At 37.9% G+C, this 55,974-nt stretch overlaps 1 protein-coding gene across 1 annotated transcript; it reads left to right on the top strand.

The window, feature by feature from the left end:
- The first annotated feature begins 29,696 nt into the window (after window positions 1-29,696).
- Window positions 29,697-35,599, top strand: LOC137189872 (C-type lectin domain family 4 member M-like). Its single transcript, XM_067599979.1, has 7 exons — window positions 29,697-30,108; window positions 30,520-30,617; window positions 31,013-31,114; window positions 31,323-32,273; window positions 32,400-32,542; window positions 33,363-33,472; window positions 33,830-35,599. Exons 2-7 carry the CDS (start codon window positions 30,545-30,547, stop codon window positions 33,960-33,962), a joined length of 1,512 nt encoding a protein of 503 aa, XP_067456080.1. The 5' UTR covers window positions 29,697-30,108; window positions 30,520-30,544; the 3' UTR covers window positions 33,963-35,599.
- Window positions 35,600-55,974: the final 20,375 nt, after the last annotated feature.

Below are 55,974 nucleotides of genomic sequence, written 5' to 3'. Positions count from 1 at the left end.
TCCTATTGGGAAGGTTTTACAGTATTATAGTGACACCATAAGATATTTAAAATATACTAAAAATATTGTCTTGATAAAGTCTAGATACTATTTTTATGGATATAACTTAGATATAACCTATTATCATATAGATATAACTTATAATTAATGCTACAAGTTGCTGTTGAAACAACCGTCTAATTAAATATAATGGTCATTTTTTTTGTTGGATAATTGAATGCACATGTACTGTAGTAGAAAAGAAAGAAAATATTCTACGAGAAATTAATCTTAACAATCAATTAGTTACTTCCCAAAGCAGATGAGTCAGTCATTTGCTTCCATTTCCTCCAAATTCAGGCCCATTTTCTTTTTTTTCTGTCATGTGTTCTATTCACTTTTATACCAAATGCTGTAAAATGAATGTTTCACAATTATAAGTTGTCTAATAAAGCTCCATGTTTGTATCATTTCCAAAATTCATTACAGTAAGTGACATGGATGAACATAATGGAGGTTGAGGAAGCTTCATATATGTGGGTAAGTAGCGCCATCTAGTGGCCGAATGGTGGTATCGTTCCACCAAAACACTTTTCACCAAAGTTTTCTGCAGAGTAGGAGGAAGACTTTTAAACATTTAACTTCACCAGAAAGCACTAAATTCACTAAAATATAATAGCTTTGTAAAATCTGACGTTTTTCTCATGTTTATATGTTTAACGTATGTATGACATGTAAACATGTAAAAGAATGAAAGCACACAATTATCAGAAAAGCATGCAATCCATGTACTGAATTGAGAGTATCTTTTTTTCTGGTATGTTTTTTTATTTTAAACTCTACTCATACAAAAAAGATCAATTCATCCATAATACAAATCTGTCTGAGTATAATTTTGTAAGAAAAGAAAAAAGCATCAACATACAAAAGATTCTGTTTGTACAGATGCTAAACTACAACTGCATCTGGTATGCACAACATAGCATTTAACTCTGCACAAACGATCTCCTCCTTTATGTTCAGGAGAATAATTGTTTTCTCTGCAGATACATCATATCCTAAACTTATTAAACTTTGCAGATTAACATTAAATGACAGCTGTTTTTAGTTTTAAGTAGTGAAATGTACTTTCTGTAAAGACCAGTGATTAAGTGTTCTAAAAACCCAAGAATATTAAAGCCAATTCTCCCAACTTCATTGGCACCAGGTTAAATTAAATTTAAATACACAACACAATTAGGCTTTACACAGAAAATACATTCAGTGCTGGGATGATATAAATACAAAATAATATAGTATTTAGATAAATGAAGGGTCATGAAAAAGTAAATTATACACAGTCCAGAGAACTGTGATTTTTATATTTATGAACTATAACTTTAAAACTAGTAATTACTAACAAAAGTATAACTAGAAACAGCTTGCTGCTGTTGGTGTAGAGACACATTTAGTTTTTGTTTTTTGGGGGGGGGTTTTTCGCCATTTTTGAGCTGACTAAATGGGCTTTTCTGCTTTCTGTTTTAATAGTCTGGTGCCTATAAGATGTTTTGCCCGCTCTAATCATTCCTCCTGTTCATACGGACCATTAAAAGATCCCTTCCTGTTGCATTTTAAATATATGTTCTGGGGAATAAAATCTATGGACCTCATTATGTGCAAAAATGTGTTCTAAAGTTTATCTGAGGCTAACATGAGGCTTCAGCCAACCAAATGAGTCAAATCAAGTCAATATATTTCAAAGTTAATGTGTTTTTAGTACAAATTTCTCTCTTTTTGTTCCTGTTCTTCCACTGCAGCTTAAGAGGGAAACTGTCTAGACCAACACAGAGAGGGAATTTTGAACTAAAAAGACTTAAACTTGGAAGATATCCACTTGATCTGACTAATTTTGGTGGCCAAACTGTCAGTTGACTGTGGATTTTGTCCCCCATCACTTACATTCAAAGCACATTAGGAAAGGCTTCTAATGGTCAGTATAAACAGGAGGAATGATTAAAGCAAGCAAAACCTCTTTCATTGTTTAAATGGGCACCTAACGATTGTTGATTAATGACAGACTTTGTGAACTTATCCTTTAATGTTAGTCAACTCACGTAGTATTTTATTATTATTATTATTTTATATTGTATTTAGTGAAGTAAGTAATAAAAAAAAATACATAATTTTTATTTCTGCTGGATGAACATAACATTTTTGGAGTGATGTATTCTTATTTTTATTGGCATAAAAAAGCCATAGCAAATAATGTGATTTTTTAAAATTCTTAGTCAGTCTTTGTCTTCTACTGCAGGATTGACATTGTAGTTTCACTTTTAATAAAGCAAATTATCACACTAGTTTCAAGAACATAGTTAATCCAACACGATCAGTGTAACAAGTAAAACAAATACTTTAATTACTTTCTCACAAACAACTCAAAACAAATTAAGTGCCTGTATGAATGAAGTAATAGGAGAAATAGTATTAACTTTATTGATTGCACTGTGGGAAAAGACATGTTAACAAAGAACAGAAGGGAAGGGATGGATAATTTCCAGAAGCACACTTATAAATGTCTATAGGCTCTGAGATGAGGTTGGGTCCAGGTCAAATGAGTTCATTAAAACTCTTAACTGCAGTAAGAAGGACTGTTTAAATTTCTGTGTAGATGATCAGGGAAGTGAAGCCTGTTACTGAACTCCTGCACTGCACCTCATCTGTCCTGTGAAATAACATTACGGAGGATAATTACAACCCTCCTGGTTTTGAAAGACATAAATGTTAATTCAGGTTTGGTATTTGACAATTTGTGGCTTCCGTAATCAGGCCATTGGCTGCCTGGATGTTAAGTAGGACATGAGTCAACTAATGTAATTTAATTACAAACTGGGCTGGACTAGTGGTAGCTGCTCAGCCTGCGTTGCCTGACACAGATACAATGTTTTGGTAGCAGACAGAGCATCAAAGTAGATTACTTCCCCACAGGAGACGTTTCGCTAACCTGATTACACCGGCTAAGCCAGGAGCTCTCAGGATGCTTTTGATATAAATATCAAGTTGTTGTTATGTTTGAGTTAATTCCCTTATGCTGACTGATGTTTCCTTGTGCTGTCACTGATCCTAGCATTAATTTTAACACAGAGGAGATGTTGATCCGACGGCCTCCTCCAACATTGGAAACACATGCAAATACAGTAGCAAAATGAAAGTTGAGACGACATCTGTAGGATCCAGTTCTACCGTTCACAAAGCTGTCTGTACATGAGTTTGTAACTTGCCATCATATCATATTATGGAGATGTTGTGATTTTGTGAGTTGGCATTGAACTCAGTCTGTTTTGCTTTGCATCAAATCCCCAGGATGGATTCTCGTCCCTCCTGATTTCTCTGGTTTTGCTTTTTGTCACTGTTCTTATAATTGGCTCTTTGTGAGAAAAATGTTGCATCCTTCCTCATAAATAAAGATTTTTGGCCTGCTAGTGCCTGACAGTTGGTTAGTGAGTCCTGACCATCTGTCCAAAACTTTGGTCAAGAGCAGGATATCTTAAAAACCATAATGACCAAAATGCTATCATATCTGTTATAGATATTCATTGTCCCTAGAGGAGGGTTCTTAATCATTTTGGTGAACCCCGTGACCTTTGGCCACCGTCACCTCAAAGGTGCTCTGGAGTATTTTTCTGATAGCAATATATATCTCAATATGGTAAATGTATGCAAAGTGTTGATTCCACTGACAGTCAATAAACAATAATATTGAATAACTGTCCAATCCTATATTTAACCAACACTTTCTTCCATAAAAAAATGAGATACTCATTATATTTGCAGTGATTTAGGCAAAGGTTCCCAAAAGATAAACCTGAATGTTTTTTTTGATACCCCAGACACTTTTTCTTTTGCACCACGATAAGGTAAATTTCTTCACTCCAGCACGAAAAATATCAAAATCTAATGAGTAGATTGACGTTACCCTAAGGCCAGAATATTAATTTTGCACACAAGATATTTCACAGATTGACATTAAATATTCCAACTACTTATGTGCTCCCAACGGGATAACCTCTATTTTATTTGTATGACCCCATGGCCTTTCATCTGTGAAACCAATGAATTTTAATTGTAACTTTTAGCCTCAATAAATCTCAGAATAACAGAAATATCAGGATGTTGTGTATTCTGACACTTCTGTATTGTGATGGTGCCTTAATAGGGGCCATTAGTTAGTCTTGCTCTTTCAGTCTGGGAGCCAAAAATGATTTGAGAATGGTTGAAATATAAGAAGCTAACACAAAAGCGGATTCATATGAATAGCCGGTCCCTATTCCAGGATTTTGCTCTACTACCAATATGTTTAATGGTTCAGAGGAGCAGGATGGAAAGAGAGACCAAACAGATGACCCAGATTTAAACCCATGTCAGCAGACAACTGACCAACTGAAGTCCCTTTCAACAAGAATTTTTGAGCATCCCTGTCAGCTTTCAGATCTCTGAGAACTAATAAAGTATTTCATTATCACAACTGCATTTAAAACTGCAACAGAGAACCCAGTCAGTCAGTGAACCGCAAAGAGCACACTCGTGTTTCTCATGAGCTAATATGGTGAAATTAAAGGAAACTAAAGGGACAAGAGAGAAAACAGATCCAAGACTTGAGAGTCAAGTCAGCTTCCTGCTGTTTAGGAGACAGTTTGCATTTTATATTACTTATATTTGGCAGATGCCTTTGTCCAAAGGAAAACTTACATTTTATTACTACACACATAAAAGCAGTCATTTGGGGTTCAGTGTGCTGCTCAAGGACATTTCAAAATGTACACAGGACAAACCAAAGATCAAATTCTACGATATTCTACAAAATTTTATCAATTCTACAATAAATGGTCAAGTTACAGTCAACCACTCATGAATTTTTTTGATGTAACTTCTATAAGGATTCGATTGATAACTTTCAGGAAAAGAAGAGTCTACCTCTGCCGTATCCCACCTTGTCATTCAGGCTGATCAAATGATTGGATTTTAGATAAAAATACTGGTACTTTCAGTTTAATGTTAGAAATTAAACAAACACCAGGAAGCTGTCTTGTCAATCTGTTTATGGCGCCTTGTACGAACCTGCATGCAATACAAGTTTATAAAGATGTTAAAATGAAAGTGAAATGAGTGAAATTATCTTTAGCTTGGTTGATAACACGTGGACCGGGTGGACGGGATGTCATATAGAAGAGTGAAATCCCCTCAATAAGATTACTTCAGACCATCAAAGGCTGTTTCCTCGACTCTAAAAATGCATAGTACGAGTACAGTGCCTACTCTCATAAAATCTATCAACATATTGTAAAGTCAAAGCTCGGTCATAAAGATCAAATGCAGGAGTGAATGAGAAGATGAAGGGCTGCAGTAATCTAAAGCAGCCATTCATGCCCCATGTTCTGTCTTCTGTGAAGTGTTCGGATATGGGATCCGACCTGAATTAACTGACGAGTGACGCAAAAGGGACAATCAAGTTTGAACTTGAGTTAAATTAAATATGAGGACAGATAATGAGATGCTTATCATCGTCTTTTCATTCAGTGGAACTTATTTCAGGTTCAATCCTGCCCCATCCTTCAAGGGTCGTAGAGAAACAATGTTGAAGAGGAGAGTAAATTGGTACTATTTTACGAGCGAATCATTGGTTTCACTCTCAGGCAACTGTAGGGTAGTTGAATAGGCTTTTAAAAAGTGAGCTACAAAAAGGTTATTGTATGCCTCGGGGAAGTGAGAGCCAGCAAAACAACACTACCCTCTTTTCTAATAACGAGTGTGTGAATGGCCAAGAATTAATGCTGACAGTGGATCTATTGCATGTCTGTATTTGTTTAATATGCTTCGGGGTTTTAAATCGTCGTCCTTGTTTTTTCTGCAGCAGTTTTCCCAGCGACCCCTTGTTGCTGGAGTCTAATGTGAGGGCCTGCTGTTTCCTAGCGTGCTCAAGCTTCTCCCAGTTTCCATCTCCCTTGTCTGCTCATGCTGAGGAAATCTCAGCACAAGGAAATAAATATCAATCAGTAAACTCCACTGTTGAGTACATTACATGTGCAATGTATGAGATATCGTTTGCACCAGCATTTGCCAAACAAACCAAACAGTCATTCATTTCTGGGTGGAGGGACGACATTTTCAGCCATGTTGAAATGTAGAATTACAGCATACAGATCTTTTGATGAAATATACGGGATGTATTACAGTATTTTCTCACTGAGTGAGTCAGAAGGGAAAAGGGTGGTGTAATGTAATGTTATGAAGTGGTTTACCCATCCTGGCATTTAAAGGGGACATATAATACTTTTTGTGATTTTCAGTCATTTATATACTGTTATAATGTCAGATGTCTATTTAAAACATGGTCAAAGTTCTGAGACATGAGGTAAACGTATGTAAAAATACTCCCTGAAAGTCAAAAGCCAGGACTACAGCCTGCTCTGAATGCTTTGTTTGCCTCTGTTGCTAAGGTTGCTGCTAAGGTTGTTCCACAAGTTGTTCATGTTGTCTGCATTTTTTGGATTGGATTTTGGCTTGAACATGTACAGATGTATTTGAGAAGTTTCCATTTTAAGTAAAGAACAAGAAAATGAAGTGAAATCCAACTTCTATTGTTCGTTTACATAACCCCCGGAGCCGGTTAGCTTCCAGAAGCTGGCCAATCAGAAGAATGGGCTCATTGGTAGGTGAAACTGTCTGTTTCACACAAAGGCTGAACTGAGGAGCTGCATAAAGAGGCAGCATAAGATAAATACGGGGTTTTTTGAACTATAAATGATGTAAAGATATTCCAGTAGAGCTCCAGAATAGTAAATAGTAAATATAGACCTGGAAATGTGCATATGTCCTCTTTAAAAGCCACATCTAACTCCCTGATAATGCTGCCAGTACAATATGACTTAACATATGGTTCATCACTTCATTTCACATTTTGTTGCAGTTGAGACAGATAAATACACTATATGTACTATATGGCCAAAGGTATGTGGACACCCTGTGTATTGCATGTCTGCTTTTCTGAATTTGGTATGAAAGACCTCAACCCCATCCAACACCTTTGAGATGAACTAGAGCACCAGCTGTGAGCCAGACCTTATCACCCATCATCAGTGTGGCACCTCACCAATGCTCTTGTGGCTGAATGGGACCAAATCCCAGCAGCCAGCTTCCAAAATCTAGTGGAAAGCCTGAAATCAGAAGAGTGGAGGCTGTTATAGCAGCAGAATAATGCTCATGGTTTTGGAACGAGAGGTTCAACAATTATATATTGGAGGGATGTGTCTACATACTTTTGACCATGTGCTGAATGTGAGTAGTGACAAGAATGGCAGCTCAACAGGCCAATAAAAGTCATAAAATAAATCACTTGCTTGCCTATGATTTTTATATGATTTTTAGTGCTTTTGTTGACTTATTTTATTGCTTTTCATATGTATTGACAGGAAATAGGGAAATACTTAAAGTTGGAGTTTAATAAAGCCCCTAAAAGATAATGACTTGCTCTACATCAAACACTTCATTCCTTTGATTACAAAGCCAGACTGTCCTCATTTTTTTCTTTTAAATTAAATTTTTGGTTGTATGCACCTTTATTTTTGAAATTATTAATTGACCGTTGGGGATTTGAGTGAGAAAAAGAGGCAAATAATGATACATGCAGTATATCACTGTGAAAAGCATTGGAGTGTATGTGTGCCACTTAACATGCTATACCATAGCTGACCTACAGATGTCACTGTTGTATCATTAAAATCTCATTTTTGAACAGCACTCCACAAAGAAGATGTTGAGATTATTTTTTCAAATGCGTTGTTTTAGAGCTGTTTAATCCTCAAGACATAGGACTGTTTATAGCAGAGTCATGCTGATGGAAATCAGAAATCTGAGAGTTCAGAGGGGAATGGCAACTTCTTATCTCACACACCCCTTCAAATAGTGATGCCAATATGTTACACTACAGGCATAGAGACTACAAATATTATTGATTAATTAATATGATTAGTGGGTCAACCGTAAAACTCTGTATGTCAAAAAAATACTTAGCTTAGTTAATTGCTTTTATTTATTTTCACAAAATCATTGACGCTAAATAGTCACTGCTGTGGCTTTGACTACCTGGTTATAATTGTTATAATTGGGAAGTAGCATATGGCCGTATGAAAAATGTTGCAGAATGATACATAATTAAAAATGAAGATGATAAACACTATGAAACATAGTTAAGAAGATGTTTTAAGCTTCGGTTTAAGATTTGGTCATACAAAAAATACTGTAAATTTAGCACCTAAATTAAGTTTCAGGTGACTTCTGTAGTCAACAATTGTCAATATCTGCATTATTCCATGAAAAGGGTAATGATATATCATTCTAATGTTCATTGAAAGCAGTTGCCTAAGCTGTTTTCATATCATTTTCACCGTGTCATTGTTGTGAAATGCTTCCTGCAGATTCACATCCTCTGTTGAAGGTTACACAAAGCAAACATTCTGAAGAAATTGAAGTAATTTCAATAATAATTTGACCTTTCATAGATACAGATGTGGGACAGCCACCGTATAAACACACTGCAAATTACTCTGCTCATGTTGAGTTGATCCAATTTCAAGATAATAAAATGAAGAAGACGGTGCTCTTTGATTCCTTTGAAACTAATATGAAAGTCTACACTGAGGCTGCAGAGGAGTGAGGGGGACAGTGACAAATTGCAGTGAGTGGAGTGTGGTGCTGTTCATTAGACCCCTTATCCCATTTCACACTTGCACTGGACCCCGTTTTTTGGATGCCCTCTCAAAGCACAGTCCTGAGGTGGGAGAGTTTGTCAGAGTTTCTTCAAACACCCTGGGGTAGAAAAGATAAATTTCAATTGTGACATCTGTTGCCCAGTTTCCTAGTTGCACAACATTAGTGTTTGGATTTAGAATGAAATCTGTGTGTGTCAACAGAGTGAAGCTTTATAGCATCTTTGTTTCTGGAATAGACATCATCATCAGTCATCTCTGACACGGAATGAAATTGTCTTTGTTCATGAAATTTTTGCTACCCACTGTTTCTTCTCGTTTTAAGACAAAATAAGTCTCATTTTGCCATCTGCTACAATTTCAGCTACTTGGTTCGTGCATAGTCATATTCCCTGTCAACACTTTAACCAACACTCAGTAGCTAGCTGGAAAGCCACTGAATGCTAACTGGGTTTGTGGCATACAACTGATATTGCAGTCATATAGTGGGTAAATGTTTTCAAAACTTACCTGGAACTCAATATTATGCAATATTTTTGCAATTTTTTCTCCTGTCACTATTTTAGCTTTTTAACTCTGTCTCTAAAGAGGTAGTCTTATATCTCAGCGCTGTAAACAGCTACTTGTCCTCCATCCTGAATCTCAGTTGACATTCTATCAAGTTTATTTGTCACATGTAATTATATAAGGTATAAACACAGTGAAATGTAATCCCACCAGTTCCTTCAAACGGTGGATTAAAAAGAGTTTAAATAGGATAGGAATAGTAATAAATATGTGTGTATGAGGGGGTGGGGGGAGGGGTCATAGCATCCTAGTGGCTTGAGGATAGAAGCTCTTCCTGAAGGTATCCGGTACCTTCTTCCTGACTACAGCGGAGAGAAAAGGCTGTTATCATGGTGGATGAGATCCTTAATGATTCTCCTAGCCTGATTCTTGCAGCACCTGGTGTGAATATTCTTTAGGCAGGGTAGAGCACTGCCTATTGAATGTTCAGCAAAACAAACCACACTTTGTAGGGCCTTGCAGTCTGGGTCGGTGCTGTTTCTGTACCAGGCAGTGATGTTCCCCGTCAGGATGCTCTTGATGGTGCAGGAGTAGAAATTCCTCAGTATTTGAGGGGATACCCGGAATTTCCTTAAGCGTCTGAAGTGAACAGGCTCTGCCTTGCCTTTCTCACCACTGTGTCAGTATGCAGCACCCAGGTCAGGCCCTCGGTGAGGTAGACACTAAGGTACTTGAAGCTGTCCACCCTTTCCATCCTCTACACCGAGGACCCATTGATATTAAGGGGGGCATAATTCCTTCCCTGCTTCTTCCCAACGTCCACTATCAGCTCCTTAGTCTTGCTGATGTTCAGGAGTAGGTTGTTGTCCTGACACCAGCGGGTTAGGTCCTCTTCCTTCAGGTAGGCCTTTTCATTGTTATCTGTCATCAGGGCCACTACAGCTGTGTCATCAACAAACTTGATGATGGTGTTGAAGTCGAAAGTGGCTACACAGTCGTATGTGTACAGGGATTACAGCAGGGGACTCAAAACGCAGCCCTGGGGTGCTCCGGTGTTAAGGATGAGGACAGAGGAGGTGTGTCCACCTACCCTCACCACCTGGGGTCTACCCATCAGGAGGTCTTGTAATCTTGTAATCTTATAAGGCTTGTAATCTGTCATAGTTCTTAGACCACATGCTTCTGGGATTGCCCTCCTGGAATTGTAGTTCCACTTTCCTCCTATGACTTTCATGTCACAGCTTCACATTTCTTTCAAGTTAAAATGGGTGTGAGCACTGCTTTGCTTCAGTGTACACCTCCCAGGGTTAAGATTGCATCTCCTCTTTTTTTTTTTTTTTTTTTACTTCATTTGCACTTGTGTTGCCTCATTCACCTTGAATTCAGTGTGAACACACACACACACACACACAAATACACACACTCGCTACAGTTGCTACCTGTATTTGCCAACACTTAGCTCACTTGTGAAAGGGAGCTAACCATTAATTAACTTGACTTCAAATAATGACTACAGCTCCTTTTTTCTGTGGTGAGCAGTCATGGTTTACAGTAAGTGTGACAGTACATTCTGAATTAAGAAATGGAGATATGAATGTATCACATAATAAAACATTTTTACAGTTTTTCCTTTTATGGCTGTGAGACTTTTCCCAAACTTTTCCAAGCCTTTAAAGATGTACCTCATATCATAAACTAGCTGCCTCATCATAAATAAAGGTAATGACTTGGTAAAAAACTGAAATGAATGTATTATGTACCACATCAGCAGGGGCACCATTTTATAAAGCCAAAATATTCCAGTTACGGGAAACTATACTTAGGAGGGTTTATGATGTTGGTTTAATGACACAGGCTAATAGGAGATCTGAACGGCAGACTGGGTTTGTTGTCAGACTGATGACATCTTTAAGTTAAGTACTAGTTGGAATCCTTTCAAATTCTCAGGTAATTCACTTCTGTCTGGCCTGGTTGTCCTCTCAGATGAGTTCACACCGGAATTATCCTCAGGACTAGCTTTGTGCGGAGCAGGGGCGTTGGATTCATTTCAGAAGTGCGGGGGCCAAAAAGTTAGTGTGTGTTAGTGTGTGTGTGTGTGTGTAGCGGTAGATAGACAAGAGAACTTTTGCAGAGTAACTATAGCTTGCATGCACCACAGGGTGGCAGTATAATTCCAAACACAAAGCAGCTAACTAGTGCTTGTGGGATTAGATATAAGCTTTTTTGTTCAATTACCCAATGCGAGTTTACAGGACAGTAACACTTCTGCTGCTGAGTAACAGCAAGCAGGCAATAGGAACGTTAACATTGTCCTTTTGTTGTAAACGAACAATATCCCAAATCCATATTTTTCCTTTGCAAATTTTCAACATGTCATGCTGATGTGAAAATGTCATTCATAGCCTACAATAGCCTAAATAAACTTTGGGAGCACCTCGATTGCCTTTACTCAGAATGGAAATGCTTTGGACCAGTCATTTCAATGCGATGTCAGACTTAAAGAACGTGACACACAGCACTGAAACAATCTTATTGGTTGCAATGTACAGTGTATGCATTTGATTTGTGTGACAATGTCCTCTTTGATTAAATTGAACCACTAGATGCCACTAAATCCTACACACTGCACCTTTAAAGGCACAAAATTAAAACAATTTCTGCAATTACATTTTAACACCAGACTTCATGACTATGGCATCATTGTAGAGGCTTATGGGGAGGCTTATGGTTGTGGCTGAGTAACCTTTTTCCTACTGTTACATCAACAAACACTGCTTAATTGGGAAGACTATAGCTATATGTTGTCAGTGGTGAAAAGTTACAAATTACATTTACTAAAGTATTGTGCTTTAGTACAATTCTTAGGTACTTGGATATTACTTAAAGTATTCTCCACTACATTTCAAAATTAAAATTGTACTCTTTATCCCACTACATTTATCTGACAGCTACAGTCACTTTGCAGAATTTAAAAACCTATAATGATCATTAATGACCAGTTAGAACATTAAAATGCTGTTTATACATACAGTACATGCATCACAAATAATAACTATTACAATACTATAACATTGACAACATGCATTCAACTGCATTATGTTTTATTTTAGATAGTTTGTGCTGGTTTGACCAAAAGCAGCGTTAAGTGATATTTTTTGGAGACTTGGGGGAAGCAAAACAAGCTAAAAGCATAACATGACATCATATTACCTTACATAGTTTTTTAGCTGATAACAGCTGCCTGCTGTGGCTGGAAACAGAGCAGATTAGAATTTAATTGGGGGAAAATTCTCTGTGGGTTCAGACAAGCAAGTGATAGTCATTTTGACATTAAAATCATTGGTTAGTGGTGCTTTAAATAAAAATCTGAGTGCAGGACTTTTACTTGTAAAAATAATTTCTACATTGGGGTACTGTAACTCTTAATTAAAGCAGCATTAATTGATTTTTTTCTCACTTGGTGGCAACAGACACTAGCGGTAAACACAATATTGGCACATTATCACCTCATAAAATTGATAGAGTGAACATCTTAGCTCGCATTTTCCCATTTGGTCTGAGTTCAACCTACTCCTGAGAAAAATATCTGGTTTTTTTAGCTGCTCAATGTTCATATATGTTCACCAGCTAGTTGCTATTTTACAGTCTGATGTTTGGTGTTGGGTAGATAGCATACAGAGGGTTTATCAGAGATTGTTTTGCTAGAAACAGCTGCCTTCTGCAGGGGTCGATGAGAGCAATGAGAGTGAATCAAAACAGTACAGATGTAAAACCAAAGTAGTGAGCTGAAAGATACCATAAGACTTTGTAGAGCTGGGGGAAAATGAAGAGTATAATTCTCTGTGGGTTTGTCCATGCGAGTGACCCCTTTCATATTACACATACAGTAGTCATTTGATCCATTGTTATGTATGTGAAATCCATTTAAGAATATTGATTAATGCAGCTTTAAGCACAGGATCTTCATCACTGCATGCTGTACATTGTGAGACGGACACATCACACAGAAAAGATTACGCAGCGCTTATCTATTTTCTCAGATGTGAAGCATATAGCTCTGTACAGTCAAGTATGTTATCCTCTGTGACCATGTGAGAGCTGTGTATCACACACAGATAAAAGCCTGAAGCTGTCTGAGAAGTGTGTAAATCTTTTACTGCACATTGAGCCACCTCTTTAAAATGCCTCCCGCAGTTCTATTATTACCGGGGGATAGATTTCATGTTTGTCAAGGCAGAAAATAATAGCTTTGAAAGTATTACGTTCATCCATGAAAAATGTGAAAAAGAAAAGCTCTGTTAAAATGTGCTGACTGCGGGCGAGCGCCTACCTCCCACAAGGGAGAGGGGATCCCTTGATTTGTGTCCCTCGATTCAGCGATCACATATCATAAATGGTGTCGCGGTGGGGAAAAAGAGAGCAGAGGTGCAGATGGATCCCTGAGGCACCCCATTAAGCAAAGTTTAACATCGTAAGCATTTCTTGAGTTACACCAGTATCAAATGCACTGCTGCCTATGAAGTGCTTAGGGATACACTTTTCAAGTATGAATAAAAACGTACATTCAGACTCAGGCCTTGAGCTATTGCTAGAAAAATAGTTGAATCACGATAAAATCTATTTATAACATCACATTTACCATGCTCGGTATGGAACAAAATAAACGTCTATCTCCTGTATGATAAGGCAGGACCGACCTTCGGACAGAAAGATCTATTTAGCCAGCTTGAAAGGGAAATGGGAGATTCATTAGACTGCAGGAAGCTGGTCCTGAAAGTTGGCAAGCTCCTGCAGAGAGTTCCACTGAGGTTGGGAGATGTTCTGTAATTTCCGACCCCGAGCTAATCTGTACAGCATGCTGTGTGGTGAGAGTGCGATTTCCACTCGGGGCGGGAGGATGACGGATTCGTTGCATTTGAACTCCCTCATGTCTTCCTTGTCATGTCTGTAATTAAATATGTGCTCCCTGGGAGACAGTGGGGTTCTGGGTAATAAAAAGCCTGCTTTGTGAGCTTTGCCCTCTCTCTCTCTCTCTCTCTCTTCTGCTGTTTTAGTTTGTGTTTGTCGGCATAGGGACAAACCCCCAGACATGCTGTACATGGAATTTTAATTCTCGCAAAGTTAATCTCTATATCTGCCAAGAACTATATCTGCTTAAACCAGGCCTCATGAGTTTTTATGCAGCTCTCTTAACTAAATGACTTTAACAGGCATCTACTTTCACACAAATCACAAGGGTTGCACCAACCTCAAAAGGAATATGCTGTTTTTGCTTCATTAACATAACAACAGCTATTGTGATTGGCTGATAATAATGCTTCATTGACACGCCATATCTAAAAAATACACAGTAAATGATTCACCTCAAAACTTGTTGCCAGTCAGCTGTATCTCCCTGTAGGGTTGATCTGTTATGTTACAAGCTCCATTAAAATACTGCAATAAGTTTATTGTATTGGTAATCTTCTATTTTTTTAAAATTAAAAGTGCTTTTGATTACTGTTAATAATTCCATTACCATACCAGTAATTTGTAACTTGTTGTAGGACAATTAGTTGGGGTACCTTAATAATTTCATGACACATGTAGCTTTATATAGTGTAACATGTGAACCAATAATTTCGTAGTAGTATTTCACGGAGCTTGGTGCCAAAAAAAGCAGGCAGTGAAAGACCTAAAATCATTCTGGTGTTTCCAGACCCAGGTTTGTTTAACTGGGAGAGAAAGCGATGGCTAGATGGAGCCAAGTAAACCAATTTCTGCTTCGTTTAAGAATAGTACACAACTGTTACAGTGTATGCATCTGAATTAGACCCAGAATTAGATAAGTTAGAGACTTCAATCTCAGGTCTTCATTGGGAAATTGCAAGTAAAAAAAGGCCTTTCTGGTCTTTGAATGGCTAGTATGCCAATTACAATAGCACAATGGTCAAAATCACACTGATTATTGTAAGTCTTTTGTATGGAACTCTGGTGTGCAAATACCCACTACAATATCAATTATTTATACACATTTGGCATGAAAAAGCCACAGCACATAATTTTTACATTTATTGGTCTGAAGTCTAAAGTCTCAAGACAGGTCAAGTTTTCAGGTAGCCCAATCTCAAGCACTGTAAGTCAAGTTGCACGACTAGTTTTTTCCAGTAGTGATACAAAGAAGCAAGTCAGAATGGACCTTTTAATGCAATGAAATTACATTAAAAAGTAGTTGAAGGAGTAAGAAGGACCAACTTCATGCTTTAACAACACAAAAATAACATTTCTAACTGTCAGCAGTATAAATAGATTTTTTTGCCACTTGGTGGCAGCAGAAACAAGCTGTAAACACAACATTTACACATCATCACTTCATAAAGTTGATACGGTGAGCACCTTAGTTATTGGTTTTTCATTTACACATATAGCAGTCAATAGCATTTATTTGGAGTGATGTTTGTGTTTATATACACTCTCCTTTTAATTCTGGTCTGGTTTCTACAAACTCCTGAGAAAATATCTGCCTCTTTAGCTACTCAGTGCTCAACTGTGTTCACCGGCTAGTCGTGAGTTTATCAGAGCTTCTTTGCTGAAAACAGCTGCGTCCTGCTGTTGGAAATGGGGTCGATGAGAGCAGTGAGAGTGAATCAAAAGAGTACAGATGTGGGCTGTAAAATCAAAACGATGAGCTGAAAGGCGCTAAAATGCTTGGTAGAGCTGTGGGAGAGCAGGGTGATAACTCTCTGTGGGTTTGTCACTACAAGTGACCCCTTTCATATTATACATAGGCATTTGATGCATTGTTAATGTGAAAATATTGATTAGTGCTGCTTTATGTAAAGCATCTGAGCACCTTCTCACCACTCCCCACCACCATGCATCACCCCAAAAGACTAAAAAAAAAATGGCTGTACATAATACCACCTTCAAGTTACTTGATCTGTTAATTCATTTGGGTACAAATGCGCAAACAATATGTGAAATACTGTATCTGTGTCATACTGTATGTTTTAACAATAAAAGTAAATTAAGTTTCAACAATGTGTGTCTTATAGTGCCCCCAGCATACATAACTTGCCATAAATCCAGTTTTATCGCTCCTGCATTCCTGAGGATAGATGTCCTCTCTACAAAGCAGTATTAGGTATCACTGTGCAAACACAAAACCGATGATATCTCCTCCAACACAAGCATTGCTCATACAGTATCTTTGTGATCAGGGTGGAAGGGTCGTTTTACGCTGAGCGTTTATCTCATATTTCATCTGTCTTTTCTAAGAACCAGCCGGTCTCAGATTCGTCCCCACGCTTCACTGACACAGGTTTATCATACTTCTTTTGTCAGCAGTTTCATACAGCAGTAATAACCATGTTAAGCTATTGTATTTCATAAGCGTGAAGTCTAGAATGTACATGTCCTAAAAATGCCTTAACATGTAGAACTATATCTTAATTTTTATCGGAGTGGAAAATGAATACTGGTTCTGATATTGCCATTTTGACAGCCTTTCCAAGATCATATTTCAGGTGTTACATGTGGTTGCCTTTAGCATAAATGACTATACAGTATGTGCAAGGAAATGGAATCACTCCACACAAACTGCCCATGCTCATACCATATCTCAGCTTTCATCAGACTGGATAATGCACACCGGTTCCACTCTGCTGCTGTTGAGATTGCTGTTTCGACAAAAAAAAAAAAAATCCCAGTCAGAGGGAAATGCTGTGTTTATCATATCTGCCCTGATGCCTGCTGTGTCAGAACGTGGATCATGTGTTTCGTTGTACACAAACTCGGGCATTTTATCAAACTTGTTATGATGGACTTGGGTTTGTATTGTCAACCAAGCAAATGATCTGTGACCGGGGCTGTCTCAGAGCTCTGAATATGTGCATACCACAAAAAAGCGTGTTTATTACTTCTGTTTTTTGTTATTTTTCTCTTGAATAGAAGGTTTACATAGTCTTTTACAAGTTTATGAGTTGAGTATTTATTCATTTTTCAGAGATACATTGCAAAATAGCGGAAATCTGCATTCTTTCTCCATTTCTAACAAACATACTTTTTTCAGATGTGCTTTATGGTCTGAACAGTATAATTTTTTTGCACACTGTAAAACTATGTGGGAAAATCAAACTTAATTATATTTACATTAGTTTCTTCTAAACACATTGGCTTCACTTGTAATTTGTAAGTCAAAGGAAACCTAATTGAGAGTTAACTGCAATGTAGCATGATGCATCTGCATTGTTGCTATGGTTACTCGCAGTTTAATAGACTGTGCACATTGATTTAGTGCATGGGTTAAACTGTTGAGCAGTTTCTACAGTTTGATGTGTCTTGATAAATGATTAGACTCTTGACAGCCAATCAGAAAGGGGTTTTATTTTGTGGCCATGGTATAAAACATTTTAATCAATTCTATAGATTTTTTTTTTTTGATGGTTCAAAGACAATTGTTTGCAGACCTTGGTTAATTATGGTTTGTTTATTGTCGGAGCCAAAAGGGATGGGGAGGGAGTGGGGAAGTGAGGTTGTTGACTCAACAATTACTTTGCCAAAACTTGGTAGCCTGGTTCCACGTCTCTGAATCAGTACCCAATTCTCATATTTTTTTCAGTGAAGTTCTCTTGAAAATAAACTTAATTTCAGTGTTTGATACCAAAATGCATTGTGTGTGTTCTTGCAGCCTGACAAACATGTTGAATGCATTTTCTCCATCATAAAACATTTGCAAAACAGATTTTTAAAGTATTTTGAAACTTTTATTATTTACATCCATCTTTTCTCACTTGCAGTCTTCTCCTTCCCTGGGTTTTGATGGCACATTGCTAAACTTTCTGGCACATTATGACCACCCACTATACTTCATTGTACCTGAAACTGGTGGCAGAAAACTATATTGCATCACCACACGCTCTTACACATGCACTTCCAAACAAATCTGTCGGAGAAACAATCGACCAGCCGAAGTTTTGTAGGCAGGATTGAGAATGGTATCTTCCTGTGCAATAAAACTAGTGACCCGAGATCAAAGCAGCTGTACAGGTTGTCATAAGACTAACCTGAATCTGCATAATTTTTATTTCTGAAAAAGTTAACGGCTCCATCTGCTACAGGAGCTTATGTGCCAAAAATGACATCAGAGGGACAAATATCTCACTTAGTTGGAGCAAAACAAAACAGAATACTGGCCTCTTCCCAAACAGAAATCTGCTAACATAAACACACTGTCAGACTGAATAATGAAGTGAAAAGAATTGACAATTCAGTTAATAAATATCAGGCTGAATATTTGGAGCTCCCAAGACTCAATCCCTGACTTCTAACAAATGTGAAGCATTTTTTGAAAATCCTCTGACTGGCAGATTTCTAATCTCTACTTTTGCCTTTTCAACCTCTCAGCAATGGAAGAAGAGAACAAGTCATCAAGGTCTTAAAAAGTCTAGTTCTCCGACCAAAAACACAAAAAACAAACTAGTATTACTATTTACATATGTTTTCACTTCTCTCTCTTCTAATAGGAAACTTAGCAGTGTGTCCTCTGAGAAATATGTGTTTTATTGTTTGTCTGTCAACTCCAGGCCACCATAATTCAAAGGAAGTGGAGGGTGGAGTGTTGGAGGCTGTGAAAATGGACACTAAAATCAACTGAAAGTAAATCTGGTTTATTCCTCTTTTGATTTAAACTACAGTAACTGTGACCACTTGTTCCCAGTACCAGGAACACAGATGCTACTCCAAGAGCTTAAGGGACTTTAAGGGCCATCTTTAAATGACCAGTGTGTAGGATTCAGTGGCATCTAGCGGTGACCCTCACCCCCCCCTCCCCTTGCAAGTGTGAAGGAGAACCTACGATTGTTGTGAAACTTGCAAAAAATGCGAAAGGCCCTCTCTAGAGCCAGTGTTTGGTTTGTCCGTTGTGGGCTACTGTAGAAACATGCAACATGGTGGGCTCCATGTAAGAGGACCCGCTCCCTATGTAGATATAAAAGGCTCATTCTAAGGTAATGAAAACACAACAATTCTTATGTTCAAGCGATTATAATCTGATTAAAACATACTTATGAATATTTTATTCCATTTCCATTCCATATCTTACACACTGCTCCTTTAAAATCTTTGTAATGATTAACGCATTTCTAATCTAATCAAGCTTTACCATCCCCACTTGGACAAACAGTTTGAGTTTCATTGATAAAATAAAGCCCTGGCCTGGTGCTTAAATAAACCAAAGGTGTGGTATTTTTCTTCACTTGGCCATAATGTAACATAATGCGGATCATTGTTTGAGTCTCATTCATTTTCTAACATCTCTGCCAGATTTTTCCTCCATTGCTGGGACCAGTTCAGAGCTGTTATAATGGACGCATTTGGGCTGCAAGTCAACACAGTCATTTTCAACTCAGCTGCTCTATGAAATGACTCACAGTTAGCTCCATTGAGGTAACTGTCAGCGCACTAATCTCAGGCTTTTTTTTTATATAATTAAAGGAGAGGCTTTCAGGGTGTTTACACAAAAACATGATCAGAATCTTGGGAACAGTGGCCTCGTTGACAAGCCGGCTCTTTGTGTTTGATCCCCCTGAGGCCTCACAGTGTGTGTCAGAGAATTGATGGACCGTGTGGGGAGACAGGTCACCTGCATCACCCAACCAACCCCCCCTCTCCACCTGCACCCTCCACCCTCCCTCTTGATGATGAGGGCGGTGGACAGATGAGTGTTGACTAAGTGGTGCTGACTCGCCATTCCTCGCCTACCTCTATGTGTACATGTGTGACTCAAAATCCTGCATGTTGTGCACAACAACAATTAACTTGTAATGGAGCATTCTACCCTTTGTGGTGCTATACTTTTATTCATGGATCTGAATAGTTCTCCCACCGCTGAGCACACCTCAAAAGACTATTATTTATAATTTGGGACTTGGATGTCCTTTGTGCCTTCATAATGTTCTAAAATATCTATATTTTTATCCCTTTTGACAGCCTATTCCTTTCTTTTTAACTGATCCCTGCTCCCTTTAGTTCCTGTTGCTATGCCTGTTGAGTTTGTGATGATAATGGCAGTTTACAGATTTCAGACGGAGGTTAGACAAAAGCAGCTTCTCATTTTTTAACCGCCCACCATTAATTTGGCCCACTGCAGTGACTGTCATTGGAAGATTTGTCAGCTCTAGCTAGCAAGCTGAGTCATTTAAAAACCTTAAGTATGACTTTGATGGCTACATACATGATGTCATGCTAAAAATCTGAGGCTATACCTTGTTCAGATGCTTACTGTGGACACACATACTTGGACAGGTCACACAGAGGTTATTTAGAACTATTGTGTTTGGATAACGTAACGCTATCTCGGGCATTTGGCAAGAGTTGCTGGACTGTAAACTTCCGCTGACACACTAAAGAGCAGGACAGAATTAGTAATGTTACTCTAAACTCTTACATGCAGTAGGTCCTGAATGCTACCGTATGATATGTTACCTTTAATGATATGCTAACTCCCTTGGGAGTAACATTATGTTACAGCTGTACTGAAGGTAATAGTTGGCAGGCTTATGTTTGAGCCTGACGTTGAACCAGATAAAGATAGAGCTTAATTCATTCCTTACACTTTTGCTCTTGTGGTTTTGTAGTGTAGTTTTGAATAGAAATGAGAAAAGCTCCCACACACTGTCTAACTCACTGCTGGAATATTATTAGTTTGCAACATTTCGATCTATACTTAAGACAAGAGGTGAAAAAGATATCAAACTCTTTGTATGGGCCTAGCAAGTATCACTCCCTATGCACACTGCTTCTGTGTGCTGAGAAATCAAGCTTGACAGACCTGTGCTAAGTTATGGTTGCTAATCTATGACTTTGAACTTGAACTTATATGACAACTTAATGTCTTTGTAAGGATGAAAAAATGTGTATGTCCAAATTAGATAACCTTGCTGGTTGTCAGTTCTTTAAGAGGCTATTTTGGATTAAGTGGAAAGAAGAAATCTCATCACTGAACAGGGTGATGAGATGGACTCAGGGAATGAATGTAGTCTATTAAAGCTGCTGTGGGTAGATATGCAGTAAATACAAATGTGTGAGCCTTGTGTGCTTTGTGTGGGAGCAAAGGAGGAGAGGAGAGGTGAGGAGGACAGATAAAGAAATAGGAGATGAGAGAAGAGAGCAAAAGAGGAGGGAAAGCAAAAGAGGAGAGGAGTGGATGATGGAAGGGAGAACAGGGAGGTCTGAGGCCAAAAGGTTGGATAGTTAGCTGTCAGATTAGCTTACTGCCCTCAGAGGCTGTCTTTGTGAGGGCAGCTGGCTGCTGGTGGTTTCTAGTGGGGTTTGGGGGGTTGAGACCGGGCCTGTACCTGTGACTCACTGGCCACAGGTGTCAATCAAACCTGGCCTTGCTGCCAGAGGAATGTGGTAAACAAGGCTGTGTGGTCCCAGAGACCCGGAGCGAGCAGCGTGTAACGGCAGCCGGTGCAGCAACGTGACGGCTGAATCAGACATTCAGCTGCTCGCTGCACTGCAGGTAACACCTGCAGTGGTGAGACAGAAAACACACCCCTATATCTGCTTCTTCTTTGTGTATTTTTTAAGAGTTGTAATCGTACGCCAGGTCCTTCTGCCTGGAGGCAATGCGAGCAGAGGTTATTGTTCAGTCATCTAAAAGTGCACCATTCTTCCTTCTCAGGTTCCACTTGAGCACTTTCATTTGTTGAGTGTGAGAGGTTTTTTTTCTGTCCACACACCGCTATTTCTACAGTGATCTGAGGCAGACTTGTATCAAATACAGTTCTTCACAAGCATAATACGGTTCAGCAAATCTTCAGTCTGATAGTATATTATTTGAACTTGCAAATATGCTGTTTTTCAGAAATCAAGAAAACAAATTGAGTGCTTAGATGGATTTATGGCGTACACCACTGTCCTCTCATTTCAGGGAGATGTTGGTTGCAAATTACAGTAGCACCAGGGCCCTGACTATCATTGAGGACACCAAGGTCATGTCCTTAACATTTCTGGAAATATGGTTGTTTAAGGAGAGGAGTTCACATTCTACAATTACACACATATGTTATATATTACATATGTGTTGTTTCAGGGCAGATTCTGATATTTCTTTTAGTCTAAATATCTTAAAATGTCACAACTTAACAATAAAAGGGATTTTTTCTCTGCAAGAATGACATACCTGGCAGTGTAGAGAAAGCGTTGCAGCTTTGCAAAATGCACATAAAGTATAATCAAACAGTTAAATGAACAATTAAAATGTAAAATTGTGTGATTTTCCTTAAATACCGCGACAATTTCACAGGGTTTGATTGGTGGATAGTAATAATATCTTTGGGGTTACACTTTAGTGTTGCTCTACTCTAAATATCCACTAAAGCAGAACAACATAAAATCAGGCTGCTGAGGAACAGACTGGTTGAAGATGCTGTTTCTTTCAGAGGACATTGAACTGTGATGTAACGTCATCGTGTCACAGCTGCGTCTGGTGGACATGAGGGTTTAAACTCATCCACGTACGCTCATAGGCCTGCATGTGTGTAAAAACACACTTTAAAAACTTAACCCCAACCTATCTTACACAATACATTCTGATTTTTATTATTTTTTTATTGTTTCTTTCTGTGGCTTGTTTTGTTGAAATGTGCTATGTTCTGAATGTAAACCATTGTCCTTTCTCTGTTTTTGTTGATTATATCTCCATCTCTCTTTCTGTTAGCTCTTATAAATCACCATTTAATGTTCTTCTCCGCTTATGAAAAAGAAAGAAATAGAGAATGAAGCACACTGATTATCGTCTTTGTAGTCTCGTAGTAAACAAGCAGCTCTGCGTTGCTGCTCGGCCTCAGATGACCTCAGGCTCCTGTTCTTTACTGCCTGTTCTCACCGGTTTCCTTCACTGCTGTCTTCACTGTGACTTCCTTGTGCTTGTGCAACTACTGTACAAAATGATAGTTTCATTATAAACTCGACAGGTCACAGCTACGATGATTTTCTTCTGGTCTCACCTAACAAATAAAGATGCATTTGTTGTAGGATTACACAACTGAATACCCATAGTTTCCTCCCCTAATGTTGCCTGTTATATTCACATTTAGTGGAATTTCATTAATTGTGATTTAATGTATTTATTTTTATTTAATGCAATTGGCATATCCAGCTTTCAGTTTGTTTCCATTTACCTGTATTTGGTTTTTGTTTAAGGTTGTGCATTGTAATGAACTTGGTTGTGTTATAGTACTTAGTTGTTTTTACTGTATGTATACATTGAATTGAGTTTATTTATGTCTTACTAGTGTCTCATAAGCTAATTGTGAATTACATTTTTTCTGCATGGTTCCCAGGAAGATGAAATAACTAAATCCAACTAAACTAAGGGGTGTGAAACACATAGAAAACTTAAAATTGCAGGTTTATTTTGCTAAAAGGGCACAATATTGCAAGGTTGCTGGCAGGGTTATAACTCTATTTCCTCTTTGAAAATGAAAAAAATCTTTCTTAAATTAGTTTAATATTATGTTGTTTTCCACTTCACAAAAAAGGAAGCTGAAAGGGAATTTCTTTTCAGCTTTAAAAAAAAAAAATGCATGAACAAAAACAGCTCACATAATTTTTTGTCCCTTTGATCAAATTTTCATCATTTATTCATGATGTACAAGTGTCCTCTATTGTATCAACTTAACTTGTGTAAAGTGCTAAAAAAAATATCATACAACCATTTGCAAATGTAGCATTTAAAGACTTTGCATATGAATGATTCACAGGGTTTTGATGTGAACATTCGGTCAAGTGTAGGTCTCGTCAGACAGCTGCCAAAGATATTCCTCTTTCAGCAGCATGGGAGTGACCTGAATATTCCCACAGAGAAGTGTGTGTGTGTGTGTGTTTGCTTTCTGATTCTCACCCGATAAAAGCAGGCGAGCTTGTGTGAAAACAGGGTAAAAGTTTTTCCCATCTGTGATTTTCCTAACATGAAGGATGATTGACACTTGCAAATTTTTTTGCTTGTGTCTGCATGAATCACAGCATATTGGTGCACATGTGGAGTTGCTACGTGTCTGTGTTTGCTAATAAACTCCTATATTTCCTCCTATAGATCCCGTGATGATTTATTCTGCATGTGAGTGATGCTTTGCCTCACATCTAAAGTGAGCTTGTAGGCCTGTTATATTTAAGCTGTTCAAATATTCCATTTCCCACAGTATGAGGTATGATTATGAATTGTGACTATGAAGGATTTTAAGGCACACTCAATATGGAGCAGTTTATTTGTCATTTTGCCAAGATCTGTATAGTCTGCCAGTGAGTTGGACCGCTGCCGTTTGAAGGCTTATAGGCTCCATTTTGACTTTGCACTTAACTTTTATGTGATGTTATTTTACAGATGCTTTGGCACATAGTGGTGTTTTATTTGTTTGCAACCTTTACATACGTCACTGATTCTGCTGTCTCGGCCAAAAGTCTTAAAAAGATTGAGTGGTGTTGTACGGTAGTATATTATATTGAAAGGTGTTCCTAATATTTTGCCCCCCTCATGTATGTTTAATGGAGTGGACAAAATATTAGGAACACCATTCAGTATAATGTATCTCAGTACACCACCACCACCCACTATGACCTCAATAATCAACATACAGTAGAATTATCACCTTTCTGACAATGTCAATAAAAACTGAAAATGTATAAACTTTGTAAAAGTAGAATTTATGGTGGAGCTGTTGTATTGGATTGCATTAGATTGCACAGGTGTACCTAAGGAAGTGTTCAGTGAGTGTTTATCCATGTAAAGTTTATATACATGGTAACATTTTGTATTTCAATTAATTTGCATTTTTACTTAATTTAACCTAAAAGTTCCTTTGGATAAGAGAGATTTGGCTAAAATGTCAGCATATGGGATCACACACAATGAATTTACAATGAAAGAAACAATGCCAAAACAATTACAATGACTAGACTGTTATTTTCAATGTATGACTAAACACAAAGTAAAGCTGAGGCTGATTTTTGTCAAAAACCAAAGTATTGAACTCATTCTAGATTTCAACTTGATGATGGCAGGTACAGTGGTATGAAAAAGTTTAGGCACCCCTGACAATTTCCATTATTTTCATTTATAAATCATTGGGTGTTTGGATCAGCAATTTCATTTTGATCAATCAAATAATTGATGGACACAGCATTATTTCAGTAGTGAAATGAGGTTTATTGGATTAACAGAAAATGTGCAATATGCATCAAAACAAAATTAGACAGGTGCATAAATTTGGGCACCCCAACAGAAAAATCACATCAATATTTAGTCAAGTCTCCTTTTGCAAAAATGACAGCGTCTAGACGCTTCCTATAGCCTCTAATGAGTGTCTGGATTCTGGATGAAGGTATTTTGGACCATTCCTCCTTACAAAACATCTCCAGTTCACTTAGGTTTGATGGTTGCTGAGCATGGACAGCGTGCTTCAAATCATCCCACAGATTTTCAATGATATTCAGGTCTGGGGACTGGGATGGCCACTCCAGCACATTGTACTTGTTCCTCTGCATGAATGCCTGAGTAGATTTTGAGCAGTGTTTTGGGTCGTTGTCTTGTTGAAATATCCAGCCCCGGCGTAACTTCAACTTTGTGACTGACTCTTGAACATTATTCTCAAGAATCTGCTGATATTGAGTGGAATCCATGCAACCCTCAACTTTAACAAGATTCCCAGTACCAGCACTGGCCACACAGCCCCACAGCATGATGGAACCTCCACCAAATTTTACTGTGGGTAGTAAGTGTTTTTCTTGGAATGCCATGTTCTTTCGCCGCCATCCATAATGCCCCTTGTTATGACCAAATAACTCAATTTCTTTGTTTCATCAGTCCACAGGACCTTATTCCAAAATGAAGCTGGCTTGTCCAAATGTGCTTTTGCATACCTCAAGCGACTTTGTGGCGTGTGTGCAGAAAAGGCCTCGTCCGCATCACTCTCCCATACAGCTTCTCCCTGTGCAAAGTGCGCTGAATTGTTGAACGATGCACAGTGACAGTGACTGCAGCAAAATGATGTTGTAGGTCTTTGGAGGTGGTCTGTGGGTTGTCTTTGACCATTCTCACCATCCTTCGCCTTTGCCTTTCCGATATTTTTCCTGGCCTGCCACTTCTGGCCTTAACAAGAACCGTGCCTGCGGTCTTCTATTTCCTCACTATGTTCCTCACAGTGGAAACTGACAGCTGAAATCACTGAGATAGCTTTTTGTAGCCTTCCCCTAAACCATAATGTTGAACAATCTTTGTTTTCAGGTCATTTGAGAGTTGTTTTGATGCCCCCATGTTGCCTCTCTTCAGAGGAGAGTCAAAGAGAAGAACAACTTACAATTGGTCACCTTAAATACCTTTTCTCATGATTTGATGCACCTGGCTATGAAGTTCAAGGCTTAATGATCTCACCTAACCAATTTTGTGTTCCAATTAATCAGTTCTAAGTAGTTACAGGTGTTCAAATCAACACAATGACAAGGGTGCCCAAATTTTTTCTCAGGAGAGAAGTAAATGAAAGAGAAGATTCAGTAATTAAATTAATTGGATATAGTGCGCACAACAGGACAAGTTGTAGAGATACAGTTTTTGAGGAGTTTTGCTCTTAGACCTCATTGTGACGTCTTCAGTTTAAATTGTCATATTTAGTCATGCTATATGCCTTGCAGAAATATTCTCCCGATGACATCTCGAGCCTGCTGCTGGTGAAGGGGTGAAGAACAGTAACTGAAGATGTGGTTCTGATGAAACTGGAGGTGAATGGAGTGAAGGTGGGTTGCACTGATCTGACACTGATATCACAGCTGACGGCAGAAGAGAAAGAAACTGATTTTAACATTTGACAGCGACAAGAGGTTATGGCAAAATCTGATCGGTTGAACTGAAAAGTGTGAATGTCCTGATTGAGTTGGAAGTGGGGAAAGGAAAAGAGAAGGAGAGAGAAAATCTGAATAAATAGAGCAAGCATTAAAAGTAGTCTTTTAGATATTTTTGTCTGGATCAAAGTGGTGACCCAATGGACCTGCTGACACGCTGTTAGCATAACAGTTAACGTTGACATAAAATAATACAAAAAATTGCTGTTAGTGAAGTCCATCCAGTTAGCATGTATAACATTATAATGATGTGATTCAACATTCAAAACAGAGGAAATGTTGACATTGTCAAGTGTTCACCGTACAGATTCCAGTACATGCTTGTACAGGGTTTCTACATAATCTAAAAGAGAGTAAAAAATATCAACTGAACAAGATTTTTTTCTCGCTGGAGGTAGGAAAGTTTTCCTTAAAGGAATCAAAAACCTAAGTTATAAAGTTTACTCTATGGTAGCATGTTACAAACTCTTGAACAAGTTCAGTTACCTTTTATTCACTCTTGAAGTAACAATTTGCTTCAACATACAAAATAGAGAACCTCTTTCTTTCTGCTTATCTCTGTTGGCTCTATTATGCTTCCAACTTGCAACAATACTGTGAGTTAATCTTTCTGACAAAGCGCAGAGATACTTTTATGGTACTGTAGGCTATATGTAGCTACAGACCTGAACTCAAGCACAACAGAGGCTTAATTCAGTGCTCAGCACTATCTAATCTCTCTGCCGCAGTTCAAACACTTCAGTCTGGCGGAGCTGCAGAAACACTCTCAGTTTATTCTACAACGGTTAAGAGATGGCGCTAAGTGCTCCGCATGGATGGAGGGATCAATACTTGCAGCACAGCAGCTGCCCTGACAGCCTGTCTTCCCCTGATGTCTAATGCAGCAGTGAGGAAAATCAAAACATCAACTGCTTGGAGGTCTGGCACATGTCAACTTGACAACGTTTTCTGTCATTATGGAAATTTTGACAAATGACACATTTTTGCAGTCATGTTTCTCTGCATATTTTTCCAGCTTTTTGTTACAGCTGCCACAAAGCTGATGTCTGTGCTGCAGCTGTGTCAAAAAATGTATTCATGCTGAGGAAGTGCAGATAGCTTACAAATGGCTTGTGTTCAATAAAGCATCCAGAGTGTCCCCCAGCAGTGTTATGACTTGTAAACTGTTCAGATAAATTAGATGAAAGTTAAAGGAATAGTTTTGGGACATGTTGGGAAATTGAATTCTGTTTGAGAGTTAGATGAAGAGATTGTTGCCACTCCCATATCTGTCAGTTACATGCAAGGCTACAGCAAGCAGCCACTTAGATTAGCTCAGCATAAAGACTAGAAACAGGGGGAAACGGCTAGCCTGGAGTCTTGTGGAAACACCTGCACCCCACTAAGAAATAGTCCTGCACATAAACCCCCATTAAACCTTAACGTGTTGTTTTTACACGTCTCTTTTTTCTTTTTTTTTATGGATTATATAAATGAAACATAACATGTTAATTAGTGAAGTTAATTAGAGGTACTGGTAGATAGATCTGCTACCTTTTGAAAGAGCCAGGCTAGCTGTTTTCAGTCTTAATGCTAAACTGAGATAATTGGCTTCATATTTATGGTACAGACATGAGAGTGGTGTCAATTCTCTCATCTAACTCTCGACAAAAAGATGAAGAAGTATGTTTCCCAAAATGATGAACTATTCCTTTAAAAGAAACCGTCGCTTGCATCTTTCAAACATAGATGTTTTGATGAAGAACAGAAAGAAAAACTTTCAGACTTAAATCAAAAGAGGTCAACAGTATGTAAATAAAGTCTTTTTGCTAGAGCTAAAATGTTAAAGTTTATAATGATGAAGGGGCTAGAGGAAAAAAAACATCTAGAGTTTTTATCTCTTTGGGAGAATGAATGTGCTCAGGAAAATTCCATAGTCAGTCCATTATTTTTTTTGACATTTCTTTATTTAAAGTAATATTTTATCTTGATGGTGGCAGTAAAGGAAAGGTCAGTGGTCACAAAAAACATTAGGATTCATCCTCTGAGGACCATTAATAACTACAGCATCTTTTTTCTTTATTCTTGTATTCAGTATCACTCAGTACAGTATTTGATGTTTTGCCCTGAGGGTGGTGCTTGAGGAAGTTCATGCAGTGTCCACATGGAATCTGGCCTGATGGTTGAAGCTAGAAGAAAGACCAAGAGGGCGTCAGAAAGATTTTGATTCATGAATATCCAAAGACAGTTTCATGGAGGCAAATTTCAAAATAATTTGCCATGAACCAAAAGGAAAATTTTGACCTGATGGTGTCATTAGCTGAAATGTCATGAGGTCACCAATATCTGTGGGAATAATCCTCTGGAGACAAATATCCACACTAAAGTTAATGGCAATTTGGACAGCTAGGAGTTGAGATATTTAGCATTTGAGTGACATTGCCATTCTTATGCTCCAGGTAGCAGGAAAGAAAACTCATCAGTGAATGATTCAAAAATAAAAGTGATTTTATTATTATTTTATTATTAATAAATATTGATTTTAATTATGCTCTTCGGATATAATTGCCTTGATAGTATACTGTAGGTGCTTGAGATGGTGTTTGTCTGTACACTATGCTGAGTTTGCATTTTTTTGAAAAATTTGGAATATGTGTTTCCATGTCTCTTGGTCACTCATTTGACCTCAATGGGAAGTTAATCTGTGGGAAAAGGGAAGAGAAACCAGAGAAGATAAAAGTCTGGAGCCTGAGAGCAAAAGAACAGTGAGACAAAGGGAAAAAAAATCAGATAATTGAACTCATTTTGACCGAAAATGACCTGAAATATAAACTGAGAATGTGGACAGTACAGTACTTTTTTAAGTTTAAGAAGACCAATCAGAGCTTAGGTTTAAGTCCAACATTTGATGACACAGGACATAGGAACATCCTGTTTGGATGGTTTTATGTGCTTGTTATAACTTGGTTTGAGTTTCTTTATGTGAACGCAGTTATACTGAAACTTTCATCTACTCAGATCCAAGGTAAGAACAGATTTTCTTCAGTCTATTTCACACTTAGATTATTGAATGGGTTGACATACATGTAAATATTTTGAACTCTAATTCACTTTATCACAATTTTGTATTACATACAGTACCTGTATATATTTTTATTCAAGTAAATTTAAATGAACTCATTAAAACTAAAATACCAGTACTTTCATTCCTCAAACAAACTTAACTTTGTGTATGCTCCAAAGGCAAACCACAAATTAGACTTTGACAGATTTTGGCTTAATCCTTGCAAATAATTATGAGAATAAGAACCAGTAAAAAATAAAAATCTAGTGAAGTTCAATTAACTCGTCAAAGATAATTGATTGAAACATAAAAATACTGAGAAGAAGACTGATTATGGCTTTACAAACATCTACAAATGTCTCCTCTGAACAGGAAAAATGATAAAATCGTTATAAGAATGGATTCAATGGAAATCGATGACAACTTGTATATAAATAAGAGCCTCACAATGGAAGGCCTCATCACCCGAGGTACAGTATCACTCTGAAAACACACACACAGACAGAAGGTTAACAACAAATGAAAAGCATAATCCACATAGTCTTTATTGAGAAACTGACTTATTGGTCTACTTACATTTTAAAGCAATAATTTTAAACTTTTTCATATAAATGCCAAATGCACTGATCTGTTGACAATTCATGAAAGCTTTTACATTTGGTTTTCTATGAGTTTACCTGTAGGGACAAAGAGATTCCTGTATTTTGATGTCTGTACTCTCATTACTTAATGAACCAATGCCCGACACTTATTGCTTTAATGTGGTGAACAGCTACTAATAACAGAGAATTGATCTGGTTTGGAGGGGAACATATCCTATGATCTACTTTTGATGTGAGAATTGTCTTTATTATTTTTGATTTAGTGGATTTCCAAAGAAGAAAGCAGCCGTCCAGATGTGGTACTTTGTGTCTTGGGTTACTGTGTGCTCTCCTGTTGGCTGGTAATATAGGACAGATTATCTACTGTAAGTGATTTGTTTGTCGTCACCAAAAAATTAATGTTTATTTAACCAATTGTCACTTGGCTTCATGTCACTTCATTTTTGTGAAACCTTCAAAAATACATCTCCGATTAGATGCAGCTAGTATTGGAGGCATTTTTTTTAAAACCCAAATCTAATAATATAAGTAAATATTGTCAGTATTTTGGAGCACTTTTTTTCTATTTCACAGATGAGACAATCATCCATGCTGCAACAGCAGACCCACTGCAGGAAAATTACAACACTCTGACTCAAGAGAAGGACCAAACTGATAACAGCACCCTGACCACAGAGAGAGACCAACTCCAGAGCAATTATGATGCTTTAACTGCGGAGGGAAAAAAGTTAGAGGCCAGACTGAGTAACCTGACTAAAGACAAAGACCAGTTGCAGACCAGTTATAATTCTCTGGCTGAAGAGAGAGAAGAGCTTCTCACCAGTAATACGGCTTTGACGACTGAAAGAGATGAGTTCAAGGCCAGTTTCAACAATCTGAAAAACGAGAGAGACCAGATACAAGCAAGTTACGAGACCTTAAAACAACGCAGCAATCAATTAAAGACAAGCTATGATGCAATGCAGAGGAAACATGAGGGGCTACAGACCAAACACATTAAGCTGACAGCAAGTAAAGACCAGCTAGAGATCAATTACAGTATCCTGCAAAGAGAAAAAGATGTGTTACAGACCCGTGTGAGTACACTGATGGCAAACAGCGATCATTTACAGAGCAACTACTCTTTACTGAAGAGGGACAGGGACCAGTTGCAGACCAGTTATAATTCTCTGGCTAAAGAGAGAGAACAGCTTTTAACCAATAAAACAGCTTTGACTGCTGAAAGAGGTGAGTTCAATGCCCGTTTCAACAATCTGAAAAACGAGAGGGACCAGTTGCAGAGCAATTACTCTTCAGTGAAGAGGGAAAAGGACCAGTTGGAAAGAAACTACAGTATGATCAGTTCAAAGGATGATCTGCTTCAGATCAGCTACAATTCACTATGGAAAGACAAAGACCAGTTGCAAACCAGTTATAATACTGTGCAGAGGGAAAATGTGCAATTACAGACCAATTTTAACAGCTTGGAAACACGTAGAGATCAGTTACAGAAGAATATTGACAAGATGACTCTCAAAGTAAGAGGTAAGAATTATCATTTTTTTTTTAAAAATGATTGGACTTTTTCTAAAAGCTTTCATTCATTTATTGTATTTGTCTTCTTAGCCTGTTTTTGATATTTTGTCCCTCTCCCATCTTTTCAATTTGCAGACATGCTCTGTCCGAAAGGCTGGCGGAAGTCTGACATCAGCTGTTACTTTGTTTCAAGCCTGAAAAAAAACTGGACTGAAAGCAGACAAGCCTGCATTTCCATGGGAGCAGATCTGGCCGTTGTAGACAACAGGAATGAACAGGTGAGAGAGAGAGAGAGCTACAGTTAGCCTACAAAACATACATTATTCCTCTGTATTAACATATTTTTAACGATTAGAGGTGCTCTCAGTATATGGATACACTTGATGCCATTACTGCAAATATTATTAAATTTAAGCAGCTTGTCAATTTGAAACTTGACGGGACAGAAAAAAATATTTTGATTCTTTAGAAGAAACAGAGTTTAGACCATTCTGGCCACGGCTGTTTTATTAGATATTAGGTATGTAATAAAGTCAAATGAAAGAATCGTACATACATACATTTTTTCTACAAAACCTATATTTTCCATGAAGGATTTTGTGGAGGTTTTGTGGCTTCCTCTTGTCTACAAACTATGAATGTTTGTACAAAATTTGGTGCCAATCTATCAAGTAGATATCGATAGATATATCGATAGATATTTCAACAGAGAAGTGAAAACTTTGACCTGCTGGTGGCACTAGAGGAGAAGTCAGGGATTCCCAAAGTCATTTTGATTAATTCTCTAGGCACCAAGGATATCTGTGCCAATTTTCATCCTCCAATACCTCCAATAGTTGTTAGGATACTTAACACCAAAGTGGTCACTGCCAGTGTGACTAAAACATGTATTGTCCTTGAGAAATAATGGATTAGAAACTGTTTAACAGCATGCTGAAAAAGCAGAAATGATCTGTTAAGATGTGAGCAACTACAACATCAGCTATAGCAAGCCAAGCCCAACTCAAACTTTGTCAAAAGGACATTCAAAGGAAGGGACGTCACAGTAGCAAACACTTGCAGATTTCAGTACTTGTATCCTCGCTTTCTTTTACACAGACGTTCATCAGTGGGTTACTAGAATCAGGCCAAAATGCCTGGATTGGTCTGACTGACAGTGGTACAGAGGGGACATGGACGTGGGTGGATGGGACCCCAGTCACCACAGTGTAAGTGTATCAACTTAAAATGCAATCACCACAAAGTCAAACTAGACCTTACACAACTGCATCCACAGAGACCGAGTGCTGTCAGCAAAATTCATTATCTTGCATGTGTATTTCAAAACACACAGAGGGGGGTGGCGGGGGCGGTTTAAAAATTACACGATTATGGGGACTCTACATAAAGTTATTTCTATGCAAATGAGACTGAAAAAAAAAAAAATAATAAATTGGGCTATAATTTCTTCACAGTTTGGGTCAGAAACAATAGGTCAGAGCAGTTGAGAAATACAAAGTGAGTGCTGTAAGACGTGTCAGAGAGAGGAGAAAATAGTGTCTGTCTCTTGTCGTCTTGTACATCAGGTACTGGCAGCCCGGGCAGCCCAACAACTTCAAGAATCAGGACTGTGGAGAAATTGTCCACAGACCGGGACAAATGGGACAATGGAACGATGACGGCTGTTTTGCGGATCAACTGTGGATCTGTGAGAAATAAGATCACAGTGATTTACACTGTTAATGATGGACTGTGGTTCTAATGTTTATCTTCAAAGTTTAAAGTCTGGTGATATTCCCATCCCATGACAAGACCACAGCGATGAATTGATCCTACTAACAAGTATTGTCTGTGTGTTCAAAGCCTGATATAGTTTATTCCTCTGAGCCACAGAGCTCCATTGTTATTAAAATAGTTTATTTTGAGTCGATCACACATACTGTAGGCTACACTGTGCTGAAAATATTGGCCAACAAATACACGATTCAGTCTTGTTTGAGTAACATTTGTCAGAAAAACTACAGTACCCACATGTTTTTAGAAATGATTTAGCCAATTTTAAAAATGATTTAAAATATTTACATCTTCAGAAGGCTTTGAGCTGAGAGCCACAGACTGAGGAGGGAAGTCAAACAGTATTGAGAGATGAACTCACACATTGTTAGTTTTGGTCTTTTAATGGGATTGCTGAATATAATAAAAACATAAAATATTGGCAGCCTTATCCTTCAATACTGTTAAACGATCGTTTTACCCAAAAAACACATTGCATACTTCCAGTGGTGTACAGCCATGCGGATAGTTGTGGTTTTATTTGCACAGATCTTGAGATAACTGTCTCTGAGATTTCTGCCTCCACTCCGATACAATGACAAAGGATTTGCATTAATGGTGTCAAAAGCATTGAAAAATGGCAAGAGCACATGTGTTTCCAAAAAAAAAAAAAAATGACCCTGTTATTCTGGCTAATACATTGAAAAACATTAAAATGGTGTTTTAGATTATTCAGAGTAACAGGGACTTTTTTGTGACCACTTTTATCTTGTATTTTGAGTGACCTAACCCTTTAATAGATACAAAACATGACAGGAATAATATCCAAACAGGCTGTGCACCCATTCTTCCATCAGAATCATTGCATTTTTAGTTTGCAATGAGACAATTTCTTTTTTAGCATTTATGATTTTCACTTTGTACATTGCTAATATTTACCAATTAGCTGATGATCAGTGTTTGTAAAAAATAGATTTTGATAGATTTTCCTCTGTTGTATTCTGTGTCTTTTGGAATAGCATAGACATGTAAACAAATTGTCATCTCTGTGATTAATTAATATGCATGAAAATGAATGTATACTACAAATAATGCATGTCACAAAACACATTGGTATAAGATTTGCATATGATATGAATTATTTACAATACTGCTCTGTATTGATTACATGACAGTGGTGAAATGAGCTCTCTGGCACAGACTAATTTACATCTCGGTATTTTCCCAAGGAAATTTATTGTTTGTGTTTGAGGTGTGTGTGCAATTAGCTGGCACAGTCTAATTAATTATTTATTGAGGGAAATGATTTTCTCTTCCCTGGTTACTTAAATCTTGACTTCAGAATTCAGTCACAAGAACAGAACAAAGATGTCTTACAATATTGAAATTGAAGCATTATGAACGTGCCTTTTTTCTGTGTAGGTAAAAACAGAACATGTATTGATATTTGGATGCACCAAACAAGGTGGAACTGGGTTAAACTTTAAGATTTAAACTGCAGAATGACTTACAATAATGAACACATTTGCTGTTTTGCATCATGGACATCTTTTCAAGAATACCAGGCTGTTAAAATCAAAGAAGTAGTATGGACTTTGTTTTGTTTTTTCACCATTTTTTTCTTCTTCACTCAGCTATATCTGGGTCAACACGCAAATGTCATAAACAGGTCAAAATAATCCAGCAGAGCTCAAATCTGTTAACACCTCCTGACCTACTCCACTTTTAAAACAGGCTTTTGTTGCCAAGAAATATTTTCTTTCTCATTTGTCTTTGTGCTTATTCTTATTTTTGCATTGTAAATTTATATATATATATATATATATATATATATATATATATATATATATATATATATATATATATACAGCAAATATGGTGGCGTAGAAGTCTTTAAAGGATCAGAGACGTCGTGCCCACTCAACTTGAGGGGGCATGTATGCACAAATTTGGATGGCTTTAGAAATTGTTGAATTCTATTTAAAATAATCATTTTTAATTTGCCTTAATAATATAAACAAAAGTCTTTTTAAAAAAATGTATATTTAACTCTGACTGCAACACACTGTCAAAACAAATTAGCATCGCTGAAATGCATCCTATAAAAAAGGAGGAAGGACATGAAAAGACTTTTTCAAGAGAGTAAAGAGCTGAAGAGTGTAAGTAAAAACTGTATCTCCATGTTTGTGAGCTTTCTTTACTTTATGGGGGCTGGTTTGATCCTTGAAGCCAAAGCAGATAATTACTGATAACAAGTTGATTTGATGTGAACGTGAACATATGCATTGTGCAACTGTGCCCCCTCAAAAAAACTTGACTGCATGACACCCCTGCTCATGCTGGTTGGTCGGGTCACCTGCACAGACAGAGGTGGATAACTGGACATAGAGCTACATGTTACACTCTCCCAGTGAATCTCCTGGAGGCACCATGTGAATGTCCATAAGAGGAGCACTGCATGCTTCTCCTGCACACCGTCTGTGTCCATCTTCACCAGGTTAAGAGCAGGCTTCATGTGACAAAGACGGCTGAACAACATCAGGAAAATATCATATTCATGAACAAAATCGTGTGACAAAAAGTGAAAAATGAACTTCAGTGCAAGAACAAAATGTTGATTTAATGAAACACATTAAGTCTCTTTTATTTCCTGGATATGCAAACCTCTTTTTTACTGGTCAAATGTCTTGATTTGTTCATTCTTGATGGATATGAGTATATATTGAGTCACTTATCCCACTTAGAACTTTATTTACTGGTGTTCCTTTACTTCAAATTGTTTAGTTAAGTTCTTTAAAATAACACCTTACAAGGCAATTCAAAAATATTTTTGCTATAAATGTGCAAAATAAACTGTATATAAAATGTGTAAAATAAGTGTGAGGGTAGGGGTTGGATGAATTATTACAAGGACCTTACAGCATCTCTCTTTTCAATGTTAACATAAAGTAGGAAGGGGAGAATTTATTGCAGAGCAGTTGCATTGGATTGCATTATAAATACAGGTGTTGCCTCTGCTGTGTCCACCCCCACACCCTCACTCTCTCTGCTGCACCCTAAACAGATGACGATGCAGTGACGCACGCTGATCCCGAGTGCTGACAGCGCTCTCTACAGCCTAACCAGACTACATGTTACATAACACACGTTTTAGAACCGCTAACATGTGAGAGCAGTACGCAGTGCAGATCTGTTTAGCCAGCAGAGACACCACGCTCTGGCATGTGGCTCGTTCTGGGTGTGGTGGCTGTTGCATTGAGTGCGGCTGCTCTTGAAGGGGGCATCTCAACCATTAATTGGACTAAGCCTTTTCATTCTCCCCAGAGATGAGTGCAATCCAAAAACCGTCTGTGGCCGGGTGGTGAGATGGGGCTCCCCCTCCCCCCACCACACCCCTCCTCAAGCCGTAGGCGGATGGTGAGGTTACGCTTTGGGCCACCTGTCTAAAAATAAAAGATGAAGGCGCCTCCACCAGAAATTTTGGTCTGGTTAGACTCACAGAGCAGAGAAAAGGGTTTTATAAACAGTCGACAGGGTGTTGCATGTGCATTACCTTGATGACCTAATCTATTTAAATAGATTTCTAAGTACATAGCAACAGGATAGCGAACTTAATAACATAGTTGTGATCAAGAGGTTGGGAAGTGCATGACACAGGTGAATAAAATGAAACACATAACACCTTTAGACTGTAATAAGATTTGCTTTCATGACTGATTATACAGCTTTGTTATCTTGATAATATAATAATAGTAATATTGAATTAAACCTATATTCGCTTCGAGCTTTTTCTTCAAGGTAAACATATCAGTCATGTCCTCTCTTGATCTCTCAGGCTCCGACATGTCACTTGACAGTGTGTGAAGAAGCTCAGGCTGAACTGTAAGTGAGCTCAGCCACTCAGGAAGCAGATAAAAATTCAGCTGACAGAAAACATGAGTCTATTTTTAGTGGCTGGATTGAATTTCCTAATCACCTCCAGGACTCCTGAATGAATAATGAATAGTATCTTGTCGGTAATAACGCAAAAAACCAAACCAGGCCGAGCACCCAAAACACTGTGCTGTAAAATGGCTTGAATCAGATCACATTAAGAGCTGATAATGTTTTTTTCATGCAGAAATTTGTGAGCCCGCTGACCATTATCATGCAGCTGTATACACACACATCTCCAATCTAAGCTAAAGGGATGGTGTGAATGAGGAGGGTGAAGTTGCTGAGTGTCTGATGGAGATAAGGGGAAATGACTGTGGCTGAGAGACGCCATCCTTCAGCCTGTCACACTCTGCACTGTCCATGGTAATTAGCCCCAATAACTCATGAGCTGATCTGAAACAGCCACTTCAGGAAAAAAAAGAGAAGCGGACAGCGATACATTTTACTTATTTGATATGAGCTGGTGATACAGACGAAACTCATACCATGATAATCACAAGAAATTACTTTTAAAATTGACTTTAGGAGCAGTAAATTCTTAAATAAATGCTGGTATTCAAATTATTTAAGAGTTTCAGAGTAGTATAATAGCTCACATGATGAATTCAGCATAATGTACGTAGTGTATCCACATCACTAATTCCATCAGTAAAACGACAGAATCGTGTCAAACTCAGCAACTTCTTGCTCTGAGTTTTTAACGTTTTAATTCTCCAATTAATTTCAGTCATTTCTACTTTCTTATATTCTTTCGGTGTTAAGCTCATGTCAATAAAGCACCTCCTGATGATGTTTCATATAAAAAGCTCATGAGAAAAAAGGCTGGATTATGCCCTTTGGGTAACTAAAATACTTTTAATATCAAACACCTGTGCAGGACGTGTTGAGCTGTGTTGAGACCAAATGAAAAAAAGGGAAACTGTAAATCATCCTGAATTTAATGAGACAACTGGTAAACATGGATGAAGTGTTATGTTTGTAATAAGAGCAAACCACAGGGAACATGATAAAATACACTTATAAAATAGGTACATTTAGGAATAAATTCTTGTAATAAAATTTTCATATTAGAAAAAGGCCACATGTACTATTTTAGAATTTACAGTAGTAGTTGATGATCCAAATAACTTATTAACATTATTTCATTACGTATAAATACAGTAAACAACTTAAGTGATTTCACATAGGAAAATAAAATGACATGACTGAAAAAATAATTATAGGATGTCCCTTATTTTACATCATGGTGTACTGTGGAAGCCAATAAGAATTAATAAATTTCTTTGATTAGAAATCCATATTAGTGTAGATGAGTCTGGCAAAAGCAGCATCTAAAAGTGTGAAATAACTGTACTGTAACTGTAGGTTTCTATTTCAGTATTTGTGTTTTTGTGTGATTGCTCTAAATATGAGAAAAACAAGATTATCACCATTTGAAAAGAAGAAACACCTACTTTGAAAAATTCACTGTTGATTATTATTTGTATAATTTAATTATGAAACATTTTGTATGTGAGATGACTTAGTTAAGTTATGTAATGAACACATAATAACTTTTGACTTTCTAGTATTTTGGCTTTAAGGACTTGGATGTTTTTTAATATTAGGGTGACACTTAACACTAAGTTTACATGAACATGAAAAACAAATAATATTGCTTATTTAATAAAGAATGAATCATCAGGAAAATAAAAGAACGCACATTGCCTCATGCATGACTTGATGCAAAAACAAAACAGTAATGAATGCAAGAGCCAAAGCGTCTCCAGCATCGTGGGTAAACATATTCAAGTCTTCCTCATAGTGGTTTGTTTATTGTTTATTTGGCTCACCATTAGCTGCTACCTCGGAAACAACTAAGCCTTTGGGCTCAGTGGTGTAGTTCCTGGCAATCTGCAGCTAAATGGTCACTAATTGAGAAGATAATTACACTCATTTTTCATTAAAGGAATATTCCACCAAAAGCCTGTGGTTTAAACATCAGAGGATGTGAGCTCAACTAAAAGTGTTCCTCCTTTAAGACTCTTTTATGTTACTAATTTAATTATTAATTATGCAATAGTTGTGTCATGGTTAAGCATCAGTGGTGTGTTTGGCAAAATAAAGCAGCTAACAAATGTTTGTTAAAGATATTACAATTTAACACAATTTTCTCTTTCATTATAAATATATTACAAATATTACGGTATGTGTGTGTATGAATTTTGGAATTCTTTGTTTCATGCTGATTGATGTACTCGTTAACATAAAGCAGTATCACAAATTGATGTTTGAACTTTGACATGCAGATAATGTTACGCAGATCACATTTCAGAACATACTTGAGGCTTTTTTTTGTATATATCACATTAACTCATGACTTAAGAGCAAAAGAGCTCCAATGCCGCCCTCCCCCATAAGGCTCTGCCTCTGTTTTAGTTACAACCTTGAGATGAGAGCGTACGGGTCCCCGAGGAGGTACTGGAGGAGGGGTCGTTATCATTTTTGGCAGTCCTCCCATGTAAACCCAAAGGCCCTCCTCCATATTCATCAGGGGTGATTATGTGCTGACCTCCGTCTGCTGTTAATCCTGAGCTGATGTATGCCCACCAGGCAGGCGTCATGGAGGAGGGCGAGCAAACCTGACACCTTGGCCAATTAGGTGTCTCCGAGGTTAGAGAAAGGGAGAGAAAGAGAGAGAGAGAGAGAGAGGTGGGGGTGGAAGAGGAAGATATAAGTCAGGTTTTCATCCACATGTAGTGCAAATTTTAACAGAATGTCTGGAAAATCTGCAACAGAAAATGGAAATGAAGCTTAATCCTGCAGACCCCAGAGGTTTGCTTTTTGTCATATCTCACAGGTGCTTTATTCTGTCGTTCCAATTTTTCATGACTTTGTCAATCATTTTGTTCCTAATGACTTCATATCATTGTTTACTGTTTAAACTTTAAAAATACCACTGTATTTGGGTCCTGGAGGGTTCCAGTCCACAGCACCCAATTCCGCCTATGCAGTTTTAATAGATGGGACTATTTATTGAGTTCATGTTTGCTATGGGTCCTAATTTAAAGCATCACAGACTATGGAGGGGGTAGGAGCACTCTGTCAGTCATTTTGAAGGCTTTGTGGAAAGATTGTACTTGAGATAAAAGCTGCAATTTGTATTAAAGAAAATTCTTGTTTTACACAATATGCAAATTAACTGTAACTTTCCTAAAATAGTCTGTTTTTTTCAGATAACATTAATTACATAATAATGTTTTGAGAGGAAATAAGTTAACATTTTGCTATGATGGTTGTTTCTCACAGTAGTTTATTCTACAGGGACCCCAGTCAGTAGTAATATGTTGGTAGGATGAGGGTTAATGCATGTTTCCATCCACTACTATTATGTGAGTAAAACTGGGGAGTTGGTTCATTCAGATAAACAGTTGGTGGCACTAATTTTCCAGACGAGTGCCATTAAGCCATTGCAGAGGAAGAGGGCGCAACAAGATGACTTCATTAGAAGAGCATCAGTCAAACCTCAATTAAAGGAAAACCATGAAGGAAATATGATGGAAATATGGTATTTCTGTTTGTTTCATGTATGAATTTGAGGAATGTTATAGTCTCCTCATCGCTCCACACAGGTCTGATGTTTTTGTCTCTGCAGTGGAAGCGTGAGTGACATTTAAGTCACATGACATGATTTAGTCACTAAGTCTGTTTTCATTGCACTTTTTCCACATTTTGCTTTCATCAATACGCTTACTTCAGCAAAACATACAAACCTTTTTTTATAGACAAATTGAAAATGCGCATAAAAACAGGTGGATGGAAACAAAGAGAGAGAGTGAGAGGGATAGTGAGAGATAAAGAATGACAGAATTAGAGAAAAACATAAGAAAGATTGCATTCATATTGAAGATATCAATTTAATTTCTGATCAATTTTATTATATTTTCATCCATATCCAATATGGTTTTAAAAACATCACAATTTAATATAAAACCATGGAGATCCAGAATCCAGTGCAAACAGTGATACTATAAAAAGCAAGCAAGAAAACAGAAGACAGTAATGATCCAGTAGATAATAATGGTTTACTGTTTGACTTTTTGAGATGCAGCTGAAAGCTCTGAAAAAAGCTAGTAAGTGCACCTCGAGTAAAGATTTTATTGTCACAATAAAAAACCTTAACACTGATCACAAAATATGAAGTCATAAAATCAAGAAAAAGCCGAAGAAAAGTCGATTTTAAGAAGAGTTTAGAAGTAACAACAGCAAAAAAAAGCGAATAAAGAAAATTAAATTCTAATTCATAAAACACGTGTGTCTACAGAAAAATAAATGTGCAATTCATATGTGTTTATAATCTAAAAGAGAAGTCAAAGTAAACATCAAAGACCTCCATCTTTACTTTTCTCTTTCAAGCGTCTGAGTCATAGTTAGCAATCCAGTTTTTGCAGGTCGAATCTGAATTGCAGCACATTTTCTTTTGTGTGTTTATTTTGTTGTTTACATGGGAAGAAACACACCTGATTCCGTTATTTCTCCAAAAATTGACAGTGTTTATCCAAAATGTGAGTCAAAAGACTAGCCTGGGATCCAGATGAATCTGTGAGCTCATGTTGTATTTGCACTGGCAGATGCTTCTAGCCCCCCCCCCCCCTCCTGTTCGGACAGATTTCCAGCTGACCTGGCCTGGGTTGGGCCAATCACAACCATTTATCTAATACGGGTCGGGTTTGATACGATGACTGCACATAGGGTTACAGAGGGCTACATCACTCAGCGCTACATCACACGTTTCGTTACTCTAAAGGCTTGTAGGTCTATCCAGTTGCGTCCAGAGGCATTCTGGTGCATCTGTGCCCATTGATAATGTCCCTTGGAAATCGAAAATGAACTGAGAGGTTCCAGACTAATTCCCATTTGCGAATTGGTCTGGCGATGCCAGGCTATCAAAAGGCTGGAATTAAAGGAATAATTTGACATTGTAGGAAATGCTTTTTTGTTCATTGTCTTGCCAAGAGTTAGATGAGAAGATCGATACCACTCTCATGTCTGTGCATTAATTATGGAGCTGCAGTCAGGAGGCGATTAGCTTAGTGTAGCATAAAGACTGGAAGCTGGAGGAAACTGCTATCTTGGCTCTGGCCAAATTTCAAAAGCCCTAAAGCTCATTAATTAACGTGTTGTATCTCAACAATTTGTGGTTTTTACGGGGAGTCGTGCACGTGCTGTGACTATTTCTTGGTAAACAGCCATGAGCAATGCCTTCCTGCATAGAAGTGGTATTAAATTTATCAGCTAAGTCTCAGCAAGAAAATGAATAAACATATTCTCCAAAATGTCAAACTATTCTTTTAATTAGTTGAATGAATACGATTACTTGAATGGCCAGTAAACAGTAATGAGTATCTATTTCCTCCACGTTGATGCTGATTTAGTCAAGCTGGTAACATTTTGGTGCCAAAACTGTGACAACTCTTCCTGTTTGAAGAGCTCAAACATCAACATGTCATGCTGCAATTTTAAACTCTATATTTAAAAGAGGAAACGCTGCGCAGCCTCTCGCTCTTCACACTGATTAGAGAACATCGTGTGTGTGTGTCACATGTGAAGGAAAGAACATTTTCAGATGCAGTGTGAAACTAGTACTGACAGAGAAACACATTTCTTACAAAGAGAGAAAAAAAGCATAAATATGGGGGGTTAGACAGAGGTGTGAGTGGTCAGATCACAGCTGGGTCAACTCTCTGCTGTTTGGAGAGGCCACATAAATAAAAACAGTAACATACTGTGGGCTCCAAACATCCAATTTAGGTGCTGGAGAGCCAGGGGGGTTTCATATTGGAGAGTTACACCAGCAGGGAAGGATCACTCTGTATCAAATTAACTGCACCATAATTCATGCGCAATCCTGCTGCATTTTTTAAAGCCTCAGTGCTGCTTTTTCATGACAAGATCCATTATGGGTATGTTTTCTGTGCTAGGGTATAATTAGTGGTGCAACCATGGAAAGTACAATTTAAAAGTATTATCTGTACATTGTAAATGTTCATCAGACTGTCACTCAAAATCAGGTCAGTTTACCACCAGTGATTGAAAAAACACAAAAGTAAACTTCTTTCTAAAGCCATATAATACATCTAAAGCAGATGTGAAGCTGTACTGAGTGTGGCTGTCAGCAAAACTGAAATCTTCCCATTAAAGCTAGAAAATATACATTTATTCAAAAGCTATGACAACCACTCAGTGCTCTGTGTGCGCCATGTTTTGCATTGATTTTACAAGATTGGACACAGGTAATTTTACTGTGACTAACCTTTTTTTGTCTACTGATTTGTGCTAGCCTTGCTGACTATATTTCCCTCAGGACAGCGATTGACAATGCAGAGCCTTGAAGAGACCACAGGAGAAAAATAATAGTGTTTTTGAGGTCACAATTCATTACATTGAGGGCAGGATTTCACCCAAGACATTTAGCTAAAGCTGGGGACAAACCTAAAGACTGAGACTTATACAGACTGGACATACTACACCGACTGGCACCGTATTTTTTAGTCGTTGACAGTCAGGAAGGAGCATAAACCTTATGACTGAGTAATCACTTAGACAACACACCGCTGAGTAACCACTGGAGGTCTGGTGGTTGACGAATCTGCAGATCCTGAGAGAATGCCAATTCTGTTTATCACGTGTTCTTGTACCAAAAACACACAAAAAAACATGGTTTAAATGCGATGCAGTTTGTGCTGAATAGACAAAAAGACAAAAATAAATAGTTTGGCTGAGATCCTGAATGGAGAGGTGTGGGTAATATGGTCTGTATGGAGCCCACAGAGGGAACTGTTGGTGAAAAATGAAGCTAACTTCAGGTTCTTGGCGGCTTTTGTTTTTATGTTGTAGAGACGTTGATTCTCCTCACACGTCAATCAGCTTTTCCTCCATTTCACACCACAAGCTTTGTTTTGTTTATTTACCAGTACGTCTCCCTCCGGTAAGCTCGCCATTGGTTGCCGAAATCTTTATGACGATGACTTGCAGTGACTGGATCTGAAGACTTAGAGATAAGAATCTTTACATATCACACACTGTATTATTTTACCTGCCAACTGTCAGCTATCCAATCAGACGTCACATCCAAATCATATTCATAATGGTTTTAACAGTCATGTTCAGTTGAGTCATGTAGGTCCCCGCCTTTAGCTGATTTTACAAGGCGGTTACAGTTAGAAAAAAGCAACTGAGACATGAAGATATCTATCCGGCAACACTCCTCGGGGCTTTAGTGCAGCTGCCCTTTTATTTGAATTTTTGTTCAGACTTTTAAAACGTGGTTTGCACAAAAAACAAACAAACAAATAAAACAAACACATTATAGACATGTGCTCATTCAATTTTCCGCCAACAACCACTTCCTGGTGGTTTGGACTGAAATAACAACATATTTTTTTTCACTGGTAACAGTTACTTTCTTTTTTTTTCCCATTTAAAAATTGCGTAGTTAATTTAAAATTCACCTCCCCCTTTGAGAAAAAGATTCAATAACCGCGGCCTCCAGGGATTCACCAACCTATGAATGATAATCACTTGTAATTAACGCTCAGCTGAGTTAGCCTGTCTCCAAATGTATGAGTTAAAAATCAGCCTTTCCCCCTTCCTTCCAAGCCTTTGACCCAAACACCATGATTAAACTGCCAGTTTGAAGACACTAAACAACTCAATTAAAACTGCCAGGCTCCATCAGCAAAAGGCAAGAATTCAATCTGCTGTTTTCCAGCGAGCAGATCCTGTCTGGCATAATGTGCTTTGGAAGATGTGTATTCTCTGCTTCATGTCCAATCCCTAAGTACCTGTCGAGTTCAATCAGTGAGTGAGGAGTGAATTAGAGGAGAAGAGCAGGTGTATCCTCTGGAGGACATGACTTAAAAATTAATAGATGCCTTGTTTTAATTTAAGTCATCTATTAATTTCAGGAAAGAGAAAGCCATATATATATATATATATATATATATATATATATATGTATGGGTGATTCGATAAGATGAATTTTGCCTTGTTAGTAGGAGGCAGGTTGGGTGGATGGCTAGATAGATAGTGGTGTTTCTTGCCAATCGCCATGGTAAATCATATGATTGGCATTCAATTAATGACGGCTTTTTAAAGGCACACTATGTACAGATTTGGTCATAATTGTAGTTTAAAACATTCAAAAATTAACAAAAATTAGCAACAGAATGTGAAGAAATAACAGTTTTCGCTTATGTCAAAGACCTCCATGTATGTTAGCATGCTAGCTCTGGCCCGTCCTGTCTCATAATATGACTTTGTACCTCAAGGGTGATAGTGAGTCACTGTAGCATCCAGTAGTGCTGCCCTGAGTCACCATGGTAGCAATGGCAGAGATTTTGAGCCAGGGATGGGGGTGTGGGGGGGGGGGGTGCACATAATATACATAGTGCACCTTTAATGTGCATTTTTAATGTCACCATGCATGTGCTTAATTCAGCGAACATACTCAGAGTTGATTGAACTAAATCTGATCACCTGTTCTGGAGCTAAAAATTCCAGAAACAGCTCCATCTCGGGGTCTTTCAGGGTCTTTCAACTCAGAGATCAGGGTTAGCTTCAGAGTTTGTTGAACCTGCTTTCTGGAACAGACCCCTGATCATACAGTCATGTGAGTAATACACTTCGATTCATAACCCCCCCCCCCAAAAAAAAACAATACAGTTTCTATCAAATTATACACACAGTTTGACAGTTACAATATGTGCAATAAGAAAAGAAAAGTTGGAATAAAGTAGAATTTAGAAACATTTATAATTCAGTGTAGACTTCGCTGACAATTCACACATAGAAATTAGACTACTTGGCTAGTGTATAAAATTACAAATAATACACCCACATTCATTTTTTGATTATTTACACCACATACAGCAGATACAAGTGAAATTAGCATTCATTTGGAGTTGTGTTTTTGCTGCTCTGATGAATGTAAGTCAAATAATTAACTCTCCTTTTAGCTCCGTTTTGATCTCCACTAACTCCTTATAAATATCCGGCTCTGTAGCTGCTAAATGTTCCATTATGTTCACCAGCTTGTCACTCACTTTGTCTGCCTGTCATTTTGTTCCGGGCAGGTAACCTACAGTAGGTTTATCAGAGCTTTTCCACTGGAACAGCTGCCTTATGCTGCTGCTGCTGGAAACGAGGTTGATGAAAGTGTTGCGAGTGAACCAAAACAGTGAAGCTGAAAGGCCGGAAAACTAAAACAAAGAGCTGAAATATGTAAAAACGCTCTATAGAGCTGAGGGGAGCTGCAGAGTGGGTGTTAATTCTTTTTAGGTTATGAGCAACACATTTCATGTTACACAAACTAATTTCATTCATTGTTAGTATAAAAACAATAATTAGAGCACCTTTAAATATATTAAAAAAAACTAATAAATACGTAGATCTAGACCTGAGTTTCAATGTGCGGCAGCCCCTTTTCTCATTTTAAGTATTTGAATGTTAGATAAAAAAAAAACATGTCTTTTTGATGCGAAGAGGTTGACACGTCATGGAAGGAAAGTTACAACAGGTGTAATTAATAACATTAATGATAGCTGCAATCCATTTAGGTGTGCCACATCCAGGGCTTTGGTATTGTTCATGCTGGCTTACTGGGATATTTGAATAAATGTTATTAGTTCCACCTGTGCTTTTCCTGGTGTGACAAGTCAGACTGTCTGCCGTGAAAAAGGCTCATTGTATTTGGTTTCATGCTTTGTTAAAGGCTCTCCCTCTGTTTGGACAGGGGATTTAAAGGGCCCTGTACTGTACTGTATGTGTTAACACTAACCCTTTTTGTACTGCATCAAATACTTGAAATATTTATCTGTGGATTTCATATGAAAACTGTACATTAGATGCACTAATTCTAGGACCACTGCTGCTTTTCTATATTTATTGTAGGGCGATTTACTTTGAAACTTTTATACCTTTTTGTTTAGAGTGTGTGATGGACATTTCCTGACTGACTGTATGTGCCTGCTTGGATGCGGCCTTCCCCTTCACTGCATGTGGTGTTGGTAATTGAGTGACCTTTCACCTTCCTGTGCTTGCCGTGTTTCTGTATGTGTGATCCTGTGTTGGAGGTGGTGTTTGTTGGTGCCCCCTGGTCCTCCTTCATGGCCCTGAGGTAAACCTACAAGGTGTCCATGAGTAGAATACAATGTATTACCAGTTTATTAGGTGCGAATGCAATCATATCACATTCCTGCAGTATAATCTGCCTTAAGCTTCCAATCATTCTTTGTCAGAGCGGTGTTGATTCCACTCTGTGGTGATTCATAAGTCCTTCTGTAGCTAGTGCAAGTGCTGCATTGGATTGCATTATATTGGCAGGTATTCCTAATATTTTGTCCCCCTTGTGTATGTTAATTGGGGTGAACAATCATTTAATTAATGATATTGTCTAATACAACATTATCTGTAACTTCTGCTTGACCAAAAGCTTTGTCTTAATTAGATTTATTGCAGGGCTGTTGCAGATTGTTGGAGGCAAAGCTGATTTTTTTTTTTTTTTAAGGAAAACACTAATCACCACAATTCTTTAATTATATTCTCTGACAATGGATATAATCGTCTGCTTTATCTCTATATCAACTACAAAGAGGTCCAACTGTGATGTAAAAAACACACAAAAGAGTAGAAATGTCTTTAAAAAGAATATGAGTTGGCTTTGTGCAGTTTAAACAAGTCTTTCTTTTCAAAAGTCTACAGCTATAATGTGTTTGAATCAGTGTGGCAAGGTATCTAATGTTCTTGGATGTATTTCTTATAACCTGAGGCAGACTTTCTGACTTCCTGCTGTGAACAATGTGTGCTCACAAAAAAATAAGATGGCAAAGAATATAAGAGTGCGAGTCATGCCTGCATTACAAAGCATTTCAAAAATAATGCTGTTTGTTTTAACCTTCATGGAGTAATGGATGGGTGGAGTTGACCACAAAGCATAATACAAAGGGCGCCAGAGATTTGAGACAATAACAGGAAAAGTATTTGAATGTCACTTTCCCTGTGAGTGACAATTTGACACTATCTGAGTGAAGTCCTGCCCATTTAGACAGAGGTCAGTTCAGGTCAGTTCATTTCAGGTGAAATGTTTACTCCTGCCAACAACGGATGTGTTTCCTGTCATCACCTTTTCAGTCTCCATGAATTGATTTTACATGATTCACTGGCGATCTGGATTACAAAAAGGTCCAAGGGATCAGCATCGATTTTGTCGGCCGATTGAGTCTGCACATAAACTTTATCTTGGTAAATTCCTTCAATGCAAGAGATTAAATATAATAATAACACAAAGTATACAAATTACAGAGTTCGTAAAGAGGTTCAAACCATAAGACTGTTTCGAAATTCATCGGCTGAAGCGGGGGTGGCCCATGGTATAGGGTGTGTTTTTTCTTTCTTCTACCAACAGGTGTGCTTATACACAGCTATTGGAAATGTGCACTTCTTCACCCTTCTTAACGTTTCTTTTTGCTTGTTGACTTAATGGGTTTTCATCTGGTTTGATTTTCAGAGTCTTACTGGTCGGTCCGTTTTCTCCCGACAGCCACCAAACTTCATGTGCTACCTCAGGCCATACCACCAAACGCTCATTGAATGAAACCTTAACCCCCACTTACTTTTTTGTTTTGAGGACTGGGAGGACTTTGTCTGGGCTTAGAGGTATCATTGTTGTACTTTATTTCAGTGTGAGTACATTCTTGAACTTTTAGGACTGGAGGTCCTATTGTTGCGCTTTTTCAGAGGCTCCAAACTAAAATCTTGCCTTGGGCACCGACATGGTCAGGGCCGACCCTGTGCTGAAGGAGGAAAGTATCTCAGTGCTCACTTTAAATCTCAGTTTAACCCATGCAGCATGATTTGTGACATCACAATTAGTTTAGGAGCCAATCGTGGTCCATTATGCAACTTACACAAGTGTGATGTGGACACTTGAAGCCTCCGGTGAACATGCACTGAGAAGGATTTCTCAGTGAAGTAGGAAACATCTTGTGTCTAGCAGTTAATCCTTTAAAATGAGCCATATTTGAATATTCATAAATTTTAGATTTTTCACTGAGGGAGAAAGAGTAAATGTCAAGACTTTTTTCCCTGAATGTTTTAAAACATGTCCGGAGGGCCTCTCTAATAATTTCACAAAGGTATGCGCTGGGCAGCCACAGCACCTATTTAATACTAAAACTACCTCAATTAATTGTGATAAAACATGGAAAATATCTTTAATTATTCTGGTGTCACACTCCAGGCTTCATAAACTACTTGTTTAATCTCTTACTGCACCATTGCTTTTCATTCAAAGAGCATACCACATCATAACACGATTAATAAATATCTATATTTTAACTGCTGGTATAACTAGGATCATTCAAATCCACTCACAGAACGGAGTGTTAATATGAGACGATTCTGCAAAGCTACAGATTCTGATTGTATTTTTGATCTTGAATTGCCAACAATTTAAAACTATTCATATTCCAACATGGCATCAACAGTCTAAGTATGTAAATCAGGTGAAACAACTACAGCTGAATGGATATGCAGATAAGGGAACGGAGGCACTGTCAGTAATATGAATCCTGCTTTAACTGCAGGTGAACAGATCTTGGCCAGAATAAATGTACTAAGGTAGACATGGGAGGTGGGAGGAGCAGAGACGACTTCCATTTGGACCATCTGGATGGTGGATTAGTCACCTTAGTGATTCTATTCAATAAGCAGCACTTGATTGTGGAAAAAAAAGCAAGACACAGCTTAGCGTGAACAGCAGATGCTCTTGTCAAAAAATCAAAAAAAAAAAAGAAAAAAGCCACACCTCAATCCTCACATGACAAGGAGGAGTGATGAAAATGCTTGACATACAGTAAATATTGAAATGAACAGGTGTGAATGTATTATTTCAGTGAGTCTTGAGTAGATTTTTTGATGATTGGAAAAAATGTTGCTGTTCTAAGTGAATATACTCATCAGCCTTTATGTTTTGGCAAGAAACGCCTGCTGCAAAATGAAAGCGTCTTTGTTGTTATGAATGGGTAAGAAGCCTGCAAGCAAATTGTTTTGAAATCCTTGATGTTCATGACACACATCTACTTTGCTGTTTTCTATTATATCATATAGTGTTGACAAAAAACTATACAGTACATTGTTATTTCAGAAGTGGCTCCAGACTTTCTCTTGAGGTTAGCAGATGTGGAAAGAGTTGTGTCTCCTTACAGACTGAATCTGATCCACTGTAGTCAAAACAAACGAACAACAGGGGGGGCGGGAGGGATCCAAGGTTAAACGAGAGAGGGAAGAGATGTTAATCATCACAACAGACTACTATTTCGCCACGTGTATCTGCTTTCGACATGTCATGTCATATTGCCTCGACTCGCTGCATGACAAGACGGTGCTGCATGTGTGACTACAAGTTGCAGCAGCTCCTGTAATCTTGTGGGTTTTTTTAAACTGTGCTTTTTACACTGAGTTTCTACTTTTGTGCCACATAATATCTGGCTACCAGTGTTTTCAGTTAGGTTCTCGATTGCTCCGCTGATGTTAAACACAAACACACCCTGATGCCCAAGGCTTGTTTCCACTGTGGTCCTTGATGAAGAGAGGAGGCATGCATTTGAGGAAGAAGATGATAAATGTTGGGTAGTAACGCATTACTCTGCAACATGTTACAGTGATATAATAAGTCAGTGTATTTGCTGTCTTACTTGGATTAAAGGAGGGTTAATATCAATATGGTCTCTGCCGTCAGCTGAAAAACTGCTGTGGAGGAGGAGAAATGTAACTTGTGGTAATTTCAAAGTTGTCTTATTCACATGTTGTGTGTTCTTAGCTGGCTTGTTAACACTACGCCTACGTTCAAGGAGTCACCCGACGCTAGTGTGAGTTGTGCAGCTGAGGTCAGGACTTCTGGAGCGCTGTGGGCAGTCACTGAGGCTACACTAATGCTGGCTGTTGGATGGTCAGTAAATCCTCCCAAACTGTATCCTGCCTGCTTGTTAAACCCACAAACGTCTCATTTTCTGTTTCTACGTGTGTTGAATACAAAAGATGCAACATGTGGGGGATTTTAAGTTAAGTCTTTGACTGAGCTGATGGCTGAGTAACAAAAGTTAAGTAACGAGTAATGCAACATGTTATTTTTGCTGCTGAATAATGAGTTAAGTCATGTAATTTCTTTCACATTGAGTGATGTGTAATCATCAGTAATTGGTTACAATTTTCAAGTAACTTTCCCAACACTGAAGATGATGTTATGAAGAGAAGCATGGTGTCTTTGAATTTCCAAGTTGAGTTAGAAAAGGTATAAAGCTTTACGTTTTATTTTACACTCCCTTTTAATTATTTAAAATCATTTTCTTGATGTATTCACTTAATATTTTTACTTGTCTAGTAACATTTTCTCTGCAGTTTTGTCAGCCTCAGGGCTCCATAAAGATGCTCAGCAGTTGGAAACTATTTTTGAGGTAATGTGATACGAGTCCAATTCGGTTCATGCAGTAATCTAGCAATTCTGAGTTACTCCCTGTGCATAAAGACAACAACAAAAAAACACTTAATCACTCGCACCCCATCAGTTAAACTGGAAAAAATTTGTCTTAAAGAAATATAGCAGTGTGTGCTTCACTGCAGATTGCACAGTTATATTTTGACAGATTTTCCATCAGAGCTGTAAGACATAGCTTTGTTCACTCGTCTGTGTGGGAGTCCTTTTCCACCACATATGCTCATATTTCACTTAAAGCTGCAGAAAATTATTCCAAGGTGGTAAGTCTTGATATAATTGTGTTGCAACATGCTGGGGATTTAATTATGAAACTGAGTCTGGTGTGCAAATCAGTTAGTTGTTGATTACCAAAGCAATCTAACTGTACAATACTCTGAAAGATGTTTTACAGTATAAAAAAAAAGAAAAAAAGTTGTATTTTCTCATTTTATTTTTAAACATATTCTCCATCCAGGCTGCTCCAGTGGTTCAAACAGGGTTTTTATATATTCTCTTTGGGCCTTCACAGTCCAAGGAGGCCTCAAAAATAGAAACAGCATAGCCTGCAATTATACTATCTCAGGCACTGAAATATGGATCACAGAGATGGGTGAGACCGATCGCAATCTGCATAAATAGACATGAAAGAGTAATGACTCACACACACACACACACACACCACGCTCATTTGCCTACCAATGTTTAGTCTTAATGTAACTGAATTTTCACTACAACACAAATGCTTGGCAGAAACAGCTTGATAATGTGGACTGATTTAGCTCAGAAGTCAGCAGCTCCAGACGCAGAAACAGACATTTATTTGTCATAAATAGACAAACTGGGCAGTCATAGTATGAGCCTACAGTATCCTGGATGAACAGATGAGGGAAAAGAGTGCAGAAACTCAAACTTGAGCAAAGACTAGTAGGCAACTGTTTTGTTTTTGTTTTTCTGCTGTTGTGCACATTTTTAATTTTGCACATAAAAATACCTTAACATTGCGGTACCGTCTTCTGCTTCTACTGTGGGACACAGTGTTGATGTTATGCTGTCATTCACTGTTACATGCCTCCACTCCACCAGAGAAAATAAAGTACAAAATCAGCGGGGGTGTCGGGGGTGGCGCATAACCACAACATCCCGGATCGAGTCGGTGGACGTTCGTCACCACAACAGCAAATTAAAACATCACAGGGAACACATGGATCAGAAGGAAATAATTATGGAAGCCAATTGCTACCAGGAAAATAAAAAAAAAATGATTTCGGCATGGCGAACGGCTTAAGAATACTATAATACCCATGAGCCTCAGCCGGTATGGGAGCATGATATGGAGAAGAAACCAGTCAGAGGTGTTAATCAGAGCTTTAAAGAATTCATTGCTTCATTCGTTGAATTATTTAAACAAAACGTGGAGCCATAGTTGCTGAATTCACTCAAAAGTAACCCAGAAACTGATTTACACTGTAGATTGTAAAACCAGTTTTCTCAACATTGTAATCTTTAGCTTCTGCCTTCTGTTAGTGGCACATGTAAACAATTTCAGGCTGTTTCTTACTGGGAGTCATAGATAACTTCTGCCACAAAATGTTTATGTACATAATCTTGTACCTTCAGCTTTTTACTAAAGAACCAGATAATTTCTTTGATTGACAGTTTCAAAAAAACTGCTTGACAGTTGATTGATTTAACAGGGAGAGTTTCATGTTGATTGAAGCCGTAGAAGTGCTTCAACTGTCAGTCATGAAACGTTGTCTGTGGGGAAAAATTAATGGGATTTTTACTTCCAGAACCAGGGACACCTGAAAATACCTCCTCCCACCTCACGACTCTATTATGACTTTCATAACATGACATAATTTTAATTTAGGAAGATAAAATTAAGACTTTATATGTAATTTTTCTCTTTTTGGCAGCAATTGGCCTTGATTAATTTATTCAGTGTCTCAGCCTGATTAATATATTCATATGAAGGTAGATGGTGCAAACACCAGTGACTCGCTCAGTATTCACTAAAAAACTTTTAACATATTTTTATCTCAACACTTTCTCATATTCAGGCTCATATTCAGACCATAAAGATCCTGGCTGAGCAGCGCTGAGCAGACGGTGGATGCAAAAGCAGCTGCTGGTGTGCCATATCAGCTTGATCTGCACCAGTTAACCCCGGTCCGCAGCCCAGTCTCTCTCTAATGGAGGCTGTCAGCTGGCAGATCTGGCCTGCTCTCAGCACCTCCCCTTCCTCTCTGCATATTATTTTTCCACACTCTCTGGTGTTCGTGGCTGTTGTGAAAACCGGATTTAAGAAAAAAACAAAAAAGGATTATTTTAAGATGAATGATTGTGTAGTTTTCAAAATATACAAAAGGCTAAGAAATGGTTTTGTACTGTTAGATCGAGGGTCAGATCATTTTCAATATTTTTAAGTAACTCAGGAACTTCCACTGTTTCAGCGCCAGTTAAACAATAAACATACAGATAAAGTGTCTTTATGAGGTGTTGGGCCTCCACGAGCTGCCAGAACAGCTTCAGTGCTCCTTGTAATCGATTCTCCTGGATGAACAACACTTTTCCATTGCTTGATGTTTTCACAGCAAGTCTTTCAAATAAACCAAAACTGACAAAATGACAAAATATGTTGGTCCGTGCGCTCCAGAAAGACACGTATTGTGCAACCATTTTCTGATCTGACTATCGGCAGTAACACTGTGGTCATGGTTACATAATAACCACATGGTTAAGGTTTGGGGATGATCATAGTTTAAAAGACAATGTAGAGTTGCGGTTGGGAAATGTGAAACTCGTGGTTGGAAACGGCCGACCTCCTCTTTTACTGTATATGGAGGCTAACTACTACAAAATAATTACTACGGCCTCAAAAGGGATTCTGTCACTTGAGCATAAATATATGTTGTTTTAGGATACTTCCATAAATGACTTATACTGCTGTTTTCTCAGCAAGACAGTCTCTGTTTTAATGATGGTGGTGGAGAGCGCCCATGAAGCATAGCATAATTCCCATCAAACCAGAAAACTGTCGTAACTTGAATGGAATCGTCAGCATTTGTTATGTTTCGTCGCTAACTTGTTCAGGTTTTTCCTTTAATCTGTCCCTCACCTGTAGCTAAATATATTTTTAGAAAGGATTTTTACAAAGAAAATGTTTGCAAAATGCAAATTCGACGCTGCAGTGTGGAGTCTGTGTTTTTTCAACCTAAACAGCTAATGCACCAACTGTACAGATGTTAGCTTGTTAGCAATATATGCGCCAGCTGTTATGTGTGGAGTGTACACTATCTGTGTGTGTTTGTGTTCAGTTCAGATTCTGACTGATTTCAAAATTCAACAGAAACTTGTTGTTTTCTTTTAGCTTCTCTTCTTTCTCCTTTTCTCTCTGTCTATTCATGATATTGAGTCGTAAAACCTCAATTTTTTCACCCAAAGTAGAAAAAGATTTAAGTTGCACAGACATATCTTTGTCACAATTTGTCCTTCTGTCTCTCTATGATC

Source organism: Thunnus thynnus, chromosome 9 (genome assembly GCF_963924715.1).
Source record: "Thunnus thynnus chromosome 9, fThuThy2.1, whole genome shotgun sequence".
In the NCBI taxonomy this organism is placed as follows: Eukaryota; Metazoa; Chordata; class Actinopteri; order Scombriformes; family Scombridae; genus Thunnus; species Thunnus thynnus.
This window is presented reverse-complemented; position numbering and strand designations above follow the sequence as displayed.

Bases quoted from the DNA above. Each gene is read 5' to 3' on its own strand.
- LOC137189872 (XM_067599979.1), top strand. From the start codon at position 30,545: ATGGATTCAATGGAAATCGATGACAACTTGTATATAAATAAGAGCCTC. The intron at 30,618-31,012 runs GTACAGTATCAC...TTTTTGATTTAG, and splicing joins GGAAGGCCTCATCACCCGAG to TGGATTTCCAAAGAAGAAAG. The intron at 32,543-33,362 runs GTGAGAGAGAGA...TCTTTTACACAG, and splicing joins TAGACAACAGGAATGAACAG to ACGTTCATCAGTGGGTTACT.